The sequence below is a fragment of the Xiphophorus hellerii genome, chromosome 11 (genome assembly GCF_003331165.1).
Source record: "Xiphophorus hellerii strain 12219 chromosome 11, Xiphophorus_hellerii-4.1, whole genome shotgun sequence".
Classification (NCBI taxonomy): domain Eukaryota; kingdom Metazoa; phylum Chordata; class Actinopteri; order Cyprinodontiformes; family Poeciliidae; genus Xiphophorus; species Xiphophorus hellerii.
Genome location: NC_045682.1, coordinates 445498 through 512560, shown reverse-complemented (window position 1 = coordinate 512560; position 67063 = coordinate 445498). Strand labels below are relative to the sequence as shown.

At 40.4% G+C, this 67063-nt stretch overlaps 1 protein-coding gene and 1 long non-coding RNA gene across 6 annotated transcripts; both read left to right on the top strand.

Annotated features, from left to right (window-relative positions):
• Window positions 1-6400: 6400 nt before the first annotated feature.
• On the top strand, window positions 6401-41316 carry sytl2a (synaptotagmin-like 2a). Of its 5 annotated transcripts, XM_032575780.1 has the most exons (16): window positions 6401-8226; window positions 12162-13025; window positions 15646-15715; window positions 15814-15910; window positions 20266-20823; window positions 24661-24756; window positions 25071-25138; window positions 25354-25452; window positions 26237-26394; window positions 26522-26624; window positions 27525-27686; window positions 27759-27855; window positions 27945-28050; window positions 28328-28533; window positions 38114-40867; window positions 40960-41316. In XM_032575780.1, the coding sequence occupies exons 3-15, from the start codon at window positions 15710-15712 to the stop codon at window positions 38260-38262; spliced, it is 1905 nt and encodes a 634-aa protein (XP_032431671.1). In that variant the 5' UTR covers window positions 6401-8226; window positions 12162-13025; window positions 15646-15709; the 3' UTR covers window positions 38263-40867; window positions 40960-41316. The 5 variants fall into 5 exon arrangements, with proteins under 5 accessions (XP_032431671.1, XP_032431669.1, XP_032431668.1 ...); XM_032575778.1 differs by lacking the exons at window positions 6401-8226; window positions 12162-13025 and having other exon boundaries at window positions 13037-15715; window positions 40960-41137; window positions 41213-41316; XM_032575777.1 differs by lacking the exons at window positions 6401-8226; window positions 12162-13025 and having other exon boundaries at window positions 13037-15715.
• A 4465-nt stretch (window positions 41317-45781) lies between these two features.
• Window positions 45782-46201, top strand: LOC116728895 (uncharacterized). Its single transcript, XR_004341041.1, has 2 exons — window positions 45782-45897; window positions 45928-46201. It is a non-coding gene; the product is annotated as an uncharacterized LOC116728895 (long non-coding RNA).
• Window positions 46202-67063: the final 20862 nt, after the last annotated feature.

The window sequence follows — 67063 nt, the reverse complement described above, 5'->3', positions numbered from 1 at the left end:
GAAATCCTTCAAAACTACCAGCAGTTTTCAAAAACACAGTCTGTAAAACTGGGTGATGGCAGGGTGGTGGAAGCTCAAGGATTTGGCATTGTTAAATTGAACATGACCTTCAAAATAAGTGATGCTAAACCTGCCACAATGTATGATGTGTTATACGTCCCAAAGTTGTCTGGAAATCTTTTTTCAGTGGGAGCTGCTACAAGAAAAAGATATTTCCTTTTCTTGTAGTGCAGTTCAAAAAATCTCGGTGCTACATACGTGGCAAGGATGGAACTCTTCAAGGAATGGGAACACAAGGATCTGATGGACTGTATCAGTTGGATATTAAAGGATCTACGCCGGTCTGTCATAGTGCATCAAGTGCATCAGTAACAACTAATCTGTGGCATCAGCACTTAGGTCACATCACCAAACTAAAGAAACTAGAAGCTCTGGTGAATGGAGTGAAATTCTCTGCAGACAAAGAACTTCCTTTCTGTGAAGCCTGTGTGGAAGGAAAGCTCACAAGACAGTAAGGCAGTGGGAGAAATCCGGTCCAAACGTAAGCTGCAACTGATCCATAGTGATGTCTGTGGACCCATGCAGACTGAATCCATCGGTGGGTCACAATACTTTGTAACCTTCATTGATGACTTTTCTCGCTGTTGTAAGGTTTACTTCATGAAACAAAAAAGTGAAGTCTTAAGCAAATTCAAGGAATTTGAGAGAACATTCTCCAATGAGTGTGGACACAAAGTTGCAAGACTGAGATCAGATAATGGTGGGGAGTACATTTCAAGTGAGTTTCAAGAATATTTGAAGGCTCAAGGTATCCACCATGAGATGTCTGTACCTCATACACCTCAGCAAAATGGAGTTGCAGAGAGAAAAAACAGGACATTGGTTGAAGCAGCTAGAAGCATGTTGTCACATGCTAAGCTACCAAAGATGTACTGGGCTGAAGCAGTAGCAACAGCAGCCTACATACAAAACAGATTGCCAACATCTGTTCTGAAGCAAGAGACACCCTACCAACGATGGTCTGGTAAAAAACCTGATATGAACCATGTGAGAGTGTTTGGTTGTGTTGCTTATGCACATGTTCCAAATGCTGAAAGACGAAAACTTGACAAGAAAGCTGTAAAGCTCAGGTTTGTGGGATATGCAAACAACGCAAAAGGATATCGTCTGTTTGATGAAGAAAAAAGAAGAATTCTGATTCGAAAGGATGTCATCTTTAATGAGTCGGACTTTGACTGGAAACAGAAGGAGGAAGTTTCCTGTCCAGAGAAAGAGGTGATTACCATCACAGAAGAAAAGGAAACAACTGATGATGACGTCACTGTCGATGAAACTATTAAAAGAGGAAGCAGAATTAGAAAGGCTCCAAAGAGATATGGATATGACGAGTTTGCAGATATGGTGACTGTTGATCATTGTGCTAATGTGTGTTCTGTCATGGAACCAATCACACTGAAAGAAGCATTAAAGAGTCCAAATGCAAAAGAATGGCAAGAAGCGGCTGATTTGGAATACCAGTCACTGGAAGAAAATGAAACATGGGACCTGGTGGATCTACCAAAGGACAAAGAGGTCATTGGATCAAGATGGGTGTTCAAAGTCAAGCATCAAAGTGATGGAGAAGTGGAGCGATACAAGTGCAGACTTGTTGCCAAAGGCTACTCACAGCTCTATGGTGCTGACTACTATGAAACGTTTTCGCCTGTAGTACATTTTAGCTCAATTCGTACGTTATTGTCCTTTGCCATCCAGAATAACCTACATGTACATCAAATGGATGTTGTCACTGCATTCTTAAATGGACACCTGGAGGAAGAAATATACATGAAACAACCTGAGGGATACATCAAACCAGGTCAGGAGCATCTTGTATGCAAACTAAAAAAATCAATCTACGGATTAAAACAGTCTTCTCAAAGAGTCTGTGAACTCTTTGTTGTTGGAACAAAGAGTTCACAAAATTCATGATGGATCTTGGATTTAAGCAGAGCACCTCGGATCCCTGTGTGTTTGTGAGGTCATCACAGGAGCTGGAGATAATTGCAGTTTATGTAGATGATCTGATGCTGATTACAGAGTCAACTGAAAGCATGGATGAGTTAAAACTGACTCTCCAAGAGCTCTACAAAATGAAGGACTTGGGTGAACTGTCCTACATCCTCGGCATCTCAGTTATTCAAGACAAAGCAAAAAACTGCATCTTTCTTCACCAGAAACAGTACATTGAAAACATTCTTTAGAAATATGGGATGGATAAAGCAAATCCTGTTGCAACCCCTGCTGACATCAGTGTAAAGCTGAAAAAGGATGATGCTGTCAGTAATCCTGTCAATCCAAGCACATATCAGTCCATGGTTGGAAGTCTACTGTATGCGGCGATGACAACAAGACCAGACATAGCACAAGCAGTGAGTGCAGTGTCAAAGTTCAATGCAAATCCAAATACTGCACATCTGACTGCTGTGAAGAGGATTCTTCGATACCTGAAGGGAACTGTTAACCTTGCTCTAAAGCATGACTGTTCAGGGGACAAAGATTTGACTGGTTCTTCTGATGCTGACTGGGCTGGAGATCAAGACGACCGCCGTTCAACAACAGGCAACATATTTCTACTCAGCAGAGGAGCAGCGAGCTGGCTAAGCAAAAAACAAGCAACGGTTGCACTTTCAACAGCAGAAGCTGAGTATGTTGCTCTTAGTCAAGCAGCTCAAGAAGGAACCTGGCTGAGAAGATTACTGAGTGATCTTGGAATGGTCACAAAGCCTACAGTGATTCTGGAGGACAACCAAGGAGCCATTGCAATAGCAAAGAATCCGGTGGACCATTCAAGAACCAAGCACATAGATATTCGTTACCATTACATTCGTGAATGTGTGCAGAATGGAGAAGTCAAGTTAGAATATTGTCCAACCGATGACATGAAGGCAGATATCTTGACAAAGCCTCTTGCAAGACAGAAGTTTGAGTATTTTAGAAAAAAGATTGGACTTTTTCCAATGTAAATCTGTGATAGAATGTCTTGCTTTGTAGTTTTCATTATAAAGTTGACTATTTTTTGTTGAGTATAGCAAGACAAAAAGTAAACTATAAACAGAAAATGACTAATACGTTAGTCTTGCAAGTTGAGTTAAAATTTATTTCAGCACTATCTTGTGTCTTAATACCATTGTAAAAAAATAAGTGGGAGTGTTGAAATATGAAGCAGTAATTTGTTCAATGATTAATGGAGAGGCTGTTATGCTGCCATCTGCTGTGTCTTCTGAGTACTGCAGTTGTATTGTACCGTTCTGAGAAAGACAATAAATGAACGCACGTTGAAACGCCTGTTCTCTTCAATACCATTCTAGTAAATTAGTTTCAGAATGCTCAGAGACATTGCAGGTCCTGCACCTATAACACTCTCAAGCCATGCTCTTAAATCAGCGAGCTTGGCTCTCAATGCCTATGTTCCTCTTTCCTGAAGTCTCCACAGCTCTGCCTGGTCCTGAAATTTCTTAGAAATCCAAGATTTATGTGCATTCCCTTTGGCCCCATTTCCAGGCCCCATATCTAGATCACGGGCAACCTGGACTGCCCCTCTAGGTTCAGTCATAACTCCCTCTCATCAAACCAGCCACTGGTCGTCAGCAGCATTATCCTCTGGTATTCTCTTTCTCAGACCCGAAGGCCCCATTCTCATCGCTCTCAGGCGATGGGTAAGTATCCATAGTAACTGACTGGTGGTGGAGTGTTTCAGCAATTCTAACTCCTTTCTGTCTAAACGGACAGCTGCGCCGGCCCCGTTGGCTGGCCGGCCATCAGCCTCGCAGGTCCCATCAGCCTGCAGGCACTTGTCCAACAGCCGTGCCTAACAAGGCTCGATGAGCCTGCAGGGCCCGGCCAATGCAGCCGTGCCTAACGAGGCCCCATCAGACTGCAGGCCCTAGTCAGGCCTCGGCCCGGCACCCTCTTTTAGCTCACGGCGACTCTCAGCACGCATGTCTTCTGCCAGTGTCCGAGCACCAAAGAACTTCGGATCAATAAAACTTTCTAACTGCTTCTTTTCTCTGAGTGAGTCTCTGCAGATTGAAATGTAGTCTATAGATGTAAATTCAAGCTGGGAGACTCTCTTCAGCCTACCGGCAGCATCAATTACCACGCCTCTGCCTCAGCCAACCAGCACCAGACTGTCTCTCCGCTCCAAGCCAATCACCACGCAAGAGCTCCTTCAAAAGGACAAACAACCACAGATCCACCTGCTTCAGCCGCGCTTCGACCCACCTCCTCCCCGTCTCCACCCTTATTCTCCCAGGTATCTTCCAGGCTCCTTCTTCTCCAGGCTCCACTCCACCACCAGTGTCTGGACCCGGCTTCGCCCTGAGCCGATCATCCAAGCTCATGGCGATTTTTAGCACGCACGTCTTCTGCTGGTGTCCGAGCGCCAAAGAACTTCGAGTCAATATAACTTTCTAACTGCTGCTTTTCTCTGTGTGAGTCTCTCCAGATTGAAAATACACTGCCTGGCCAAAAAAAAAGTCGCCACCAAAAAATGGTCACACACTCTAATATTTTGTTGGACCGCCTTTAGATTTGATTACAGCCCGCATTCGCTGTGGCATTGTTTCAATAAGCTTCTGCAGTGTCACAAGATTTATTTCCATCCAGTGTTGCATTAATCTTTCACCAAGATCTTGTATTGATGATGGGAGAGTCTGACCACTGTGCAAAGCCTTCTCCAGCACATCCCAAAGATTCTCAATGGGGTTAAGGTCTGGACTCTGTGGTGGCCAATCCATGTGTGAACAAGATGTCTCATGCTCCCTGAACCACTCTTTCACAATGTGAGCCCGATGAATCCTGGCATTGTCATCTTGGAATATGCCCGTTCCATTTGGGAAGACAAAATCCATTGATGGAATAACCTGGTCATTCAGTATATTCAGGTAGTCAGCTGACCTCATTCTTTGGGCACACAATGTTGCTGAACCTAGACCTGACCAACTGCAGCAACCCCAGATCATAGCACTGCCCCCACAGGCTTGTACAGTAGGCACTAGGCATGATGGGTGCATCACTTCACCTGCCTCTCTTCTTACCCTGATGCGCCCATCACTCTGGAACAGGCTAAATCTGGACTCATCAGACCACAATGACCCTCTTCCAATTCCTCCAGAGTCCAATCTTTATGCTCCCTAGCAAACTGAAGCCTTTTTTTCTGGTTAGCCTTACTGATTAGAGGTTTTCTTATGGCTACACAGCTGTTCAATCCCAACCCCTTGAGTTCCCTTCGCATTGTGCGTGTGGAAATGCTTTTGCGTTCACAATTAAACATACTCCTGAGTTCTGCTGTTGTTTTTCTTCGATTTCATTTGACCAAACGTTTAAGTAATCGCCGATCACGATCATTCAGGATTTTTTTCCGACCACATTTCTTCCTGGAAGACGACGGTTCCCCACCATCCTTCCAGTTTTTAATGATGCGTTGGACAGTTCTTAACCCAATTCTAGTAGTTTCTGCAATCTCCTTAGATGTTTTCTCTGCTTGATGCATGCCAATGATTTGACCCTTCTTAAACAGACTAACGTCTTTTCCACGACCACAGGATGTGTCTTTTGCCATGGTTGTTTAAGAAATGAGGAGTTACTCATTGCATCAGCTGGGGTTAAATAACTTGTTGCCAGCTGAAAGATAATCGCCTATGCAGTACTTATCCAATAGGAGGCTTGTACCTATTTGCTTAGTTAAATCCAGGTGGCGACTTTTTTTTTGGCCAGTCAGTGTACATCACCATGCTAATTCAAAACTATTAACACAAGTAATAGCACACATCATGTTTCTGAGGGTCAGGTTTTGAAACACGCATGCCTGTTGTTGGAGTGCAAGCTATAGTTCTATATTACAGCTGATGGAAAAAGTTTACAGAAGTGGAGAATAATAAGTGGTTCTTTTATTGCTAAAGTTGGTTCAAGGCAGGCTGTGTATGTTGCACAACTAATATCAGTGGAAGTAATTATTATATTTAAAAACTTACACAAAACCTTATTCAAAAATGATGGCTGAAAGACAATCAGGTTATATTGGGAGTCTGTAATGAGTGACAACATGAGTGAATTCAGTTTTGATAGACTTCGATCTAGTTCTTGTTATGATTAAACACCAATGACTCCAGGGAATGAGGAATGGCTGCAGTCCTTCCAGTCATTCTGAGATTGTTCATGCAGCTCCTCCCACCTACAGCTGCCAAGTATAGTTCACTTTTCACATACTAAGGATTCTGAGGAAGGTAAGTTCTTTGTTTTCTCATATTAAATTTGTATGGTGAAATTCTTTGTGGTTTTATAATGTCCCTTTTAATTTTTTAGAACAGAAAGTTTAAGAAATATTCATTTGCAAAAGAAGCAATAGTTGAACTTTTTTAGACATTCAGATATGAAAAAAGTACTAGTTGTTCCACTCCATCACTATCAAAAGAAAACTATGCAACATCGCACATTACAAATCTGATATTTCAAAAGCATTGTTCTAATTAAACCTATAATAACTTGGGCTGTATGAAAGTAATAATTTGTTTAGAAGGTGCATCTCTTGTTAATAGTTAGTAGTTATTAAAGCTGTCAGATGTGGTGGTGTTTTATTCCGAACAGCTAATTGTTAATTTTGCTGTTATTCACCAACTTCACACTTGCTTGTTGTACAAACAAGTATTGATGCTAAAATCCACAAGAATAATTTAAGTTATAGAGCACAAGGTTCTCTAACAGAGACCAAAGAAATGCTGGTGATTAACTGGGATTAACCGTAGCTGAGGTTGCATTCGGAAAGGTTACAAAATAGTACTTCTAGACATTTAAATTGTTTTTGATTACTTATCTTTAAAGTCTGGGCAACTTACAAAACAGTAGCTACACTAATAGTGGAGAGTGGTATCTCCAATGCGGCTTTTCCAATGTGCTGTTAGAGTAATGAACAAACCTAATTTCTTTAGAGCTGAAGATGAATATTCTGATCTCTCCGGGACGTCTTACAATTAAAACAAGGAAAGGACTACTATTTTTAAAACTCACTGCCATTTCTCACAACCAGGCTTTCACACTTTAGGAACTGGATGTGCCACATTCCTTTTTTTTACAAAGTAATGTTGTGCTTCTGTTTTTTAATATGCTATGCAGGGTTGTTTACAACTTGCCTCACACCACTGCACATGTAAGCTTAAATATGATGCTCGCTCTGCAAGACCATAGCAGCACTGCAGCTAAATAGCACTAGTTCCACCTTTTGAAAAAGTACTTTTACCCATTTTTAAAATAAGGGTAATTTGTAGAACTTATAAAAGTTTACTCACTTACAATACAAACAGAGATGCATCCCTTGGTGCATCACATCTAAACAGTGTGTGTACAACACTTACTATAAATAAGGAAGCAAATGTGTAATCATTCTTGATGAGTGTGTTACTGTGGATGTTTTTAAAGAAAGTTTTGGCAAAGAAATTGTTTAATTTTTAATGTTGCTGTTCAACATTAACAGGGCAAGAATCATCTGGTACTGACAAAAAAATATTTCAAAAAAGTACCAGTGAAATTGCTTTACTTTGGAAGTCAGAACTTGGACATTAGAATGATGTAACTGATCCTAGCTGCTCAGCTGGGTCTCTGGTTCCTGAGCTACCAGTGATTGTTCCCAGCTGGCTGTTCCCAGCTGGCTGTTCCCAGCTGGCTGTTCCCAGCTGACTGTTCCCAGCTGACTGTGCCCAGCTGACTGTGCCGAGCTGACTGTGCCGAGCTGACTGTGCCGAGCTGACTATGGCTCTCTACAAGACTTGTTAAAATAATTGATACTTTGCTTTAGTCAAAGCTAAGAAAAGGTTAAAAAAGGAAGTCCTGGGTTTGAATTTCAGCCCAGAATCTTTCTGCATCGAGTATCTAACTTCCCTTCACAGTCCAGAAACATGATTATTACATTCAATATTAATATTCAATATTATTATAACCCAAGGTTCTTCAAAGAATTGTTGTAGATGGCCTGATACCTGATTGGCTTATGTTTCAATGTCATAACATGATTTATGTGGAAGGTCCAACCACCTGAGTCAAACTGAAGTGGATAACTTCACGCAGGACGGTGCATTAAGTGACAGCAGAGACCATGATCGACTTGGGTTTTCTGACAGAGGAGGAGCAGAAGACCATTATGTCTGTGCTGAAAAGAGATGCCGAGCTGAAAAAGGCTGAGGAGAAACGGGTCCAGTGAGTATCTAAATCTGATTATTTAATTCAGTTCATCAACATACATGAAATACAACAGACAAAAGTTCCTGTTCAATATGTGTGTAGCCCAGTTTGAACTGTGCTATATAGTACAAACTGAAGCATTAAACTAGCTCATGGTAATATCATTTAAATTTTAAAAAACAATGTGTAATTGAAAAAATTAGAATAAATATGCAAGATAAATATAATAAATCTGTTCTTTAAAGAGAGAAAAACTTTTTTGTCACTTCAACTTCCCCCTAATTTATACTGCATCCAGATTTGCTCTGCAGTAAATACACACTCATTTTAATCAATGAGAGCATTTACTCTTCCACAGAGACATCCGCCAAAATTAGAACTGATTCTATCTTTGCCCGACACTGAAACAAGTTTCAAAGATCATACCACTCCAACAGGAAACTGTACAAGCACAGCATCCATATTTTCAAAATAATTCACTAACACAGATTATATTTGCTCAAAATACTGACTATATTAATGCAAATATGGGTGTATTTATACATATATGCTGTGAAACTGCATGAAACTATTCGATTCTATAGTATAGTTTCTCAAGGCCCTGTCCAATGTATTATATTCCAACCCAATGTCTTGGTTAACTCTCATGTCATCCTCATCACTATTTTAAAGTATTTGTAAATAATATCACTTGTAGCATCTGAACATGTGATGTATCAGAGGTCAATTGTAACTTTAAGCATGATCATCTTGCAAGCTGCTCTGTAAAATCTAGCAGAAGATTCCTGATGGAAGACACTTCCAAGTATTTGCATCAGAGATGGAAAAACATTTCATGCACTAAGTGGTTCAAAATAGGACCATACAGTTACTTCCAGATTTTTCAACCCGAGAAGCAAAAAGCCTCATGTAACTGCAGGTCAATTGTCAATGATGACCTCCCTAGCACTTTCAAGCTGGTTAGGTGATTCAATTCCTTTTCAGATTCTTCTATTACATACAAAGTCAATCCACTTGTTTTCCTAACCAGTGTCCTATAATTCATCCACTGACTATGGCTACATTCATAAGTTATTTTCCTAAAATTATTCACAATTTTAAATTTTATTTATTTATAGCTTGGTGTGCATTTATTTTACTATTATTCTATCCTTTATGGTGATAGCAATAGTGTATACAGATAAATAACAGAGTTACACTAAGAAATATTTCAGGCCTTTATCAACATAGCATGCTCCCCAGAATGTGAAGTCAAAATGACATGTTTCAGTTTTCTGTGATATCCAATTTTGTTTTAAGTATAAAACAAAGTTGTGCTGTAAACCTTGTAAAAGCGCACAGAGGAAATATCTCCTTCAGGATCCAGTCAACCCCTCTTAGGACTGTAGAAGGGTTAATATGTCAATGTCAGTTGTATTTATAAAGCACTTTAAAAACAGATATTAGCTGCACCCAAGGGCTGTACAGTATTCATAAAACACATAAGAATAAAACACAAATTGAAACAGACAGGGCAAGTAAATTACAATGTCATGCCTTATGGAAAAGCTAAAGAATAAAAATTAGTTTTAAAAAGTGATTTAAAGTGTTCCAGACTGTGGGCAGATCTAATGTTAAAAGGCAAGTTGTTCCACAGATTAAGAGCAGTGACAGTGAATGCCCGGTCTCCTCTGCTTTTCAGTCTGGTTCTAGGAATATGTAAGAAAAATGTATTATTTAACCAGAGTGTTCTAGAGACGGAATAGTTATGAAGAAGGTCTTGAATGTAAGCTGAGGTAGGCCATGTGAAGCCTTAATAATCAATAAAAGAATTTTAAAATCAATCCAATAAGAAACTGGCAGCCAATGCAGAGAAGCCAATACTGGTGTTATGTGCTCTCTTTTCTGGGTTCCAGTTAAAAGTCTATCTGTGGCATTTTGAATCATTTGGAGACGCTGTAGAGAAGATTGGTCTATATTTTTTATATAATGAGTTGCAATAGTCTAAACGTGTAGTGATGAAGGCATGGATAAGTTTCTCAAAGTCTTTAAGACAAAGGCTAGATTTAACCTTTGCTAGAAAGCGCAGATAGAAAAAGTTTGATTTCACGACAGAACTTACCTGCTTATCCAATTTAAGACAAGTGTCAAAAATGACTTCAAGATTCCTAATAGAAGAGGGAACCAACAATTTTATCAGGTTTACTAATAAGGCTCTTTTGTCCAACAGAATAACTTGAGTTTTATTTTGATTTAAGTGAAGAAAATTTTGGTTCATCCATTGGCTAACTTCTGTTAAGCAATCTGTTAAAGACTGCAGGGAATCATCCTTGTGTGAGGGGCATGTATTTTTGTACATCATCAGCAAAGCAGTGAAAAGAGATATAACATTTCTTAAAAATATGTCCAAGAGGAAGCAAATACAAAATAAATAAAATAGAGCCTAAAATTGAACCTTGAGGTACTCCATAATTTAGGGGTGCTACCACGGAGGAACAGTGATGAAGATGAACAGAAAAACTTCCATCCATCCATTTTTTTTCTTACATCCTTGTCCCTAGTAGGGTCGGGAGGTGCTGGTGCCTCTTCAGCTAACGTTCTGGACGAGAGGCGGGGTCACCCTGGACAGGTCACCAGTCTGTCGCAGGGCAACACAGAGACAGACAGGACAAACAACCATACACACACACACACACGCACACACACGCACTCACACCTAGGGAGAATTTAGAGAGACCAATTAACATGACAGTCATGTTTTTGGACTGTGGGAAGAAGCCAGAGAAACCGGAGAGAACCCACGCATGCACAGGGAGAACATGCAAACTCCATGCAGAAAGACCCCGGGCCGGGAATCGAACCCAGGACCTTCTTGCTGCAAGGCAACAGTGCTACCAACTGCGCCACTGTGCAGAAAAAGTTCTGTCTTTCAAATACGATGAGAACCAGTCTTAAGAACAACACAGTGCTTCAATCGAAATAAAAGGATGTCGTGGTCAACGGTATTGAATACTGCACTTACATCTAATAACAATAAGACTGCAATGTCCCCTGAATCAACCATTAGAAGGAGAATATTAAATACTCTAAGCAAAGTGGTTTCTGTACTATGTCCACATCTAAAACCAGTTTGGAATTTCTCAGATATATCAGAAAAGACTGGAGCTGAGTAAAAACAATCTTCTCTAAAACCTCTGATAAAAACGGTAGTTTAGAAATAGGTCTAAAATTAGCAAGAATACTGTGGTTTAAGTTTGTTTTTTTAATAAACCGTGGTTGCTTTCAAACAACCACGGGATGTTTGACAGCAGCCAGGACATCCAACCGAAAGAGAAGTATTTATCAAGGTGTGGATGGCCTAATGACAGGAAAAATATCTTTAAATAAGTAAGCAGGGAGACAGTCCAATTGATAATGTGTCGGCCGCAGATGTTTAACTACCGTGGACAAATGGGACAAAGAAACTGGCTTAAACTGTTCAAACTCAAACTCATCACCTAGAGGTGTTTCCTTGGGATCCAACACAGGCAGAATGTAAAGCTCCTAAGATCTGAAATTTTGTCAGTGAAAAATTTTAAGAATTTGTTAAAAAGATCAACAAAAGCTGTAAAAGTAGGTGCATTTGGAGGATTAATAACTTTATCTAAGACTTTAAAAAGAACTTGAGGCCTATGTTTGTTTGAGAAAAAACAGAGCAATCAAGTATTTAGATTTTTCAGTAATCTGAAAATTAAGTAAACAATTTTCAGAATAAACAATTTCATCGACCCGCCACAATGGTGTTTACTCTGGACTTTGGCCTTCCATCTAGCTCCTCTCTGCCCACACTGGTTGGATTGTTTTTGGTTTTCTTTGAATTTTCTTTAAACTTAACCAGTTTTTTAAATTATTTTTTAGAATACATGTAAGGTACTGATGTGGGTAATGGGAAAATGTTGGACACCATCTTATTTCACCTTGTCTGTACTTAGGAACCTACAGAGGACTGTTGCAGATCAAATTCAGCTAAAATACCTTACTGGAGAATGGTTCTATGAGACCAAGCAGCTTCGTCATCAAGAGTGTGTCCATGCCTCCGAGGTCATCAGGGCCTCCATGAGGCACACATCTAGCACACTGACTGTAGGTGAGTCTTTAACTGCTTTTATTTTGGCAAAACTGCAGCATTTAATTGAATTCAGTTTCTCTATGTTACACCAATTCACAAAAAAAAGTTGTCTCGAGCCACTTTCATGAAAGAAAATCCAATTAATATACAGACTGCATATACTTAATTCAATTCATTCATTCAGGCAGATTCAAGCTCAATTGGATCTTACTTGCAAAGATGAGTTTCTCAAAGGTCTTAGTTTGTTTGACACAGTGCAATGTGAAGCTGCCCTTTCAAATCCATTGTCATTTTACTTTAGGTCATAAGTAGACCAACACACTTTCCATCACATTTCACCTCCTTAATGTCCATACCCAATCATTTCTGCAAGACTGACTGGATATACTTAGCTGGGTTTCTTTAGAAAATGTTGAGATGATATATGGTGCTAAATACATACACTGAATGAATTGCAACTGAATTGAACATCGAGGTGAACTTATACCATAAATTGAACAAAGGGCAAAGGCGTACATTGTAATGTATTTGCTTTCATTAATACCTAAATGTTACACTGTTTGTGTTATAATGATTGACAAACTTTTTAACTCAAGCTGTGCATTTTAGAAGAGATCTCTCACACACTGTCTGAAAAGTCCAGTTTTGTAACCAGTGAAAAAAAGGAAGCCTTTGACCTGCCTGCACTCTGCAGTGAAGAACCCAAGCTGCAGCTCAACACTGATGGGTGAGCAACAACTTGTATCAAATGCATGGTTTTAAGACACACCAACAGTTATTCCTCTAGATATAAATTCCTCCCATCATAAAGGAGGAATTCCTATATGATTAGGTCTCAAGCATGTTTGTTTGAAATCTTGGCATTGTTTTCTTTCCAATATCCACAGAGTGGAGGTTATCTATGAAGTATGTTTTTGTTTTTTTCTAACAGCCTTTACCGTTGTAGGTTGAGTGATGTTGGAGATGTTAATCAGCCATGAGCTTACTTAAAACTTGAAACTTATTGTGCTAAACCAAAATAAAGTCACGTAAATACCCAATAACGCCCGTTATGATAATGAACTTTAGGTTTTCTCTTCACGCCCCTTAAAACAGGGGTGTGCAGGGAATCGCACCGACGGGGTTGGTTTTTCAAAATAAAGTAAAATTGAATGTTTTGTGACAATTAAATTCATTTCAAACTCTGATTATGATTAACATAAGTCTGAAAATATAGGATACATATGCATATCTCATATGATTTACAATATTTTAACATAAAAAGAAACAAAAAAATTGATGGGCCCTAATGAATAGGGCACATTATCACACAGACTCGGTGTAGAAGTTTTTTCAATATCGGACCTTTACAGATATTAATAACAGATCGGTGCATCTCTAAAAATGACGAGACAAAATAAGACTTTGGAATGGTCTAGTCTATGTCCTGACCTGAATCCTATTGAGATGCTGTTGCATTTAATGCTGAATTACAAAAATTATTCAAGGATTTAAATTGGTTTGATGGTCTGCTGCTGAAAATGTGCTATATAAATTACCTAATCTTACCCCTGAAACACTTAAATGTGAAAAAACATGCAAAAGAAAGGAAATAAGGAAGTGGGCAAACAGTTTTTCACACCACTCTGTTCCTCATGTGTACATGAGGAGCAGAGGTGCAGGGGGAGGGGTAAGTGGGAGCTGTTCCATAAGGAGATCCTCTCCAATGCAGCACCCTCCATGGAAGAGGCTGACCTCTGTTAATGGCGCCTCTTTATTATCATTATGTCAAGGATTCATGCAGTGTAACTTCTTCTTACTAACACTGAAAGTTGGTTAATTGTAGTTCTTATGCCAGCCTTCTGTAGTCATGGATGGAGGCCCAGCATGCTATGATTAGCATGCTTTCTTGATTGTGATTTGACTTAAGGGGTAAGTTAACATAGCACAGGGATAAATGGCCCCAACAGTTCTTCATAATCTTCTTAGAACTATCACATGATGGTATTTTTCACTGTGAAAAAGAAAGGTCTTAAGCTCCTTTCAGGTATGCACAGCTTTTCTGTTAAGCTCATACCAAATAAATAAGTATTGGCCAGTAATACTTATAGTACAGAGAAAGGAAAAAACATACTCTTAAACCTTTGAAACAAATTAACTTGCACAGTAGCAAACTGTAAATATTCAGGATGCGAATGTGTGCTTCAACTAGTGAATGAAATTAGTGCAAAGTACTTTGGTGTCCTCTCGAGTTAGATAAAGAACTATAGAAGTACTGGCCAATTTAACTACAAAAAATATAATCAGAGAAACAAAATTGCATTATTCTTGAGTTCTTGAACATTTTATTTATGTGGTGACAATTGTGATCTACAAATGGTGCCAGAAGGAAGATTTACAAGAAGTTCTCTTGAATTCTTGTGAAGTATGAAATGTCCAAGCTAGAATTAACTTTGTTCTTGTGAACTCCATAAAACGAAGAGGAAGCTCAGTCTGGGGTCAGATTCTCCAATCTCTGGTACTGAGTTCACTGAGGTGGTGAAAGAGCTCCTTGGTGGCAAGGCTCCAGGGGTGAATGTCCCTTGCAGAGTCTTAGGGGGGCAGGAGGGTACCAGATGCACATTGGTGCATCTGCACCAATGGAATCTCCTGCTCCAATTTTTCCCTCATTTTGTGGACAAGACAAATTACTTAAACGTCTTCACTTGGGGCAGAACCTTGCTCCTAACCTGTAGAAAATATTCTACCCATGTGATTCTGTCAGATCAGCATACCTTGACGGAACAACATATGAGTATCACAAACTGTCTGCTGTATCTGTCTGTTTATTTGTTATTAATAACAAATAAACTTTTAAACAAAGTTCATGACAATCTAATTTCTACGTCATGTTGCTGATTAAATAAAAGCATGTGGTAATTGCAGCATATACTTGTCGGAAAGATACAGCCATCAGTTTGTGCTATGCATATGTCAATCTGACAAGGTATGCTGATCTGACAGAACACGGTCGTCTACATTCCTACCCCCATCTATGGTCAAGAACTCTGTGTAGTGACCGAAAGAACAAGATTGTGCATACAAGTGATATAAAGAGTGAATAGCTTGGCTTATCCGAGAGCGTCTGCTCCTCAACATCAAAAGGAACCAATTGAGGTGACTTGGGCATTTTGTTAGGATGACATCTAACAAAATACCTTGTGAGATGTTCCAGGCACGTCGCATGGGGAGGAGACCCTGAAGAAGACAAAAAGACCTTCTGAAGGGAGATGGATGGATGGATGGATGGATGGATGGGTGGATGGACGGACGGTTCTGTCACAAAAGATTAACACTTTTCTTGTGGTCGTGTCTGTTCTTCTGAACAGGTATGAAATTGATCATTTCTATAAAACCTTAAATGATGCTCCAACAGTTGTATTACCAACACGAATGAAAGTAGGTACACAGTGTAGGAGTAGAAAAAAAATCAATGTTACATAATGTTGCTTAGTGTTGTTGAAGTTAAGTTTGTCATTTTTTCTTCTCTTTTGAAGGTAAGAAGGAATCCATTTAATAGTGAACAGATTTTTGAGGAAAACAAAATCCAGTTATTGGATGAAGCAACAGATCTGACCTTGTCCCAAAACCAGAGTGAGTTATTTTATAAAAGTTACAATGTTTTTATAATGCCTATCTTGTTTTCTCTATCTTTCTAAAGGGTGTTAACCAATTATGAATGGATGTTTACTATGTTTGAGCCTGAGTGTAACATTTCAATCCTGCATGGATTAAATACAGTCCACATTAAATTCACTTTGGTGCACATAGCTCTTTTTGAAATATTTGACATTATTAGTTTTATAAACACTCCACCATATAAAAAACACTGGTTTAATTGACTCATTAACAGTCTCAAATTAATATTGCATTCATGATCACAAAAAACATCTAGCTCCCCATTCCGTCATAAATAGTTTTGATCTAAGCCGTGAACTCTAAAGAGGTCTATGACCGACTCTAGTACTTTGTCTGGACTTTGTCACACAAGTATGATCTAAAGTGGCAAGAGTGGTGCCCTCAATCCAGTAACAGATTCTAGACACAGTAGTAGAGAACTATGAATCGGGTCGGGCCAAAATAATTTGCTTGATGATTGAGTTGGGTTTCTGTGGCGCATTTAATAAGCCTACTGTCATGAAGCGGTGTGGTGTTGGTGGTGAGGTAGACGCAGCGGACCCAGGAATGATGAATATGATGATTTAATGATGAAATAAGTCCAGTAACAACGAACAGCAGGCACAAGGAAACACTGATGACACAGAAGCTAACATTGACGAGGACCCGACGAGGAACAAGGAACACAGGTGGAGTTAAATACACAGGAGGGTAATCACAGAGACGAGACACACCTGGGAACAATCAAGGGGAGGACAGGACAACGAAGAGACTTAAGGACACAGAAAACTCTAACTAAACACAGAAAAACACAGATCCTGACAGTACCCCCCCCTCAAGGGCGGCTACCAGACGCCCACAAAACAAAAACACAACAAGGGTGGGTGGAGGGGCGCTGGACGGCGGGCCAGAGTCCAAAATAACACAAAACAACCCACCGTTGTGGGCGGAAACACCGGGAGGGCCAAGAGTCCAAAAAGAAACAAAAAACTACCCACAGGGTGGGCGGAGGCAAAGGAGGCGGGAACCACGGAGGTGGTCCGGCGGTCGACCGCGGCGCTGGAGGCGGGAACCACAGAGGCGGTCCGGCGGCCGTCCGCGGCGCTGGAGGCGGGAACCACGGAGGCGGTCCGGCGGCCGTCCGCGGCGCTGGAGGCGGGAACCACGGAGGCGGTCCGGCGGCCGTCCGCGGCGCTGGAGGCGGGAACCACGGAGGCGGTCCGGCGGCCGTCCGCGGCGCTGGAGGCGGGAACCACGGAGGCGGGAACCACGGAGGCGGGAACCACGGAGGCGGTCCGGCGGCCGTCCGCGGCGCTGGAGGCGGGAACCACGGAGGCGGTCCGGCGGCCGTCCGCGGCGCTGGAGGCGGGGACCACGGAGGCGGTCCGGCGGCCGTCCGCGGCGCTGGAGGCGGCAATGGGGAGTCCCGGGGGCCGCCCACAGACTGCGATGACGAGCCCCTCGAGGCAGGGTCTCTGGTGGAGAACAGGGGGTCGGGGTCTCGGGTGGAACACTGGGGGTCGGGGTCTCGGGTGGAACACTGGGGGTCTGAGTCTCGGGTGGAACACTGGGGGTCTGAGTCTCGGGTGGAACGCAGGGAGTCTCGGTCTCGGGTGGAACGCAGGGAGTCTCGGTCTCGGGTGGAACGCAGGGAGTCTCGGTCTCGGGTGGAACGCAGGGAGTCTCGGTCTCGGGTGGAACGCTGGAGGTCAGGGTCTCAGGAGGAACGCTGGAGGTCAGGGTCTCAGGAGGAACGCTGGAGGTCAGGGTCTCAGGAGGAACGCTGGAGGTCAGGGTCTCAGGAGGAACGCAGGAGGTCAGGGTCTCAGGAGGAACGCAGGAGGTCAGGGTCTCAGGAGGAACGCAGGAGGTCAGGGTCTCAGGAGGAACACTGGGAGTCTCGGAAGGAACACTGGGAGTCTCGGAAGGTGCGCCGGCTGGAACGCCGGCTGATTCGGCCTCGGGTGCGCCGGCTGGAACGCCGGCTGATTCGGCCTCGGGTGCGCCGGCTGGAACGCCGGCTGATTCGGCCTCGGGTGCGCCGGCTGGAACGCCGGCTGATTCGGCCTCGGGTGCGCCGGCTGGAGGTGAGCCGGAGCGGAGCCTCGGGGCTGGCTGCGGGGGCGAGCCGGAGCGGAGCCTGGGAACCGGCTGCGGGGGCGAGCCGCAGCGAAACCTGGGAACCGGCTGCGGGGGCGAGCCGCAGCGGAGCCTGGGAACCGGCTGCGGGGGCGAGCCGCAGCGAAGCCTTGGAAACGTCTGCGGGGGCGAGCCGCAGCGAAGCCTTGGAAACGGCTGCGGGGGCGAGCCGGAGCGGAACCTGGGAACCGGCTGCGGGGGTGACAGCTCCGGAAGGCGACGAGGGGCCGGATCCACCGGCGGCTCACGTCGCTGTCTCCGGGCAGACAGCGGAGGTGGCGGCTCCGGAAAGCGACGAGGGGCCGGGTCTGCTGGCGGCTCACGTCGCTGTCTCCGGGCAGACAGCGGAGGTGGCGGCTCCGGAAAGCGACGAGGGGCCGGGTCTGCTGGCGGCTCACGTCGCTGTCTCCGGGCAGACAGCGGGGGAGGTGTCTCCGGAAAGCGACGAGGGGCCGGCTCCACCGGCGGCTCAGGTCGCTGGCTTCCCGGACGGAGGTATCGACGGGGGCCATATCCGGGGGGTGCCAACACCAGTCTTGTCCCCCGGAATAGCTCCCGCTGCAAGTCCGCGAGGGCTTCCGCTAGCTCCCTCTCCTCCCTGCCGGATCTCCGCCTCCTTCCGCTCTGCTTTTTAGGAGTGAACCTCACTCCAGCTGGGTCCATGATAGCAGCCTCACCGATCGGTATGGTCGGGTCCTTCTGTCATGAAGCGGTGTGGTGTTGGTGGTGAGGTAGACGCAGCGGACCCAGGAATGATGAATATGATGATTTAATGATGAAATAAGTCCAGTAACAACGAACAGCAGGCACAAGGAAACACTGATGACACAGAAGCTAACATTGACGAGGACCCGACGAGGAACAAGGAACACAGGTGGAGTTAAATACACAGGAGGGTAATCACAGAGACGAGACACACCTGGGAACAATCAAGGGGAGGACAGGACAACGAAGAGACTTAAGGACACAGAAAACTCTAACTAAACACAGAAAAACACAGATCCTGACACCTACAATACATAGAGAGAAAGCAAAAAGAGAATATGCGATCAAGATGTTAATCACTTATGTTGATTTCAACAACTTTGTCACTGCATGGAAAAAGTTAAATGTATTCATCTTTATGACACAATGTGGATTATCTGTTCAGCTTGTTGAATATTGATTAAACATAATGAAAATGAAATGCAATCAGATGCCATTATCATTTTAAAAATTGATGGGTAAAAATAGATTGAGATGATTTTTTTGACACCATTAGTTAAAATGATGACAAAAAAAGTCTACTGCGACCTCTGCACCAAACTACATCCGTTTTTGCTTCTTCCTGGATTCTAACTATGCTGTTCTTCTGATTTTTTCTCTTTCTTTTGTTTGGAGAATCAGAAAAAAATTTTCAGTGTGTTATCACCAACACCTGGTATGAAGTGTGGCTTAGCCTTTAAGTTGCAGCGCAGCCCAGGAGGAAAATCCAGCAAAACAGTGGTTTGACATAATGGCTTGATTTTGAGTATGAGTACAAGTACTTGATGCTGGTGTTGGGGGTACTGGGACATTACTATACAGATGCATCAAGAACAAATTATCAAACCCCCATAGGAGAGAATGCGTATGTGCAAAAGAACCAGAAGTTATCATTAGATGCATATTTTTGATATTTGGGAGGAAGTTAGAGTACAGAGAACCCAGAGAGAACATGCTCAAAAATAACAGACTGGTAAATCAGGAGTTTCTTGCCACAGGCAACAGTATGTAAACAACTGACGATGTGTAATGATATGCAAGTAATTATATCACTGTAAAAAAAAAAACTTATTGGGAATGAATCCAGTAATTTTGCTGGATTTAAACTATACATCCAAACAACAGTTACCTTTTGTTTGTACAAAAATTGGAATACTTAAATTCTATATACGGTTTCCTCTTTGAGTTTATTTTTAGCATAGGGGAAGAAGACAAAGTAAAGTCTAAGGAAATCAAACACATGTCAAGTTACTTGCATTAGACAAACATGCAACCATGAAGGGAAAAGTCAGTGGTGGACTACTCTAGAGTGTGTTTACACTCTAGAGTGTAAACACACTCTAGAGAGCGTTTGTCTAGGGTTTGTGGGAATAGAAGGAATTTTTAAACATCTAATAACAAAAATACATCAACCATATTTTTACTTATATTGTTTTTACTTCTTGCAGAGACCACATTATCACCTGAAAGCTGCATTTTCAATGTCATTAACTCTAAGATAAATAGAGTTGACAGAACAATTATTCTGAGTGTATCCAGTCCAGTTCTGAAGAGTCCAAATAATCAAGTCAGCATGAGAACACAGGACTGTTTTTTTAATGGACATGGGTCAAGTGGAAGATGTACTGGTTCTCATGACCAACTGGTGCAATCTGGGAACATGTTGTCTGCTACTAACACAGAGTCCGTATTGCATCACCCAAGCCCACAAAGTCAAATTAACCTAGCCATCAAAAAATGGTCAGAGAGCAGAAAGTTGGATTTAAGCTCTGTTCCTGAGAGTGTTTTGGAAAGAAAAGATGGGGAATATCTTGAAGAAAAAAAACTACTAGACATTAAACACCCTGGAGCAGAATGTCCAAATTACCTTAAGTGCCATACTGATAGTAGCACATGCAGCTTATTGCTCCAACAAAGCCAAGTAGATTTACAGGACGGAGAACTCAAAGGCACATCTAAACCCAATCTTCTGGAGCATGAAGCTGATCAACACCCAATCTTTACTGGTGAGAATTTTTGTTTCAAACTAGTCATCAGCACATATTGATAACATGTGTGCCCTTAAACACTCGTATTTAGATAATCCTGTGTGATCTGTTTTTACGTTCTCTCTGCAACTGCTGTGCTTTATAGATCTTTTTATTAAGAATTTTAGTTTGGTCTTCAAGTCAGTTATTTTGCATTTTTGTGCAATGTTAAAAATGTTTCTGTTGATTTATTATATTGTAGAAATACTTTGAAGTATATGGGATGCCACTTGTAAAGTTATACAGTCAAAAATTAATAGTGACTATTTGAGGTATTTAGCCAGTTATAAAATGTAAAAAATAGGGGATCATTTTTCAGAGATATTTTCACCATGTTTCTCATTCATTTATAAATGTAATGGTTTTAAACTAAATATTTAATTGCCATTAAATATTTAGTTTACAAACTAAATGTTTAGCTACAAAAGAAAATATTTAATAAGCAAACTAAATTAGCTTCAAATTAAGTGCTTAACTTGCTAATCAAAAATTTAGTTTAAAACTGACATCTGTAAATTAATGAATAACAAGTAGAAAGTCTGACTTTCTGATTTTTTTCCCCCCTAGACTAAATACTTCAAATTTTTTCTGTTAATTTTTTGTTGTGTATCTTTACAAATGCCACCAAAATTATCTACATTTTCAACAAAATTCCCATCATGAACCTGCAGAGGGGGGTTCATGGTGTGAAAACACCATGGTGCTTTACCCTGTGGCTCAGGGTAAAGCACAGCCCATGTATGGACCTAATGAAATGAAAGCTAATGAAACTAGAGTAACGGGGCATGCCGTGGTGGCGTAGTGGTTAGCGCGACCCATATTTGGAGGCCTTCAGTCCTCGACGCGGCCGTCGCTGGTTCGACGATATTTGCCGCATGTCTTCCCCCCTCTCCTTTCCTGTTTCCTGTCAGCCTACTGTCATATAAGGGACACTAGAGCCCACAAAAGACCCCCTGGAGGGGTACAAAAATAAAAAATAAACATAACTGGAAAACACCACAAGAAGCTGAACTAAAGGAAAACAGGGATGAGATCGAACCAAAAATAATAAAGTAACATAAACTCAGATGACCAAGAAGGGCTGGACTAAAGTGAACTAGAACATAACTGATTAAACTAAAGAGGATCAGAAACACAGAAATAAACAAAACCCAAGAACAAAGAATCATGATAACAGTCAAATGATCCAAGTCTATTTCTCTATTTGTCTGAGTTTGCCAATTCCACACTCAGACCTAACAGGACGCAATATTAACTATTGTTTAGAAATCAAATCTTAAACGTAATCCTTTTTTTTTTTTGCAGTTGTATCAGAACAATCCTTTCCAGACCCACTAGTTACAGTCCTGCCCACGTTTGTTTTGGCTGCACATGACCCAGATAAGCCTGTTCAAGAGCACATAAAGTCTGAAGAGGATTGTCACTGCAGTTCTGAAGCCAGAGACTGGACACTCCAGCACAACATTTACTCTCTTGAGACGTCCTCACAAAGTAAACCGTTGCTGTATGGCAGTTCAAAAGTAGCATCACAAGATCTTTCATCAAAACATAATTACCAGCAAAGTTTTTCAAGAAGAAGAAAACAACCAAGTGCAAACCTCTCAATAGGAGGAGCAGGGGATTTTTACTCTGAGAGGCTACGAAGAAATGTGCTACAAATTTGCTTCAGATAAAAGTTTTAATATAGACAAAGAAAATAATGATTTGGCCTCATTTTCCACTGAGGCCAAATCAATAAAATGTATAACACACAACAACACTTCATTTAAAGAAACTACAACCTCCGATCCATGTCAGCTGAGGAATTGTTTTCTCAGCTGAAAGATGTGGCAGTATGTAAAAATTACCTTTTCTTTTTTTGCCAAAAAGAAAAATTACTTGGGCCATTATTTCAGGAAGGTGACAATATTGATTTTCAGTCTATCATACAGTCCAGTTCTACAACCACAGACGGCACTTCAATCAATATGAGTGAGTTGAAACATGACAGGGAAAAAATGCAAGGGTGTTATGTCCCCAAGGCAGTCATGGGGTACATGTGGGGGCATGGGTGGAAATCTCAGGGGACTTGGAGGGGTTTGGACCTCCCCAATCTTGGAAAAGTGTAGGTTGGTTCCCCCAAATAAATCATAAAAGAAACCTTTTTATTTAAACAATATCAATATGAAAAGGCAAAAGAAACTAAGAACAAAATAAATCCACCATTCATCTAAGAAAAAAATAAAGATAATGTAGGAGGAGCAACAATAGAGCTGCGGAACGGCACAGGCTATATTAGAGCCATCTGAAGTGAAGAGCTAGCTGTGGCTCTGCAGCACAAGCAAAAAAAACCCAAAACCCTGAGAAAACATGGGGACTCCATGCAGATAGAGCCAGGATTAAAACCCAGGACCTTCTTCCTGCAAGGCAACAGTGCTACCAAATACTCCACTGTGCAGCCCTCATGGAAATCAAAACTAGCAAAACTGATTACACTGCTTTGATAAACTTAAACTTTATTTCTGTCAAAGGTAGCAATTATCTTGATCATATTTAGCTCTCTAACCCCTATGTTAATGAGAAGAGTTTGAAACTGGAGGGAGGGGCTGAATGTTGAGAATGGCCGACGGCTCGGTGTGTGGGAGCTGAGGGGCAAAAGAGCAGAGCAGCTGGCAGTAAAAACAAAGAAAGCTGTCTCTATTTCTACTGTCTTCAACATAGAGCCTTTACAATCACAAAGTAAAATCTGAACATTTTTCTAGAAAAACCTTTGTGCTTTTGTAAAGGTGTAGCAGAGATGAGATCAGTGACAATGAACCAAACTCGCATCTAAACATTTAAATTTTAGTTTGATTTTTATAGGTCTCAAAAGTTTGTTTACTGAGAACAAATTTGGTGTGCGTTACCACTTACTAGTCATTTTTGGTTCTGCAGCACATTAAAAACTTTTTAAAACACATTTTTTGCGACATTTCACCGTAACTTTGCCGATCCCCCCCCAAAATTGCTCTTAAGAAATACGTCCCTTTTTATCGTCCCTCCAATAATGAAATGGGATTTCCTCCCTTGGGTGGGGGTGTAACAATAAATGTCCAGGGGATTAAGATACAAAAAACTAGGAGGGTATAATTGATGGTTTATTTAAAGATAAATAAATAAGCAGAAGAAGCTTGTGGTTTGAAGGGTGGGGATGAGGAGGTGGTGAGGGGTGAGAGATGAAAAGTAAACCAATATCAGCAATGAGACTAAGGAAGAAGTCTCCACAAACAACAAAACAAAGTGCAATAAAACACTAACTCTGATGAAGACATTACAATTGTTTTTAAACCAAATAGATTGATAAACATGTCATGGTCAGCTGAATCAACCAAGAATGTGAAAATCTTCCTTTTTGATTAGAATCCAAACAAACTTTATAGAAAATGAAACTCAAATAATTTTTACAATTTTGCTCATAACTTTTTAACACTAAAAAGAGAAATACCTACAGTTTAAAGTTCCATTGACACAAAATACTTACATGCTTATCCTTAGCGGGGTCCCAAGGGGTGCTGGTGCTTGGCTCCAGCGGTCAATGGGTGAGAGGCGGGGTACATTCTGAACAGCTCGCCAGTCAAAATGCTTTGTATTTCTGATCAAGCAGCCACTAATTTCTTGGTTTTATTAATACATGTTTCTAAAAGCAAAATCAAATGGTCAAATTTTGTGGTCTGATATTTCAGAGTGCTATGACCAACTGTACTTATGGGCAGTTGAGTGGAAGGAAAGTGTTCAGTGAGTTTGAGTGAGCAGATTCTGCTGAAATGTTTGATAAAAGTTATTTTTCTTGTTTTTTAGGCTGTGCTGAAAACCCTATCACATCATCGCTGGCACGATTATCCTCAAGAATCATATCTTCATCTAAGAGTTTGGAAAATTTCACCTCAGAAACAAGTAACAGAAAAAAATATGTATTATTGTTGAACCATTGTTCTTTGTTGTTGGACAGCAACCTGGAAGTCAACAAAAAATTACATTTTTATTGTCTTAGTTTTAGTGCTTAGTTTCTACTAAAGAGTAGAAAGAACCCAAAAATAATTTCAAGTTTGAAATTGAACTACTTGTGGATTATGATAAAAAGGTGTTTCCATGACCTGGTCTAAAGTGTAATTTTAACCTGTAGAATACTTTATGTACTGATGAGATATTTGTTATTCGCTGAGATTAAAAGTCACCCATGTCTTCTGTTCACTTCCCTCCATCATTAGTTCAGGTTCTTTCCGACTCCACTACCATGAAAAGCCGTTTTTCTGTGTTCAGTCTTCAGCAACAAAAGGTAAATAACTTAGAAATGACTTCTGTTTGATGATCTCTGCACAGAGGTATACTGTTCTTTGTTTTACATCTGTATTAGAGTTGCATTTGCTAGCCCAGAGAAGTTTGGTCTAAATGTTACATATCTTCATACTAAGCGTCCTGACATTTTGTCTCTACCCTTGTGTTGTATTTATTATTTTCCATTTGTTTCTTTCTACTTGTTGACACTATCAGACAGATTATGACAGCCCATCAAGAAGCACCTTGGTTAACAGGATAAATGCCAGCAGTTCCAATTCCAGTCTGTCCTCAGCAATGGCCTCCATGTCATCTGTATGTCTATGGCTTACTGAATTGTCAACATATTATGGGTGTTGAGGATGGAATGGGATTTTCAAAATGTTGAATCTAATTGTTAATTATTGACAGGAACAAACACATGGAAAGAAACATCTGTCAAGTGAATTCATTAGAATTTTGTATTTCTAGGAAGCCAGTTAACTGTTTGAAACTGTCTTTGTAATGTATTATGAGAAATTAAATTTATTCAAAGCTGCAAGCTTTCAAAGTTGGCAGAACACCAAAACTATTAGCACTGTCACCTGAGTTAAAGTAGTCGTAGACTCACTGCATAGCCAGTAGGAGGAACTGAATATGATGGTTGGAAATAGCATTCAGGTTCATTCAGTTAATAACTGGTATCTACTGTAGTAGTCTTTCATCGAATGAAAGTCATGTAAGTGTTTTTTTTTCATGTCAATGGCACTTTAAACCATACATATTTTGTAAGTGTATCGCTTTACCTAGCCTTGTCCTGTCCACTTTTAACAATGTCTGAAAATGTCTTGCGTACATTTGACATATCGTCATCTTCCTAATATAATGGCCTGTCTTTTTTCTTTTTTTTGCCAAAAGTGATTTTTTTTGCCTAAAGCATCTTTCAGAAAGAAAGAGGTAATGATTAATTTAAAAAAAAAATTTCTTTCAAAGTCACTTTTGTCAAAAAATGATTTAGACCGTTATTGTAGGGAGGTGACAATATTTGCCTTTTGCAATTGAATGCAGAACCATAAATAAATTTAAATTCTTTTTTTATGACATTTCATGAATGATCAAGATGAGCAGCAGCATAAGCACCATTTACCCTTTGGACCAGGAAGTCCAAGGAAGCATTCAGTTTGCTGTGAACTACATCCAAAAGATTGAAGAATTTCAGGTCTTTGTGGTAAAGTGCAGTGGATTGGCTGTTACTGAAACCAAAAAGAATTATGACTTGTAAGTTTTCTCAGTGAAGTTCCATTTTAATGTGACAGAATAAAATATGTGACAAAAATCAAAGGGCCTATTCCAGCCATATTTTTTAGATAATGCTAACCCTTTATTTCTGTCCAAATATTTCCAGGTACGTGAAGTGCTACCTTGTTCCTGATAATACACGATTGGGCAAGAGAAAAACCACTGTTAAAAAGAAGACATTTCATCCAACATACAATGAAGTTCTCAAGGTGAGACCCTTCCACGTTTTATTCTTACCTTTTAAATGCTCGAAACACCATTTGATGTGTACTGTCATCAAAGGCGGATGACAGCACACGGTTTTCACACTTTTATTGAATTCTTGCCCCAGGCTTGTACAGTGCATCTAGAAAGTATTCACAGGGCTTAACTTTTTATATACACCGTTATATAACAGTCGTATACCAAACTGTATTAAATTAATGTATTTCTTCAAACTTTTACACAAAAATATCCCATTACGACAATGTGGAAAAAAGTTTGAGTTTTTTGCAAAAAATTTTACTATTTCTAGCCTTTGCCCTGAAGCTCAAAACAAAGCTGTTTCCACTTATCATCCTTGAGATGTTTGTAGAACTAAGCTGGAGTCCACCTGTGGTAAATTCAGTTGACTTGATGGACTTGATTTGGAAAGGCACACATGTCTATAAAAGGTCCCACAGTTGATGGTGATTGTCAAATCAGAAATACCAAGCATGAAATAAAAATCTACCTTACCTTACAGAAGGATATAGAAAAAGTTCTGCTGCTTTGAAGGTTTCAGTGAGTACGGAGGCCTTCATTATTCATAAATGGAACAGGTTTGGAGCCTGTAGGTGTGGTGTGGCAGCATGATGATTATTTTCTCGTTTAGTAAGGAAGCTGGATTACTTGGTTGACAAAACCTAATACTTGTGTTTTAGTCTTTGGTAGATGCAGCTTTTGAAATTGAATGGTTTCTTGTGTTTATACAAATTACCAAATGTGCTGGACTGCTGTGATAGGCAAAACAAATACCTGACAGCATTACAGATATCACTGAGTACTCATAATTACCAGCTATTATGTAACAATAGATGAATTGCTCAACTTTTTCCTCCACACTTGACTTTGTTGTTGTTTTTTCATAGTTTAAAATCAGTCTCGAAGAGTTGAAAAAACAGAACTTGAACGTCTCAGTGTGGCACAATGACCTTTTTGGGCGGAACAGCTTCCTGGGTGATATAGACTTGGATTTGTCTGAATGGGACTTTGACAACATGGAGATAAATGAATATGCATTAAAAGCCAAGGTAACTGCTACTGTCTTCATAGGTGAATTGCAGCAGTGATTACACCTAACTGACCTCAACTGCATCCTTCAGGTCCCAGCAGAAATATTTAGACAGATTCCATCAAACCTAAAAGAAAATGGTGGAAAGATGAGAGTGGCCCTGAAATTTGTGCCACAGACAATCAAGGGTGAGCAGTTATAAACTAGCAGATATTTTCTTGTATTAATTTTCTGACTTAAAATTAAGTGAAAAAATTAGCTTTTGTTCCATCTATAGGTAAGGGAAATAAAAGAGCAAAGGCTGGGGAGCTGCTGATTTGGGTGAAAGACTGCAAGGATCTTCTTCCAGTCAGAGGAGTAATTATCAACCCCTTCTTAAAGTGGTACGACATACATTTCTAAACTGTTTTGCTACCTATTGAGGACTTATGGTTTTTAATATCTGAATTAACATTACATGACGATGATAGCAGACTGTAGTCATTCCTGTTGACATACAATAAATCTAACAAAAATTATGGTGAAAATTAGAAAGTCTTTTGTAGATGTTGCTATACTTGATGTAATCTAAAGTTTTTTTAAGTTATTTTTGATTCCATGTCAGTGATTTCCTGTTATTCACATTTAAAAATGACTCATACTACTTATGTGCTACTACAGCACTGTACTTCCAGACACAAGTCGGAAAAACCAACAGAAGACACGGGTGGTAAAAAGAACAGCCAATCCTTTGTTCAACCACACCATGATGTATGATGGTTTCCTATCGGAGGACCTTGGAGAGACCTGTGCAGAGATAACAGTATGGGATAATAATCGGCTGCAAAACCACTTCATAGGTGGTGTAAGGCTTGGACCGGGGACAGGTTGTATTTTAATCCACCGTTTCTATACTTACCATTTTAACTGATCCTGATCCTTATTGGGACATGACATATAAGCCATTGCTATATATGTATATATGTGTGTAGGAGTGTATGAGTATGTGTGTTTATATATGTATATATACATACAGTATATGATTCAGGTCTGGACTTTGACTTGGCCATTCTAACACCTGGATATGTTTATTTGTTAACCACTCCATTGTAGATTTTGCTTTATGTTTGGGATCCTTGTCTTGTTGGAAGATAAATCTTCCTCCCAGTCTCAGGTCTTTTGCAGACTCCAACAGATTTTCTTCCAGAATGGTTCTGTATTCGGCTCCATTGATCTTCCCATCAATTTTAACCATCTTCCCTGTCCCTGCTGAAGAAAAGCAGGCCCAAACCATGATGCTGCCACCACCATGTATGACAGTGGGGATGGTGTGTTCAGGGTGATGAGCTGTGTTGCTTTTACACCAAACGTATCGTTTTGCATGGTTGCCAAAAAGTTGGATTTTGGTTTCATCTGACCAGAGCAACCTTTAAAGTTTGTGGCAAAGTTTTTATGGATATCTTTGAGAAATGGCTTTCTTCTTCCCACTCTTCCATAAAGGCCAGATTTGTGCAGTGTACCACTGATTGTTGTCCTATGGACAGACTCTCCCACCTCAGCTGTAGATCTCTGCAGTTCATCCAGAGTGATCATGGGCCTCTTGGCTGCATCTCTGATCTTTCTTCTCCTTGTTCCAGATGAAAGTTTAGAGGGACAGTCAGGTCTTGGTGGATTTGGTCTGATACTCCTTTTGTCGCAGCCTTCTGTTCCAAAAAAGCCAAAAATTCCAAAAAGGCTGTGGGTGGTAACAGGTGGTTTTGGATTTGTACGCACTTTCGCAGTAGAAATAAAATAATTACCAAAAAAGGTCTTGTAACTTAGTTGAAATGAAAAATAATCTCAATTTAATGTTTGAAGGTGTAAACAAGTGTAAATAAGTGTTCAAGTGGTCAAAAAATGTGTGTTCTTAATTACTCAAATTGGTGGGAGGGTCTAACAATTAACAACGTAAACTAAACAATTCCAAATATAAAAATTAATTACAAATTTTGATTCTAAATTAAATTAAATATATTCCAACTACCCAAAATACTCAGTAAATGAGTATCAGTGTAAATGTAGAGCCAGAGGTTCCAGAACTTAGCTCAGTTGGAGACAAACATTTGTTGTCGTCTCTACACAGCCTCCAGCAGGAGACATATCTTGTTGATCAGCTTCTCCAGCTCATTTGTTCTCGTCTTGACTCGAACACGTCGAACCAATCCATTTGCATCTGCCATGGTTTCTGTGATGCGTCCAATAGGCCAAGAATTTCTTGGTGCAGCCTCGTCAACAACAAGCACCACATTATCAGTGGCAAAGTTCCTGCGAGTCTTGTTCCATTTCCGTCGCTCTTGCAACATAGGGAGATATTCTTTCACCCACCGTTTCCAGAACAGGTCCACAATGTATTGGGCTTGCCTCCAACGTCTCCGCATGTACAGGTCCTCCTTTTTGAACAAACCTGGTGGCAGCACAGGCTTACCTTTTAACTGGAGCAAATGATTTGGAGTAAGAGCCTCTAAATCATTGGGATCTTCATTGGGATCTCAGTAGATGAGAGCTTTCCCATCTCCTCTGGGCTTCTTAATCTTGTCGTAGTTCTTGTTAATGATGTCAAACAGCACCGCGTATGTGTTGCGGATGTCCAAGACCACCAGGCGAAGCTCTCTGTACTGATACTGGTCCAGCTCGTGAACCAGCTGTCTGTAGCTGGTTGTAATCGGGCGATCATTTAATATAGCCTCCACTTCACATAAAACTGTGTGCAAGCCTTCATCATCTAGTACTTGCTGGTTTGTGATGGAGCACAGTATTTTCTTTCTTTCCTGCACCAGGCGCTCCCATACACCACCATGATGGGCTCCATAAGGAGGGTTAAAAGTCCACTTTATGCCATCTTGTGCTAAGCATTTTTGGATTTTGCTTTAGCTCTAACATGGCTTGCTTCAACTCACGATTTGAGCTGACAAAGTTGGTTCCGTTGTCCGACCGAATTTCCTTGACTTGTCCTCTGCGGCAGATTAATCTCCCGATGGCGTTTATGCAGGAATCTGTGTCGAGAGAATGTGCCAGCTCAAGGTGAACTGCACGACAGGTTAGGCATGTGAAGAGAACTCCATATCTTTTTACAATAGTTCTCCCTCTCTTCACTTCTATTGGTCCAAAGTAATCAGCACCAACATAAGTAAATGGTGGAAGATCAGTTGAGATTCTGTCAACAGGAAGATCTGACATTTTTTCCTCACCTGGCTTTTGTCGTTGCCTTTGACACACCATACAGTCTCTGATGATCTTTCTGGCTGCTGAATTAGCATGAGGGATCCAGTACTGTTGTCGAAGGGTAGAAAGCATGTGATTTCTTCCTCTGTGTCCAACCTTTTCATGGATATGTTGAAGAATGAGCTTTGAAACATGGCTTCCTTTAGGCAATATTGCAGGATGTTTTGTTTCTTCAGGTAATGCTGCTTTGCTCAGTCTGCCTCCCACTCTCAACACACCATCATTAACAACAGGATCAAGCTTGTACAGATGACTTGACTTCTTCACTGCACCAGAGCTCAGGGCGGCCATTTCATTGCCATAATGTTTTCTCTGCACAGCTCTCACTATGGCTTCTCTGCCTTGGACAGATCATCAGTAGTGAGCTGAACATCTGTTTTATTGTCCTGTTTATCACACATTTGATTTCCACAGTGTGCAGTTAGCAACTTCTTTGTTCATAGCATTTCTTTTAGTTTCAGGAGCCATGCTACACATCTTTTTAGCTTTGTCCAACTGGAAAAGTACATTAGCAGCTTGGTGGTGAGACACACTTCTTCCAGCACAGCTGCACATGTCAGGACTTGATCTTTAACCTCTGGATCAGTTTCCAAATGGACAGGTAATTCTTTAATCACTGCTGGCCATTGGATCTCAGGTTTTGTGAGGAATTCTGGCCCACTGATCCAGGTGGAAGACTTTAAAAAAGAGCCAACCTTCATGCCTCGAGAGGCTGCATCAGCTGGATTCAACTTTGAGCTGATGTATCTCCACTGAGTAATCTTTGTCAGATCACGAATGATGGACACTCTATTAGCTACATAAGTTTTGAACCGTGTCGTTGTGTTTGCAATGTACTGCAGGACGGTTGTGCTGTCAGACCAGAAGACTGATTCACTCAGATTGAGTCCAAGTTGAACTAACAGCATTTTGTCCAGACGCACAGCTAAAACTGCAGCAGCAAGTTCAAGTCGTGGTATAGTGATTTGTTTTAATGGTACTACCCTTGCTTTACCAATAACAAAGAAAACACACACTTCCTGTTTGCTATTAGCTAGCCTAAGATAAGACACAGCACCAATCCCAGTTTCACTGGCATCCCAAAAGTGATGCAGTTGTGCACTTCTTATTTCCCCAAATCCTTTGGGTGTGATGCATCTTCTGACACTAAAGTTGTCAAGAAGAACTAAATCTTTGATCCATTTTTTCCAAACTTGTGCCATTTCTGGTGGAATTGTCTCATCCCAGCCAAACTTCAGTTTACATAAATGTTGAAGAATCTGTTTAGCAGGGAGAACAACTGGAGCTAAGAAACCCAAAGGGTCATAAATAGAGCTGACAATGGACAAGATACCGCGTCTTGTTAGTGGTTTGTGCTTGTTTACAATGCTAAAGGTGAAAACATCCTGGTCAACATCTCATTGCACCCTCAGGGCTCTTTCAGTGGGAAGCTGGTCCCGGCTAAGATCTAGCATCCTTACACCTGTTGCTCTGTTTTCCTCAGGGATCTGCGAGAGGACAGAGCGCTCACTACACACCCATTTATTGAGCCTAAATGCCCCCTTGGCACACACCTCAGTGAGCTGTTGATAAAGAGAAATGGCCTGCTCAACTGTCTGTACAGACCTAAGACAGTCATCTACATAGAAGCTGTGTCTGATTGTATTAATAACCTCTTCTGGGTACAGATGTTGGTTGTCATCAGCAGTCTTTAAAAGTGCATATGTGGCACAACTAGGGGAAGAGACTGCACCAAAAATATGGACCAACATTCTATGCTCAACAAGCTCTTTTGTGATGTCACCGTGGGGCCACCAGAGAAAACGTAAGTAATTTACATGTTCCTGAGCAACTCTGACTTGGTGGAACATCCCTTTAATGTCTGTCATAAGGGCTATTGGACCTTGCCGAAAACGAATGAGCACACCTAATAAGGTGCTAGTCAAATCTGGTCCCTGTAACAGCTCTTTGTTCAGTGATGTTCCAGCAAACATTCCAGTACAATCATAAACAACCCGCAGTGTTTTCTTACGGGGGTGGTAGACCCCATGATGAGGTACATACCACACCTTTCCTTCCTCATGTTCCATTTGATCTTGTGGTACGATTTCTGAATGCCCTTCCACACCAACGTTATGCATAACTTCTTTGTACTCTTCAAAGAATAACTTATCCTTCTGAAATCGTTTTAACAGACTTTGCGCCCTCTGCTGGGCTACCTGTTTGTTGTTGGGCATTTTTACTTCAGGATTACGAAAGGGTAACTTCAGGTAATAATGACCATCTTTAAGCACCGCTGACTCTGACATGATATCCATGAACTGTTTGTCTTCTACAGACATTTCAGTTCACTCATTGCACTTGTGCGCCATAAAATCCTGATTATACTGACTGACCAGCATTTCTTCCAAACTGCTTATAGAGATATGGTTCACCTGAATAGAACCAGCAACATGTCCATTTTCTTCACTACCCTGATTGAGTGGACCATTAACAACCCAACCAAGGCATGTTAGCACAGCATAAGGCCCACTACCTTCACTGTTAACTATTTTCCAAGGTTCCAATGCTTTGGGAGAATTTACACCAATGAGCAGCCCAATGCCAGCATCTATTGGTGTTAACTCAACAACTTTTAGATAAGACCATTTTCTTAAGTCTTCTTCTTTAGGGATGTTTTCTTTAGTGACAGGAATGGACTGTTGAGTATAAACATCAGGCAACTTCAAGTACTCATTTTCTTTTAAAGCAGCTACTTCCAAACCAGATAATCTATAGCTACTGTACTTGCAGGTTTTTCCTGACCCATGGTTTTTAGCATGATTTCCACTTTCTTTCCAGGTGCATTTAATTGCATCATCAAAGCCTCTGTACAAAATGTTGCAGAGCTGCCTGGATCTAGAAAGGCATAAGTCTCCACAATCTTTGTCCCCTTTTCCAACTTTACTTTTACTGGGACGACTGACAGAACACACTCATTAGACCCGACCCCAGTGTAGCTACCAACATTCAAAGATACAAGAGCATTTGAAATTGGTGACTCTTTATCCTCAGCCTTAACTGCTTGGTACTGCTGCTCTGTTGGTTCAATATGCAGAACAGTAGGGTGACTTTTATTATAGGTGAGGCATGTTAGACGTGGACAGTTCTTACTCATATGTCCCTTCTGTAAGCAACCAAAGCATAAACCTTTACTTTTAAGGAATGTCACCTTTTCTTTGTTGGCTTTCTGCTTGAATGAGTCGCATTTTTCCATGCAATGATTTCCATCACAAAATAAGCACCGAGCTTGAACCAGCTTTGTAACCTCATGGTTAAACTGGACCTGTTTGTCATTGTTCTGTTTAGAAACCACAGCAACAGAAGTGGCAAAACTGCTGCTTTTAGTTTTAAAAGGAACCTTTGATGGTTTTAAAGCCATTTTTTCTTTTGCAGTTTGACCTTCTCCATAAACAGGATCTAATGCAGCTTTTGTTTGTTTTTCCAGAAAATCAAGAAGATCTTTAAACCTTGCTCTACGATCATACTTTTCTGCTATGTCAACCACAATTAGTCGCCATTTGTCACAAAGTCTAAAAGGCAACTTTGAAACAAGAATTCTCATATTGTTTGAGTTTTCAAGCTCTTCAATAAACCCAGCTTCATCCATTGTGTTGAAACAACTTCTTAAAAAGAATGTATAAGCTCTTAAAGCTGCAGCATCATCAGACTTTAAAACTGACCAATTCAGAGCTTTGTCTATAAATGCAGATGTTATTTTTGCTCTGTTACCAAAGTTCCACTCAAGCTGTCTTTTTGCTTCCAGATAAGCAGTTTGTGGACTCGTGCATACAACTTCTCACTAAAGCTCTAGGCTGACCTGTGGTAAACTGCTCTAAGTAATAAAGCTTGTCCTGCATGTTATCTGTCTTAGTTTCTAGTCCTTGCTCAAATGCCTTAAGAAAGGACCTAAAATGCAAAGGATCTCCACTAAAAACAGGGATTTCTACAGATGGCAGGAGTGACAGTCTTTGTTGTTTTACAAGCATCTCAGTGATTTCATTCTGCTTCATCATAATCTCTGTTAATGCACTACTATGAACATCAACCTGAGAAGATATTTGTCTTGGGCTTTCCCCTTCTGGTTTCACTTTTAATGTTTCATTAATAGGTGTATCTTGGGGCATTGGCAAAGGTACAAGAGTAGACAATCGTTTCTGTGTTCTTGGAGCCTTTTGAGCTGTAGCAGCGGGTATGAACTCAGTAGATGTCGCAGAAACTGATGCATCCTGATTTATGACACCAGAGCTGGAAACATGACTTTTCTGATCTTGCGTAGAGTTGTAGATTTTCATCTTTGCATCCACCTTCACCAGCTTGGTTCTCAAAACCAATGCTTCTTTTCTTGTTTTTAACTGAAGTTCTTCCAGCTCAAGCGCATTTTTTTCTTGCAGCGTACCTCCGCTTTCAGAGCGGCTCTTTCCTCCTCGGCTTCCATCAGCGCCATTGAAGCCGCACGGGAACTTTTACTCCGCGAACTAGAAGCTTTACTCACTATACTGGGCGCCGTGTTGACTGGTTTAGCTGCGGACCCAGATAGCCTTTCAGAGTCTTTGCCGACCGTTTGTTGCGCAGTCTGTGAGACGCTGTCATCCGGCTCAACGTTACGGTCATGAGATGCCGCCTTTGATTCAACGTCCAATGCTGAACATACTTCGCTCCTCTGTGCATCTGGATCACCATCCATCCAATTTTCGATGTCATCCAAGAACTCTTTAAAATTGATAGCTTTGGTTCGTACCAATCGCCGTGATCAGTTTCTTTTTCTTCATCGCTAAGCAGTCTTTGAACTGAAGATTGCAAGTCCATAAACTCCGCTAAATAATTATTAAACGTTTTCATATGCTCCTCTATGGAGGATTTTGATTCTCCAGCATCAATTAAAGCATGAATGTCATTTCTTTTTCTTGTCAGCACGCTGAGTTTGGCTCTGCGCCTTTTAATTAAATTAAAGAGTTCTTTTTCCTTTTGAAATCCTTCATCTTGTTCATCCATTTTCAACAAAATTTCGTTTCTCCAAATCCAAAAGAAAATTGTCCAAAACAAACTTTTCACTTTGCAGTTCAGTCTCTGCTCTTTCCAGCAAAGCACCGCATTTACTCACGAACTTTGTGCGTCTTCTCCAAGTCCATTACGTGAAGTTTCAGTCCTCCAAGTTCGATCATCCAAACGTTCCAAGCCAGTCCAAAAAAAAAAAAAAAAGATTTTTTGACTTAAATGTCGCAGCCTTCTGTTCCAAAAAAGCCAAAAATTCCAAAAAGGCTGTGGGTGGTAACAGGTGGTTTTGGATTTGTACGCACTTTCGCAGTAGAAATAAAATAATTACCAAAAAAGGTCTTGTAACTTAGTTGAAATGAAAAATAATCTCAATTTAATATTTGAAGGTGTAAACAAGTGTAAATAAGTGTAAATAAGTGTTCAAGTGGTCAAAAAATCATTCTACCAAACCTCCCGTCCACACCAGACATCCACCAAACAATCCACCCAGCACCAAGCACCCGGTGTGTTCTTAATTACTCAAATTGGTGGGAGGGTCTAACAATTAACAACGCAAACTAAACAATTCCAAATATAAAAATTAATTACAAATTTTGATAAATTAACTTAAATATATTCCAACTACCCAAAAAACAAAACAAAATTGGTAGAAATTATAAACTACAAAACTTTTACATAAATGGCCACAATACCTTTCATTTCAATCTGATCGCTTGCTCAGTGCTCCTTGAGATGTTTAAAGCTTGGGAAACCTTTTTGTATCCAAATCCAGCTTTAAACTTCTCCACAACAGCATCTCGGACCTGCCTGGTGTTCCTTGGTCTTCATGATGCTCTCTGCACTTTAAACACAACCTGAGATGATCACAGAGTAGCTGCATTTATACGGGGACATGATTACACACAGGTGGATTCTATTTATTATAATCAGTCATTTAGGACAACATTGGCTCAGTCAGAGATCCAAACTGAACTTCTGGAAGGAGTTTGCTGCACTGAAGTAAAGGGGCCGAATAATATTACACGCCCCACTTTGCAGTTTTTTATTTGTTAAAGTTTAAAATTTTACATCTTTATGTTTGAAGCCTGAAAAGTGACAAAAAGTTGAAAAGTTCAAAGGCGCTGTATACTTTCGCAAGGCACTGTATATATCTATATATACAGTATATACAGTATGTGTGTGTGTGTATGTGTATGAGCATTGAATTGCTGCCGACTTGTTGCTTCTGAGGTCCTTGATATATTTAGTCTTCATCCAGACAGGTCTTCCACAATTGTGGCATCTTCCCCAGCTTCAGTTTATTGTTGAACATGTGTACTATAACACCAGATAATAGTTTGCACAGCTGATGACATCCAGATCTGCAACCTTAGCACCTTGATTTTTTTTTCTTTTTTTTTTTTTTACAGCTGCTTCTTAACTTGAAGCCCTGAAAGGGATAGGGAGTGATATTGGAGGGAGTATGTGAGTCTTCTGAAGCAAAGAGAATACTTTGCTTCAGAGTCTTCTGAATTGTCTGTGTACAAGGGGTTTATACACAGTCAGGAGATATACCAGATTGTGAGCTGAGCCCCCCCAGAGGAGGTCTCCTTGGTGTCGGTATATAATAAGTCCAGCATTTTATTGTCTGGTGTGGCAGGTCAAATACTGAGTGAATGTGGGAAGAATGGAGAACAGGAAGACAGGCACAGGAAGGGCCTGCCTTCCTCAGAGGAAGGGCCAGGAGATGCTGTGTTTAGAGTCTGCTGGTGACGGTTTGAATGACATCACAAGCTGTACCATTAGAGAGGCGAGGAAATGCAAATTTTATCACTAGCATTTGTGTAAACACTCGGTATACAGCATTACTTGATGCTGCAGAGTTTTCTTTGGTAGTTACGTTCCTAGAGTTGCCCCATCTATCATTCACAAGCACAGCCTGGCTTACCCATCTCCTTTGTTCTAAGCCATGGTCACTCACATGGTCATAAAAAAATACAAAAAAAAAAAAAAAACCTGTCCATAAAAAGTCAGCTCTATTGTAAGTCCAAACGGAGTGGAAAATGGAAAGCAGCTGTCTAAAAATATTTTTTAAAGACAGAAGGCTCGTCACTGAGCACAAACTAAGCAGGTTACCAGCTCAAATGGTGATATTATGAGAGAAAGTAAAGTGTCTATCTCATCTAATCACTTCTGTTTTTGTCTGTTCAGGAAAGAGTTATGGAATGGAAGTTGCTTGGATGGATTCAACAACAACTGAAGCAAATTTATGGCGCAGTATGCTACAGTCAAATGGAGAATGGGTGGAAGATATTTTGCCTCTGAGAATGTTGGTGATGGCAAAGAGCATGTCAGCCTGAGACAATATAATGTGGGGGAGCAGTAGCATAACACAATTATGTATAAGTTATGTGTATATATGTTACCTTAGCGTCAGAAATGTGGAATAGATGCCACATGATATCTAACTGGTGAATGATAGTTCATAAGATAAAAGCGTCCAAAAAACACACAACAAAATTATGACCATTATGATACAAACACGATTTGAATATACTGATTAAATGTGCCATTTTTACTTTTGATTATCTGTAATGCAATTAAATTATTTCTTATCTTTTCATTCAAAACTTGATGCACTCCAGTGACACAGACTTCTTAATAAATTCATGATTATAATTTTCAGTCATTGTTTACATTCTGATTTACCATCTCTGGCAGAATTATGATGCATGTCTCACATCAATGATTAAAAACCAAATAAAATGTGACACGACTGTTCAAACAGCAAATGCTTGAAAACAACTGGATGTTTAAGTGGCACAGATTTGATTTGTGTTTTTGGGTTAAAAGATCGTAATTGGGCTGGAAAGGAAAAATTTAGTAACAATGTTTAAATAAATTTGAATGTACACTTTATGATGTTTTTATTAAAGGTTTGCACTCAGTTGTAGCTCAACAGGACATATGCTCTTCTGACCCTCCTCAAATAAATGAAGAACAGGGTGTTCAGCAGTTAGAAATGTGAGACATGGCTAAGGTGATAAGCCTAGTTTGTAGAAGTTCAGTTACTAGTATCTGTTTAGCCATCAGCAAAGAGGCCTTTTTGGATAAACGCCTAGAGTTGAGCTGTGAATGTGTATGCAACCCTGCTCGACTGAAACTTACAGATAAGTAACGTATAGATTTTTGCCTGACACTTGAGCCAGGGGGTGTGACTAAGTAATGTGTGATGTATCCTATGTAAATGAGGGGACGTTCAGCCCCAAGTCAGAACTCATCCGATTCTCACTGAGATGTGAGCTTTGTATGTTTTCTCCATTTGCAAATGTTAATTAAAGCGGTGTTTTTTCTCTCTTAAAGCTGAAGTTTGGTCTCGAATTTTGTGCAACTTAACAGGGCCATTCAGTAAAAAGCAGGATATAGGTCATATGTGGGGGAAAAAAAGCGGATTTGGGTAGCATTTCTCTATGATATCATTTTTTTTAAAGGTTTTATTGATTCTAGTGATTTTTATTTGAGAGTGGTCAGACAGGAAAGTGGGTAATGAGAGAGGGAAGACATGTGGCATAGGTCATCAGGCTGGGACTCAAGCCTGTGACGGCCGCGTCAGGGACTAAGGTCTACATGCTTTACCCCCGCGCCACCGCAGTACACCCCTACTCTCTTTACTATCTTAAAACAGTAAACTGTTGCCCATAAAGTTTGAATACAACATTGTCTGCCACTATTCATAAAATGATGTTGACAGTTTCTAGCGTTAAGTGTATATTTTCTCAGCTTGCTGATTAGTCTTTTAAAAGTCTATCAGAGTAAAAACCAAACCATGATTAATAGAGGATTATAAAAATCATTTCAGTTTATAGACAAAACTGTTTTATTGAGTAGCAAAATGTACGTGTCCCATCACATTAGCTGATTACGCAGTAGTACTCTGCTTTGTGATGCAACTTAACTCTCTAAGCAGAAGTTATTTTAAGAAGATTTTAACTCTGTAATCTGACCAACAATGAGGTCAGATTAGTCGATTATAAAGTGCACAGAAATAATAGGCAAGCCAGAATACTATTAACTAGTGCTCATGTACAGTAATATTTTGCAGTGTTGACTTGAGCAGTTGAAGCTTTCTTGCTTTAACATATGTTAGCAAATATAAATATGTAGTCTCTTTCTTGTGATAATAGCAGTAAAGTCATTTTCTGCTTGACATTGGCTCACACTGCTTGTGTTTATTCTTATCAATAACTGATTCAATTTTGGCTGTTTTGTTTCTCTACTTTTGTTCTCTATTTTGTAATTGTATGTGTGTCTTAAAGTCTGAATTGAATAGCATACACTTTATTTAACACAAATTGTAAACAACAGCTTTAGAATATTTTTGGAGATATGTTATATCCACCATTAAAGACTTAAGTAAAGATACACTTGTGATTATGTAGGGGATGTGAGGCCCCTTTATAGAAAAAAATTAAATAATCTTCTAGCTAAAAGGAACAAGTGAAGTTTTTTTTTTTTAGAACAGTCAGTCTTTTCTCTCGTTGGTTTTGCTACCATACAGGACAAAGTTTGTCTCACATAGTCTGTTTATATGAGCAGAAGCTGTGGCATTGGACATTACAGCATTATTCCCTCTAATGCTTTAAGTTGATACTTAGCTGCATCACCTGAAAAGATTAGCCTTGTTACTCAGGCAAGGAATTCTGAGCTAGTAAACGTATCCAGTACAAACTGCTGCTGAGTTTCAGCATACAGGTGTCTGTTTATGTCATGTTCCGGGGTCTTTTAGCTCCTTTGTGGAGTTTTGTTCCTGCACTCTTTTTCCTCCACCACTAGATGGCGCCTTTACCATCCGTCGGAGGGCGTGGATGACGTCATCCCACACCTGATGCGGGTTTGGCTCATCAGTGTGAGGTTCAAGAGGAGCTGACTGCCAGTCCTTCGGCGCCTGAGTGTTAGCCAGTCACGGTACCTCTGAGCCCCTAGAAGCTTGCTTCTGTTTTTGCCTTGTTGACCCACTCTTAGTGAAAGTTTTTCTTCGTTGCTTCTCCTGCCTCCAGGTGTTTTCCTCCTGGCTCCTCTTCATCCGCTGATCCTGAGCCTACCTGTCCGCCCTCCGACGTACTCCCGTTGCCTCCTGGATCCCCGCGGTCAGACAAGACGACCACCTGGAACCTCTGAGAACAAACCCCCGGACGCTGCAGTTACCCTCCCACTTCTCTAACCTGCCGATCACAAGTAAGATCTGCCCCTTCACTTTAACGTTGTCATTTCCTACAAACCTGAACTCATCACCTCCCTCTGCTTCTCTAGTGAACTGTTTGATTCCCTGAACCAGCCTCTCTCCCTGGACCCGACCCGAGCCAACTATTCCTGCCAGCAGTGTTTTTCAATAAATTTATCTTTATTTCACATTGCTCTCCTGTGTGGTGTTCTGCATGTGGGCTTGAAAAAACGCACCCATCATGACAGTTTATCCACAAATGAAGGCAGTTATCAAGGTTAAAATCTGCAACTCGCACCAGGATTGCTCCAGCAAACAGGTATTGGAGACATTTTTATTTAGAGGAAATTTATGTTTAAAATGTCCAGTCTGTCAAGCAGAAAACTTTTGAAGGGCTGGGAGGCTAGGAATTGAAAATGGTTGTATCTTTTAAGCAAACCTATCCTCATAATATTGAGAATGTCTTTGAAAGTTCAAATGTGTCTAATCTGTGATCTTTAACTTGAGCTTTGTGATATTTTGGGTATGTTAGGAGTCTGTGACAATGACTTCACTGTCCCAGTCAGATGCATTCTGACAGTTTTCAGAGAACTACAATATAGTCAGCATTTATATAAGTCATTGATTTAATTTAATGATTTAATAATTCATACTGTTGTCTGAGTTACCTAAAACAATGAAATGATGCCAGCATCTTTTTACTTGGAAAATTTTAATTACAATATTAGGCCATCTAAATCTTACTGCTAGATGCTTTTTTTGTGTTGTGCTTTCAGTATGAGTGAAGTTTGGCCATGGAAAATTATACTTGCTTCTGGATATTATTAATAAAACTAGTAATTTATATATATATATATAAATACTAAGTTGGGACACTGTTCTCAAAGAGAAAAACAAATATCTAAAGAGTTACGCTTCAGTTATCATACGTGCCTGATTAGGCCTTAATTTTAAAATAATAGATGAAGGCACACGTCCAGCACTGTTATCTGAACAGCAAGATGTTGTGTATGGAATAGACAACTTCTCTCAAATATACAAGAGTTTAACAAAATGAAGTTCACCATTAAAAACTTTTATTCAACCAACTCACTAAGGATGGATAAAATGATGAAACTAAAACTACCAGAAATAAAAACAGAAACGTGTTTTTTGCATCTAGAGCTCTGTGCACCTTAGCTTGAAGTAGTGAACACACTGTACATTATTGAAAAGATCCTTTATGGGTCGACATCCCCATGACACATTATAAAACACTTAAATCAATCATTCTAAACTCTTATACATGCTGTTGTGGAAAAAATACTATTTCCAAGCAATGTTCAGGTAAAATCACTCAATCAGGTTTATTCATATATTGTGCACAATGCAGAAAGCTTGTAGGACAATCAGTAATGAAGCAGGTCTGGGTGAAAAGCTCTGTCAGGCAGAGAAACACATGAGTTTTATACCAAAGATAAAGAATTAACAACAAGGGAGAGACAGCCTGGTTCTGATTCAGCTGTAGAAAACAACTTCCAACCTTCTACATGTAACCCAAATAGTTCTTTTGGTGAGAGTTCACAATCATTCATATAACATGACTAGCAGATGTGACCTTAATATAATTTTTCCATCACACTGCCCAGGTACCACACTTTCTGTGAACAGAGTTACAGTGGACAGACAAGATGAGTTTAGGGAAAGCGGCCTATGGCCAATGTCAGAAGTCATTAGCTGCTGATTGCCTAGCAGCTTACAGTGTTATTCCAGGGCACTAAGAAATGGTAAACAGGCTCACAGCAGGCTGAAATAATCAAATGTTGCGTCTTTAGCTACAAATAGTCTATAGTGCTTGATTGGGGACTTGTTTCCTTTTAGAGGCCAGTGGTGAAAACACCCAGCGTGCTTTCTTAACTGCCTGCAGGACAGAATGGTATTTTATTTGGTTCAAGTAGAATGTTGTTTTGCTTCAGTTTATCAGATTTAAATTGACAATAAAATAAAGCGATTTTAAAATATACATGTATATATTTTTTTAATTAGAAAAATAAAACATTTTTTGAGAGTTTGGTAAATTAAGTTGCAAGTTCACATTTAAACTTTTAAAAGCAAAGTATGCAGTTTCATGAACTACTGTAAAATGACAAACTTTTGTAATTCTACTACAGGACTACTGTAATTTTATTATGATAAAAATGTGATGAAATCACAGTAACCATGTTATATAATTACTGTGCTATTTTAAAGAAATTACAGTTAAACTAATCAAATTACAGTAAGATAGTAATAAAAATTACAGTAAAACTGCAATAAAATCACAGTAAAACGGTAATAGGATTACAGTAAGGCTACTGTAAAGTTACTGTAATTTTTCTACCATGAAAATTACAGTGTCTGGCTGGCAACTTTGCTGCCAGTAAGTTATTGTAAATTCTAGTGACTTCTTTTACAGTGTATTTGAGCCAAAGAGCTACTTCTGTTAGCCTGTGTCTAGAACCACCAGGTCTGAGGCTTTTTGTTAGCATGTTTTCTATCATTCTTATAGCTTGATAGGAAGCCTGATCCAAACTGGCCACCCACATTAATAAAGTGGTGAAATAATATTGACCACAAAACACTGTATTTATAAAAGATATCATCAAACTACCAAACAAACTAACATCAAACAATTATTTAGAGTTAACCCCTCTGAGCTTTTTTGATCTATAAATCAGTCTGCAGCCAAGTTTCTGTACAGGTTAAATAGATATTATTAAGGCTTAATTAGTAAAATGGCAGCAGATTTGCTTATTTCATAACTTCATAACCAGCAATCTTCTCTCCTCTGGTCTGTTTAACAGCTACAGTCTCAGATCAGCTCAGCCCTCCAGGACTGTCAGCAGCAGAAACAGAAACTTTATACCTGTTGGGGAAAATATAGATTACATTTGCTTTGCATTGTCCCCACATAATGGCTATGATATAGTAGGATCCAGTTAAATTCTTTATTAATATGGATTGTTGCTATGTTCTTGTACAGTGTTTTAACATCTTGTTCAATGTGCCCCTTTTTACCCAAAGGTCTCTGCACGGCACTGACTGGGATATCATGGCAAAGAAAACTCAGTAGCTTCTGGTAGGGGCCTCCAGACATTCAGGGGCCCCTAGAAATGGCTTAATCGTAACACAGATCATAGATATAAACCTTTAGCATTCATTTATAGAGAATGACAATGTTATTAAATTTTATTTAATGCATTTAGCTGAGAAAATGTTTTTAAAATTAGGGGCTGCACAGTGGTGCAGTTGGTAGCACTGTTGCCTTGCAGCAAGAAGCTCCTGGGTTCGATTCCCGGCCTGGGGTCTTTCTGCACGGAGTTTGCATGTTCTCCCTGTTCTCTCCCAAACATGACTGTCATGTTAATTGGTCTCTCCAAATTCTCCCTAGGTGTCCTGGCCTCGCTAAGCACTGTGACTTTCAGCAGTAACTCAGCTGTACAGGTAGCTAAACACTTTCCCATCCGTCCACCAAGAAGCACTCCATTTGGTTCTTTAGCAGGGTTGAATGAGAATCGTGTAAAACTGTAACACACAAAGGTACATAAAATGAATGCCAGCTAGGCTAACACATTGGGCTGACACAAGTAAAAATGTCCATCTTCACATAAACATGTCAACAGGTTACAAATTATGATTTATATGACAAGCAAATTAGAACAGTACTTACAGACGATGCTGTTTTCCCCTTTTCGCACTTAGATTAAAGAAAACGCAACAAAAAGGGCTTCTTTCAGAGCACATGGATCAACAGGCCTTCTTCCTTTCTGGTAAACAAGTTGTAGTAATAAAAGTGACCACAAGCTGGCGTCAGTGAACCAGCAATAGACAAAATTATAACATTTGCCACTAGGTGGCCTCAGCAGATGAACTTAACATTGAATAACATTAAATTAAACAGGTTTCACTACACTAGGTGTGAGTGCGTGTATGTGTGTGTGTGTATGGTTGTTTGTCTGTCTCTGTGTTGCCCTGCGCCAGACTGGCGACCTGTCCAGGGTGACCCCGCCTCTCGTCCAGAACATTAGCTGGAGAAGCACCAGCACCTCCCGACCCACTAGGGACAAGAATGTACAGAAAATGGATGGATGGATTTAATTAGGAAGTTACTTTGTGAAAGTTTAAAGAATCATCTTGATAGTTTGATTGTTGTGTTACCATGGCTACAATATGGTGTAATCTTTGTGTTTGAATTGGGTTTGTTCACAAATACATCACAGCAAATAACCAATAATCAGTGATTGATTTTAAACTCTGCCAATAAACCTGGTCTCCCTCTCACAGATTCACCTTATCGATATTTAAACATGTTAGTGATGCTGAGGTTCTTAGTAGGACGGGTTCCGGAGGGAGGGGGGTTCTGTCTAAGGCCCCATATTACCTTCGGCCGGCCCTGGAGGAACAGCCGCTGCAATGCGCATCTCTGGAATCTACCTGGAATCTACCTGGAATCTACCTGGAATCTACCTGGAGTCCCCCGGTGGCCCCTGTCAGTCCGCCGATGCTTTGGAGACATTTTGATTCATTTCATTGTGGCATGTTTGGCTTTTTGCTGCGGTTCTAATTATTGCTACAATATTTTCTCTGATGTTTATTTTGTGAACTCTAAATGCTCTGGGCCGAATCTTCCCTTAACACTTGAGGTTCTGCAATAACTTCTATTTACAGCCCAGAACCTCCAGCCCAGATCCCGTCAGCAGCGGCTTTAACCCTCCTGGTAGAAACGTTAAGGAGAAGCAGAGAGAACAGTCAGCAGGTGGTACCACCCGATACCAGGTGGTACCAGGTGGTACCAGGTGGTACCGGGGCTTTGAGCTGCGTTGCGAGTCGCGGTGACAGTCGCAGTACTGTGTCTTATATCAGGATGTCTGATATAAAGACAGATATTCTTTGTATCTGTTGGTGGACCGACTCAGACTGCATGTAGTGAACTGGGCTTTTAGCAGAATGATCAAGTTAAAGTCAGAAGTTTTGAAGCGTTTCTGTTTGGGGCAAGGCAGGTTTTTTCCCAGCTATTGCGAGGACAATTACGAAAAGATAAATAGAAACAGTTTTTCTAACGTCAACATCAGACCTACGTTTTTAAAACCAGTGTATGAAAAAAATATTCTTGCCCATAATTTGGTAGTTAGAGGACACAGATCCTCCTCCTCACCATGGACCCGGAGTCTGAACAACATGGAGGCAGAAACTGAGTCATTATTAAACTGAGAGCAGACAGACTAGTTTATTTTGATAAATTATTATATTTAGCTAAATATTATTGCTGAGGGGCACAAGCAGGCTTTCTGAGATACAGATTTAAAAAAATGTAAAATTAAAAAAAAAATTTTTGAAAAAAAAAAAAAATCAAAACGGGCACTAAGGGCATTAAAGATAAATGGGGCAGAGGCTCAAAGCCCTCTTTGCCACCCCCCTTGCACGTGCCTGTCTAGTGCAGTGCCCCTGTGCGTTGCATACAGTGCATACCCACTTTTTGTGCCACTGGAACTGCTCCAAGCTTGACCAGCAGACTGAAGCTCTGTCTGTGCTTTGCGTTGCCAGTATAATATAAATAAATTTGTAATGTACTGTACACTTTTTTGTGTGTGTATTTTAAGTGAAATATCTCAATTTGAAGTATTAGGGTATTATGACAGTTTATGTAAAGAAGTAAAAAATAATTTAGTCTGTTAGATTTCGTTCACAATGCTGTCTATAGCACAGTTGACATATTACACTGTAATAAATATTTTTTAAAGTAAAAATATGTAGTTAAAGTTTGACGACTATTATCAAAGTTTGTCTTTACAATAAAATGCCAAAAAATTTAAATGAAGTTACGTTTTTATTCATATTTTGAAATAGCAAATGCACATTGAATTATGGAATTGTGTTAACATGTTCATGAATGTCACTGTAAAGGTATGTGTGGGCGTGGGTGTGTGTTACAAAACGTTTTTTTTTTTTTTTTTACATTTTTAACATGTTTTTAACTCATTATGTTTTGACAGTATAATATGACAGAGATAATCTTTGAACACACGCATACAGTGTAAGCTCCTTATACAGCCCCCGCTCCAAGTATCACCTGCCAAGGAGCCCTGCATGAAATCATACTGGACTCTTCCACCCCCTTCCAATGTGACACCAGGACATGATCAACTCTCACTTGCCAATCATCCTCCTGAAGGACAAGCCCCTGTAGCCATACAAACAAACATACATCACTGCCAGTCCAGCACAGGGCTACCATACCCAGCTACATTGTCACCACTCAATCAATCACAATATCAAAGATCCCACATCGGAAAAAGAATGCACACAATACCAGCCTTTGTGGCATCCTCCAACCAGCAGTACCAATATCCCCCCACACAGCAGCAAATAGAGGAGAAAACCATGGAGCCTGCCCAAATGCTCAGCCAACGCCAGCAACCCCAGCCTGCCCATCCACAAAACTGTAGTTGTAAATGCCCATTCCATTATTTACGCTGTTTGTAAGTTGTTACCCATAGTACCCACTAGGGGGCGCTGTAGTTTGGTTCATGTTGAGTTAGTGCCTTCATTTAAAGCGAAAAATAAGAGGAAGTGTCACTAGTCTAATGTCAGTCAGCACTTTGGGCTGAAATATCCTACGGACAAGAGGAAGAGGAGACTATTCATCTTTATGACTCTGGACTGTAGCGCACATTCTTCAGAAAAGGCTAAATGCAGCACAACTCAGACTTTACCGCCGTAAACTTTGCAGACCTTGGACAGCGAAGCGAGGTACATGTTTAGAACTGCATTAGTTTGTGAAGTTAGCGTTACTATGTAATGTATTCATGTTTTGTGTCAAACAAAGGCACTTAAGCAAATGTATTTTCTTTTCTTTTAGTTTTCACGGTGTATTTGGAGCACGGTGTATTCAGTGCTATTCAACAAACTTGGTTTCGAAAGAAGTAAATACAATCTACTGCACCCGTCGAAGCTCTCTGTGTTTTCTTGGGTCTGAGGGACCGCTACAGTAGTATTAATGCCAGCAAAGCACCTACACCTGAGCTGACCCACCGCCCCGGACCACTCCTGCTTTCAGCCACCAACCTGAAATGACAAACCGAGAACAGGAGTGTGGAAAGACCCCAAAGCTCTCTCCGTCCACTTAAACGTCATGTTGATGCGTGTTATAGTTAATTGAACATCCAACTTTATTTGGTAAAAGCCTTGATTTAAATCCAACACAGAGAAATACTTGGTCAGGCATTTGAGCCACCACTTCCTGAGAAGCAGAAAATGTTCTCTTCTTATCACTGTGTTATGGAGCCTTGGCGAAAATTCAAGCTGAGAGACTCGACCCAGCTTCTCCTCATCATCTAATCACCACGCCCGGCCGCAGCCAACCCGGACCGGAGCTCCACGCCGCTCCAGCCAATCTTCGTCCAAGGACGCCTTTAAAAGTTCAAGCTACCCTGGGGTCTTCCTGCTCGTCAGCCGTGCTTTGACCCACCTCCTCCCCATCTCCACCTTCATCATGATGAACGTCCTCCAGGATCCCTCCCTGCTCTCCCGTCTCCAGGCTCCGCTCCACCACCAGTTTCGGTCCCAGGGGGGAAGACTATCCCAAACTCGCCGAGCAGACCTCCTGCTCACAGCGATCCTCGGCTCACGGTCTTCTTCCGGGTCCGAGAGCCAAAGAACTTGTACCACTAAATCTTTTTAGCTGCTACTTTCTTCTCTGTGTGAGTCTCTCCAGATTGAAATGACTTTGGGATCCATAGAAATCCCTATCTTGCTTGGAGTAACGACCTTCACTATGTTATTCACTCACTGAGTAGGCTCTTACTGCTTAGTAATAATCATCTGTTGAAGTTACTGAATGACTGTCCCTGAGAGCAACCAGGATCCTTCTTGACATATGAATCACAGGCTCCACATCTGGGTCCAGCTTTATGATATGTTCACCTGGAAAGCATTCAAGACCTGTAAATAGGCATGGCCTCAGATCTCTCCATACGCTACAGCCGTTTCACTATTTTTAGTTTGTCCATAGTTCTCTTCCAAGTATGGCTAGAGAATGCTCCTTTATTATTTCAAAGCCAGTCTTGTGTTCTATTCCTTTGTACTGGCATGTGAGTGATTTTTGTTTTTGCCCCCTGGCTCCACCTTGTGTCCTGAATAACCCACTAACTTGGATATCAAATCAAATCAAATTTTATTTGTATAGCACATGTCAGCAGCAAGGCATTTCAAAGTGCTTTACATCATTACAAACACAGAAACACAATGCAAGATAGAATCAACAATCAAAACACAGCATTATAAATTTGTAATTGATTACATTTCAAATACAATTCTAAACAGGTGGGATTTTAGTTGAGATTTAAAAGAAGTCAGTGTTTCAGCTGTTTTACAGTTTTCTGGAAGTTTGTTCCAAATTTGTGGTGCATAGATGCTGAAAGCTGCTTCTCCTCATTTGGTTCTGGTTCTGGGGATGCAGAGCAGAGCAGAACCGGAAGACCTGAGAGGTCTGGAAGGTTGATACAACAACAGCAGATCTTTAATGTATTGTGGTGCTAAGCCGTTCAGTGATTTATAAACTAACAACACTATTTTAAAGTCTATTCTTTGAGCTACAGGGAGCCAGTGTAGGGACTTTAAAACTGGTGTTATGTGCTCTATCTTCCTGGTTTTAGTGAGAACGCGAGCAGCAGCATTCTGGATCAGCTGCAGCTGTTTGATTGATTTGTTGGACAGACCTGTGAAGACGCTGTTGCAATAATCAATACGACTGAAGATGAACGCATGGATGAGTTTCTCTAGATCTTGCTGAGACATTAGTCCTTTAATCCTGGAAATGTTCTTCAGGTGATAGAAGGCCGACTTCGTAACTGTCTTTATGTGGCTCTGGAGGTTCAGGTCAGAGTCCATCACTACTCCCAGGTTTCGGGTCTGATCGCTGGTTTTCAGTTGTAATAACTGAAGCTGTGCATTGACTCTAGATCTATAACTCTAGATCGTTCCTCTTTAGGTCCAAAAATAATAACTTCAGTTTTGTTTCTGTTCAGCTGGAGAAAGTTTTGGCACATCCACACATTTATCTGTTCTAAGCATCTGTTCAGTGATTGGATGGGTTCTGAGTCCCCTGGTGACATCGTAATGTAGAGCTGTGTGTCATCTGCATAGTTATGGTAGCTAATATTATTTCCTGTTATAACCTGAGCTAGTGGGAGCATATAAATATTGAATAAAAGGGGTCCTAGGATTGAACCTTGGGGTAACCCACATGTGACCTTTGACCTCTTTGATGAAAAGTTTTCAATTGAAACAAAGAAATCCCTGTTCTTTATGTAGGATTCAAACCAGTTAAGCACTGGACCGGAGAGTCCGACCCAACTCTCCAGTCGATTCAGTAATATGTCATGGTCAACAGTGTCAAAAGCTGCACTGAGGTCCAACAGAACCAGCACTGTGGTTCTGCCACAGTCCGTATTTATATGGATGTCATTGAACACTTTTACGAGGGCGGTCTCTGTGCTGTGGTGAGACTGGAAACCAGACTGGAAGGAGTCAAAGAGGTTGGTTATCGTTAGGAAGCTAGTTAATTGTTTACACACAGCTTTTTCAATAACTTTGCTGATGAATGGGAGGTTGGAGATCGGCCTGTAATTCTGCATTAGTGATTTGTCCAGATTGTTCTTTTTTATAAGTGGTTTGATTACTGCTGTTTTCAAAGCCTGGGGGAAAACGCCTGATGAGAGCGATGAGTTTACTATTTGGATCAGATCAGCAGCAATAACAGGCAGGACTTTCCTAAAGAAATGTGTGGGTAAAACATCCAGACAGCAGGCACTTGAGCTTAGTTGACTTTTAATTTCCTCTAGGGTTTTATAATTAAGTAGTTGAAATTGGGTCATTTTTTCTGTATTTGTTTTGTTTGGGCACAGCATTGGTACTGACTTTATAGTGGATGTACAGATTAATGCTCTGATTTTTTGAATTTTCTCTGAAAAGAAGCTGGAAAACTGGTTGCAGGCGGCAATACATTGGAATTCAGGCGGTAACGTCACAGGAGGGTTTGTGATTCTGTCAACTGTTGCAAATAAAGCTCGAGCATTGTTAATGTTTTTGTTTATGACATCTGCAAAGAAAGCCTCTCTTGCATGTTTTAGTGTTAAATGATAGTTACGTAGTCTTTCTTTATAGATGTCATAATAAACGTGGAGTTGAGTTTTACGCCATTTTCGTTCTGCCCTGCGGCAGAGTTGTCTTGCAGATCTAACTGTTTGTGTATTTCTCCATGGAGATTTCTTTTTACCAGACACAACCTTCAATTTAATTGGGGCAACGGAATCAATACTATCTTAGACTTAGAGTTAGACTGACTTTATTGTCATCTTGCATGCACAGGGTGTATACAGAACGAAATTTCGTTGCATATGGCTCAGGACAATGTTTTGAGGTTCCAATGTTATGAGGTTACTCCAGAATAAACTAAAATACAATATAAAATATAAATATAAGTATAAAATATAAAGTGCAGGAATGACAGTAAAATAGAAGTTATTTAGCTATGTACTGTATATGTGCAAGGTATGAAGTGAAGACCAGTTTTTGAGTGCAGTCCAGTTAAGAGTTCAGCAGTCTGATGGCAAGTGGGAAAAAGCTGTTTCGGAACCTGGTGGACCTGCACCGGATGCTGCGGAACCTCTTTCCAGAGGGCAGCAGGGAGAACAGTCCATGGTGGGGATGTGAAGGGTCACTGACGATGTTTCGGCCTCGGGACACGCAGCGCTGGGATGAAATGTCCTGAATGGAGGGAAGGGGGGCCCCGATGATCCTCTCTGCTGTCCGCACCACTCTCCTCACGTTCTTCCAGTCGGAGGCGCTGCAGCCTCCACACCACACAGAGAGGCAGCTGGTCAGAATGCTCTCTATGGTGCTTCTGTAGAACGTCTTGAGGATGGGCGGGGGCAGGTGTGCTCTTCTCATCCTCCGCAGGAAATACAAGCGTTTCTGTGCCCTCTTGACCAGAGACGTGGTGTTCCCAGTCCAGGTGAGGTCGTTTGTGATGTGCACCCCCAGGAATTTAGTGCTGCTGACCACCTCCACAGCCGAGCTGTTGATGAGCAGTGGAGCGTGGCTGGGCCGGTTCTTCCTGAAGTCGACGATCATCTCCTTCGTCTTGTCAACGTTCAGGATCAGGCTGTTGTCTCTGCACCAGTCCACCAGCTGCTCCACCTCCTCTCTGTAGTCCAGGTCGTTGTCGTCTCTGATGAGGCCCACCACCGTTGTGTTGTCCGCGAACTTCACAATGTGATTGGTGGCGAACCTGGGGGTGCAGTCGTGTGTCATCAGAGTGAACAGCAGAGGGCTCAGGACGCAGCCCTGAGGGGAGCCTGTGCTGAGGGTGATGACATCGGAGGTGTGTTGTCCGATCCGGACTGACTGAGGTCTGTTGGTGAGGAAGTCTAGCAGCCAGTTGCGCAGGGGGGTGCTGAAGCCCAGGTGTCCCAGTTTTCCTGCCAGATACTGTGGGATGATTGTGTTGAACGCTGAGCTGAAGTCCAGGAACAACATCCGCACATGAGTGTTCTTCTCCTGCAGGTGAGCCAGGCTCAGGTGTAGGGCAGAGGAGATGGCGTCCTCAGTGGAGCGGTTTCGGCGGTAGGCAAACTGGAACGGGTCGAATGTGGAGGGGAGTCTGGAGACGATGTGTTCTTTTACCAGCCTTTCAAAGCACTTCATCATGATGGGAGTCAGTGCCACAGGCCGGTAATCGTTGAAAGAGGTGACTTGAGGTTTCTTTGGCACCGGAATGATGGAGGCAGTTTTGAGACAGGCTGGCACTGTGGCTTGGTCCAGTGAGGTGTTAAAAATGTCTGTTAGGACACCAGCCAGCTGACCTGCGCATTCCCTGAACACCCGCCCAGGTATGTTGTCGGGGCCTGGGGCCTTCCGTGGGTTGACTCTTTTCAGAGTCTTCAACACATCGGCTGTGTCCAGGCAGAGTGCCTCCTCTTCCTGGTGGGGAACAGTTTTCTTTGCCGGAGTACTGTTCAGTGCCTCGAACCTCCCAAAGAAGTGATTGAGTCCATTGAGAAAGTCAGCATCAACTTCGCCCACTGGGGGGAAGGATGGATTGTAATCTGTGATCGCCCGTATGCCTTGCCACATACACCTGATGTTGCTGGTGTCGTGGAAGAACTCCTGTATTTTCTGACTGCGGGTACGCTTTGCTAACCTGATAGCACGGTTCAAGTTGGCTCTCGCTGTCCTCGGTGCCTCCTTGTCGCCAGACTTGAAGGCTGAGTTCTGTGCTTTTAGCATTTCCCGTACCTCCTTAGTCATCCAGGGTTGTTGGTTGGCCCGGGTGATAATGTTCTTAGTGATGCTGACGTCCTCTGTGCACTTGTTGATGTAGGCTGACACAGTCATGGCGTACTCATCGATGTTGATCTGGTCGTTGTAAGTGGCTGCTGCCTTGAACATCTCCCAGTCAGAGCACTCAAAACAGTCCTGGGGTGCCTCCATGCCCCCCTCAGTCCACACCCTCACCTGCTTCACTGTAGTTTTTGTTCTGATCAGCAGGGGCTTGTATGCAGGAATTAGCATGACAGATAGGTGGTCTGAAGAGCCAAGGTGGGGGCGGGAGCTGCTCTGAATGCTTCTTTGATGTTGGTGTAGGCCAAGTCTAGAGTATTCACTCCCCTGGTTGGAAAATTCACATACTGGTTGAAGTGAGGGAGAACAGTCTTCATGTTGGCCTGGTTAAAATCCCCAGCAACAAAAATATGAACGGAGTAATAAGAAGAAACCTCCTTTCTCAGTGTCAGCAGCCATTTGCCACACTCACCATCTGAAACTTTAGACTGAAAATCATTTACCAACTTATCTACATCATTACAGCTTAAGGATGAGGAAGAAGAGTAGATTTGATTAAAAGTTTCTGCTGTGTTTTCTGTGAGAGAAAGTTTTGTGATGGTTGCTGTTTGTCCAAGTGAGTTAAAAGATAAAGAACTTTCAAAGATAACAGCGAAGTGATCCGACAGGGCGACATCAGTTACAGAGACATTGGAAATATTCACACCCTTACTGATAACCAGGTCCAGTGTGTGTCCTTGAGTGTGTGTTGCTTGTTTGACATGTTGTGTTAGACCGAAAGTCTCTAAAATATTAGCGAGCTTTTTTTGATAGTGAGGCTTTATGTTTTTTGTCAACTTTCAGGGTCTGCAATGACTGAGGTCCGTTCCTGTTTCTATTCAAAACTGAACTTTTATTTATTAGTTCTTCAGTCCATCTCTCAATACTCTGTGCTTTACCGACTTCCTTTCCTGGTAGTTCCAGGAAACATGTAATCACTTTCTATACTTTGTTGAGTCACATGCATCATTTGTGTTTTCTTTTGGCTCCTTGTCCTGCACATTTTTGCAAAATTAATTGTTCTTTTGATACTTCTTGCATGATTGACCATAGGCAGGGTGTTTCTCAGCTTTCGTCAGTGCAAGACCAGCTTCTCTGAGTAAACTGGCACTTATTTGATCGTTATGTCTTCCACAGATGTCTACCACATCGAGTGATATGCTTCAAGTCAATCACAATTCTTTGTCCTGCTTGATGATGATTCCACTCTAAGACTTTCCTTTCAATAAAGACATACTATGGGCAGGCCTTACATCAGGTGAGACATTGACACTCTGATAGCAGCCACCATATTTATTGCCTTGGCAACAGTGGACCAACTCTTTCCTAGATATTGTTATGATGTAGAGATCAGCAGCCAGGATGCATGCATGATGCAGCCAGCCAGAAAACATTGAGAGCATGGGATCCAGTGTCTTATTTGGTTAAAGAAAAAGTGCAACACAACTCTCTGTATCCTTATTTCATGACTGTATATTGTATTTTCATCTTCTCAGCTGTATCCCTTATTTGTATTGTTTTGAAATCCTTGATGGGTGGGGCCATTGGATTGGGGGATATATGTGTGTAATTGGTTCATGTCTTATTTTGTCTTTCCACATTAAGTTTATTGCACTTATTTTTGTGGATGTATAATAACAAAAATAAAAAACTGATGTCAGAAAATACATATACATACTATTGACCCATTGCATCTAAGTAACTTAATCATTCAAAGACCATGATGGACGTGGGAAGTGAGGATTGGGAGTATTGTAGTACTCATTGTTACTGGAGCATGTAGTGACAGTGGACTGTTACTTGCAGTATGTAATTGACACTGCCACAATGCCTCATACTGGGCATGCACGTACTGACAGCGGAATGGAGCGCTCCCCTTTAATAAGAAGAAACCTCCTTTCTCAGTGTCAGCAGCCATTTGCCACACTCACAAAAAAAGAAAGACACTGTATTCAGTTTAAAGGGGTGTGTCCTTTCATTCTTTATTCAGTCTCCGTTCATATTTTTGTTACAACTCGTTAGGATTTTGGCAAAATATTCCATGAATTCATGAAACAAAAGCAGAACATTTTTGAAGCTTTACTTTTCATTTAGTTCTTTAGATTGTAAAACAATGGTATGACCTTAAAGGGCCATTTACCCTTAAAAGTCTCCAGCATAGCAAATTAAAACAATTCTGCAAAGACTGGGCCAAAATCTCACTACAAGGATGTAGAAGTTTCATTGCCATGTATTGTGATAGTATTTTTTGCCCAGAAAGGTGACATACAGTACAGACCAAAAGTTTGGACACACCTTTTAATTCAATGAGTTTCCTTTATTTTCATAACTATTGACATTGTAGATTCACACTGAAGGCATCAAAACTATGAATAACACATGTGGAAATATGCACTAAACAAAAATGTGTAAAACATCTGAAAATACCCCTTATATTCTAGTTTCTTCAAGGTAGCAACCTTTTGCTGCGATTACTGCTTTGCAAACACTCTGCATTTTCTCGATGAGCTTCAAGAGGTAGTCACCTGAAATGGTTTTCACTTCATAGGTGTGCCCTGTCAGGTTAATAAGTGGGATTTCTTGCCTTATAAATAATCATGAAAATAAAGAAAACCCATTGAATTAGAAGGTGTGGCCAAACTTTTGGTCTGTACTGTATCTAGTAATTTTGTTAAGGACAAGTTTGATTTCATAGACTTTTCCCCTTGACTAGGCCTGTCACGATAGCAAATTTTGCTGAGCGATTAATTGTCTCAAAAATTATTGCGATAAACGATAATATTGTTTGAAGACCTTTTTACACTGATGTAATGGAAATGATGTAATAATCCATGCAATTTCCTGCCAAAGATAGATACACTTTATTTTCAAAAGAACACTAAACACTGGAACTGATAAACAAAATAAACAAAACAACCAAAAACAAAAATAAAATGGATTCTCAGTCTCCATTAAAAAAAACTCACTTGGAAAAAAAAAAAACTAAACAACATAAAGCCAAAGTGGAAATAAATACTACATTCAACCAAAAGAGTGCAGATTATGAAGTCTGTATACCATGTTGCCCTTCTGTAATAATTAGATTTATATAGAGAAAATGGGCACATCAACTACCTGATGCAATAATTCACACTACATGATTTTTTGCTCCTATTTTTCCCCTTACAACAATATTAGATCGTTGGTCTTTCTAAGATTGTGTGGTGTGTTACGGTAGATCGTCGTTGCCGCTCCGATCTAAATCAGGGGTTTTCTCCGACTGGGATCTTAACTCAGCCTGTTGAATGTGACAGGCAGCCAATCAGAAAGCGAGGATTCTCCTCCGTGTTTTCTGAGGGGAAATTACGGAGGGGAATCCCAAACAGCTGACACGGCGCAACCCGAAGTCCAGCGGACATTGGAGATGATATGTGGAAACAACATTAATGTTTATTCAACATGCAAAGAATATAGAAATGACAAGGGGAGGAGCTGGAGCGAAACTGCTACAGCAGTTGGTAAACCCAGTAACTTTTCAGCTGTTCTTCGTTAACGTGACGTAAATAGGTTATAATGATTTAGTCAGGACTTTAAGCTGACACTAGCCACATGCATTGCAGGTAGATTGTAGTAAAGCATTGATTAATGCCCGGTTTTAAAATTAGTTCACTGAACTTGTAGCCATTATTTTGTGCCCATTGTTGGAAACCACACGGCAGGAACGAACCCGATCGAACCGTTATACCTAGGATTTCTGTCGGCTAATGTGTGGTCTCTCAGGTTTTGAAAATGAGCCGACAATCGGCTGGCAGCTCTAAGATCGTGCAGTGTGCGCTGGGCTTTACACTAAGGAAATGAGAAAGGAGGAGTCGGTGGAGAGCACCGGAGTTGAGCCTTTTTTCATTCAGTCTCATTAGCTGAAAGAGAAAAAGGTCGGAAGAGACGATAGTGCCGATAATTAAAATGACGTCCAAATTTTTAATTTATCGCGACAGGCCTATTTGTGACTAAAATAAATGCAAGAATTCTGCAAGTGGGCAAAGACTTTGACTGTAAATAGATACAGGAAGGCAGCAATACATTTAAAATGTAACTGACTGATTAGCTTAGATAATAAAAAAGTTCCCTGTTGAGAATTTAACAGTTTTTCATTTCCAGTAAGGACTTTTGAGTACGATAATATTGATTAAGTGTATATGCGATTGGCTGAATCTAACAAGCACAAACATGCACACAGGACTCGGCTTCAGTATTACAGGTGGAGATGGAAACCAACACATCCCTGGTGATAAAAGCACATATCTCACCAAAGTATTTGATGGAAGAGCAGTGAAAAACATTCTCATTTACAAGTTGGAGACAGATTGATTATGGTGAGAAATGTTCATTATCGATGTTGTGACAATGTTTTGATAATGTACTGTGACATAAGCTCTAAATAGTCTTAAAAGTATTGTGGGCCTTTGTGGGTGTTAGAGATTTTTTGGTATTATCATTTTATTTTCTTACTCTAGTTCACATTAAGTCTATAGATCTTTGTGATTTTCTGTTTAAAGTGTTCTCTTCTTTAAATGACCTGGAGGTCACTACTGTCTGTTCAACTTTACGAGAAATAGATAACACTGAGTTTCTCAGACTTTAAACCCTTTTGCAAGAACACCTCCTAATTTAGTAACCACCTGTGAACAGTCGTATTTTGTTTTCTTGACAGTATTGACCGAGATTTGAACCGGGCTCAGACCTTTGATCAGATATCACATCTGGACCTGGGTTGTTAGATGTTTGGGTTAGACGCTTTACGACCTCTGTTGTTTTTCCTGACTGCCCCCTTGCCTGTTCTTCTTTGACAATAAAAACAGGAGCCGTTGTGAGGGCAGACCAGAACACTCTGTGGATTGTTCGGAGGAAGAATTTGCAGAGCCTTCCCTTTTGCAAAAGCTCCACGTAAAATTCATATACGTTGTCTGTGGTTCTTTCTTTTATTTAGGTTCGAAAGGAAAATACCTATCAGTGGGTATTGTGGGAATTCAGCCCTTTTGAATAATTATTCTGTAAAAGCACCTTTCCCTGCATTTATATCTTCAAATCTTTTGACTCATCCAGCATTGCACTTCCAAAAACTAGTATTTTTGTCCATTTAAAGACAAGTACTGTGATTTAAACAATTTCATTGGAGCTATGTCTATACTTTAGGGTTATTGTTCTGCTGGAGGTTAACTATTTTGTAGCTTCCAAAAGGGGGACATTATGCAAAAGTGACTTTTGAGCTATATACCATATTGTAATGACATTACCTGATCAAACTCATATATGGAGTCTTACATTGATGTATTTTTAAGCAATCTTTGAATCTCCTGTGGCAGCCAATCAGGGCTTTGTTTATTCCATCTGCTTATCTCTGCTTCTCAGCTACCTTGATCTACAAAACATGACCTCTCTCCCACTGTTTAAATCTAGCATGAAAATCCTTTTTTTTTTTTTACCAATATATTTTTTATCGAGATTTTTCACTTTGGAAATACAAGCATGTAATTATCTGAACAGGTTCTCTTTGTAGTTATTACATGACAGTGATTATTTTTACTCAACTCAGAGAAATAAAAATCAAAGAAATAAAGGGAAAACAAAAAACAACAAAGAAAAAGAAAAAAATCACACAGCTTCTCAAAAATGGGGGTATTCAAGCAATGAAAATCCATTTTACAGATTAACCTTGTACACTGCCATAAGTATTTGATAATTTTATTGTACTTTTATCCCAATTTCTGCTTTTGTTGTGTGCTAGTTTATATCCTTACAGCAAACCGTTAAAAAGTGTTTTAATAAGAATATTTTTTAAATAAAATGCGGCTCCACAGAGAGCACTCGTCTCCCACACAGCTACACCAGACTAGTGGCAGCAGGAATTAGCAACTAGTGATAACTCTACGATAACTCTCTTTTTCTGTGTAGTTGGAGACAACAACGATCTGCAGCTTGGTGCTCATGCCCCCCCACAAGCCCTGGGTGTTTCTGATATGCCCATGATGCCCATATCAGAAACTGGCACTGATGGCAATCCTCTCAACAATTCTTAACTTGCTATCAGGGGGGCAGGTAGAAGAATGAGGTGCAGAGGGAGAGTTGTGGTTTTATACCCGATGTGACGAAGTTGTACCAGACAACCAATAGGAAAATTGAACTGAATAAGATCCGTTTGACTGAAGAGACCAGTAGTGAGACTAACCCAACTTAAAAATATTGCAAAAACAAAGTCAAAATTTGCACCGAGACCTAAATATAGAACCCTAAATAACCTATTCAGATAGTTTATCAGCAAAAAAAAAAGTTGATTTAAGGTTGAGATTTAAATTGACATACTTTGAGTTGAATAATTCAAATTTAAAGGTAGTTAGGATTTAGTAGGATTTAATATTTCTGTCACACAGAGTTGAAGCCAAAATAGAAGCTTGACATGCTATTATTCCATGTGAAGCAATTAAATGTTCAATTTAAAAAAAGGAATTTAGTGGACGGTGAACTTAAATGTTCTTTTCCTGTATTTTGTATTACTTATCAAATAAGTTTAAGCAGTTTCTGTAGAATTTTACAATTTCTTTTGTCCAATTACTCAATTAATTGGCAGAATAAAAAATAGAATACTCGATTACTAAAATAATCATTACTGCAGTCCTGTCTCGCATAGCTTGACTTTCCATGTCTTACAATGACTTTTTTGTCACTTTTCCATAAATGCCTGACCTGTTTAGATCACTTGTAGTTTCCGTGTCGACACGTTGTCCCAACTGAGCTATGGAACATATAAAACAAGGACCACAGTAAAACATCAGAGGGCTGGCTTTTCTGTCATTGTTAAAACGACAATGACAGCCACAAGAATTGTAGTCAGACAGACTACAATTCTAAAGCAGTTCAGAAAATCAGTGTCATCTTTCACAACTACTCCTTCTGTTCCCTGATTGGCCCAGTTGAAATTCTACCAGAGGAAACCAAGTATTATTCTTGACCAGTCCACCAGAACTATCAGTCAGTTTGATAATATGGTGTTGTACATAGATTAGCAATTTGTTCACACTCCATGCCAGTAGATGATAGAGATGCTCTTTTTGTTTTACAAAATGAATCTATTTTTGTTGATTGTTTCAAGTTTATTTTTTTAAAAGTGACAATAGATATTAACATCTTGTTGTTGCACAACCCCTCCTCCCCCCTTCTTTCTCTACTCTCTCACTCTCTACTTCCTCTTCTGAGAGGGGAGATGTGCTACCAGCTCTCCATCTAACGGGTTAATTGAGTTTCCTAAATCTGCTGGGATTTACCCTGTCCAGAACTGAAGTAAACTCTGTTTAAGCTGGTTTCGAGAAACGATTCGCCTGGTTTCTGACGACCTACATCCAGGTGTCCCACCCTTCTTCCCCCTGTGAATTAGCCAGACTGAGCAGCCTACAGCCAACTAGTTTCACAGAGCACACCTGTTAACGGTCGCTCCTTCTCTATATTACAACTTGCATTTGTTATTGAACCAGGTTGGTTTTAGTGACTCAGTGAGTCCCAAGGATGTTGTTTTACATTTGGGCTACCAGCAACCTAAAAACATTTTCCACTTTTTCCTCTCCAGAATCAAACATCATAGCTATTTTACAACCATCAAAGAACTTTAAGGTGACTCATTAATTGAATGTCCACAACATCTTTTAGATTTTCTTTATGCTAAATATTTTATTAGTAAGGCATTTTTGCAAGGGTCAGTACAGCTTAATTCAGTAGCAGAAATAATCAAATAAGTAAAATCAATCATCTAGTCTATCTTTCCCTACTGCTGACACTGAGAACTAATAAAGGGAACCTTTGAGAGAGACGGACGGAGTTTGGCGTTTCGAACCCCAGACCTGGCCTGATGATGAAGAAGGTGTTGCAGCAGGAGGAGGAAGTTGATCGGCGGAGGCAGGAATCTCTGTAGGTCTGATGAGCTTCTTCTCCGCATGGATGGTGAGGTCACACAGGACTTGGGTGCTGGCAGGAAGGAAGGCACCAGTTCTTCTTCTTTGCCTTTGTTCTTTGTCTTTGCCTTTATCTTCATCTTTGTCTTTGGGGTCTGAACCCAGCCAATAAGAGAAGTGCGATTCGAAGCCACATGTTGCGGGGCTGACGATTGGTCCCCATGCGCAGGACAGTCTTCGGCTCTGTGGCCCCGGCTCTTCTTCCTCTGCAGAGTTCTTTGTCCATCTCGATCTTGGCTCAAAGCTGCCTGGAGGATCCAACCAAAGATTCCTCTTTTGCACCCACCTTTTATAGGGTTTATCCACCTTTTGGTGCGTTTGCATTGGCTAGCACTGATGCTGTGCTTGTTTCATTGGCTGACTGCTTGGACAGATGATCTCATATCCATCACTGTCTTAGAGACATTATGTCCTGATGTCTGTGCTAATGTCTCAGGGTTGCTCAACCTCCTATATCCATTGCCTGCACGACCTTTTCTCTGACCTTTTCACCTACCATCTACCTCCAACATATCAGTGATGTTTAATTGCAGTTACACCTTTTTACACCATTTCAAGTTCAATGTCAAAATCACATTTATAATTTCTTTAGCTTCTCTGATTTAGCAATCATTTATAATTTTATAACCATAACTTAATTACTCTTATTACAATCTTATTGTGAGTTATTACAGATGTTTTCTGAAAAGAAACCAGGAATAATCCATGATTCTAATTATTTGATACCAAAGTTACAGTTACTTGTTTTTCTTGTAAGTGTTCCCCCAAATGTAAGTGTATTATTACAAGTAAACCAATATTAATATAAGTATTTTACTTTGAATCTTATCAAATTACTCAAAATGTTTAGACTTTCTTCTTTAAAACTTTCATGCTTTGAAATAAGGAATAGTCTCAGCTAGGCCTGTCACGATAGCAAATTTTGCTGAGCGATTAATTGTCTCAAAAATTATTGCGATAAACGATAATATTGTTTGAAGACCTTTTTACTCTGATTTAATGGAAATGACATAATAATCCATGCGATTTCTTGCCAAAGATAGATACATTTTATTTTCAAAAGAACACTAAACACTGGAACTGATAAACAAAATAAACAAAACAACCAAAAACGAAAATAAAATGGTCTCCATTAACAAAAAACGCACTTGAAAAAAAAAAACTAAACAACATAAAGTAAAAGTGGAAATAAATACTGCATTCAACCAAAAGAGTGCAGATTATGAAGTCTGTATATTATGTTGCCCTTCAGTAATAATTAGATTTAAATAGAGAAGACGGGCACATCGACTACCTGATGCAATAGTTCACACTACATGATTTTTTGCTCCTATTTTTCCCCTTACAACAATCTTAAAACGTTGGTCTTTCTAAGATTGTGTGGTGTGTTACTCAGATCCAAATCAGGGTTTTCCCCGACTGGGCGCTTTAACGCAGCCTGTTGAATGTGACAGGTAGCCAATCAGAAAGCGCAGATTCTCCTCTGCACTTTCTGAGGGGAAATTACGTCGGGGAATCCCAAACAGCTGACAAGGCGCAACACGAAGTCCAGCGGACATTGGAGATGATATGTGGAAACAACATTAATGTTTATTCAACATGCAAAGAATATAGAAATGACAAGAGGAGGAGTTGGAGCGAAATTGCTATCGCAGTTGATAAACCCGGTAACTTTTCAGCTGTTCTTCGTTACGTGACGTAAATAGGTTCTAATGATTTTCATTCAGTCAGGACTTTAGGCTGACACTAGCCACATGCATTGCAGGTAGATTGTAGTAAAGCATTGATTAATGCCTGGTTTTAAAATTAGTTAACTGAACTTGTAGCCATTATTTTGTGCCCATTGTTGGAAACCACACGGCAGGAACGAACCCGATCGAACCGTTATACCTAGGATTTCTGTCGGCTAATGTGTGGTCTGTCAGGTTTTGAAAATGGGCCGACAATCGGCCGACAGCTCTAAGATCGTGTCGTGTGCGCTGGGCTTTACACTAAGGAAATGAGGAAGGGAGGAGTCAGTGGAGAGCACCGGAGTTGAGCCTTTTTTTCATTCAGTGTCATTAACAGAAAGAGAAAAAGGCCGGAAGAGACGATAATGCCGATAATTAAAATGACGTCGATAGTTTAAATTTATCGTACGATTAATCGATTTATCGTTTATCGCGACAGGCCTAGTCTCAGCTATTTTTATAAATCTGCAGGCTGGAAACTTACTTCCTCTTTTTCCAGGAAACCTGCTCTTCCTGTTTCATGACTCTCTCTGTCTGATTATGATTTCTTATGATTAGATAGAAAAAAGACGTAGAATTAAAGCAAAGTTTGCAGGAGACAAAAACAACACACAACCAGATTGATTTTATTGACACTTAAGTCTACTGCTGGGTCTAGATGTCACTTGAGTGATTCATTTTAAAGATAACTTTACTTATTATTACTGTTAAACTAAAATCTCCAGCATGGGGAAGTGGGATGAGCTCTGGTTTTCTTGACACCCCCTCCAAAAGGTCAGACCTTTCACATGCTGGGAGTCCATCGCCCTCCTGCAGTTCGCCGTCCTCATCCCCTGGAAAGAGAAGAAGTTCGTCTGGGATGTGAAGATGCAGATTCTTCATCCTCAGTTGTCACAGAGGGCTCAGTATAGTCATCAAAACTCCACTTGTCTTGACAATCTACATCCAAATGCATAAGATTATATCTAAGTGTATACTTTCCATCTTCAGTCCCATTGGCAGGTTGATGTATATTATGTTTAATACATGCGCAAAAAACTCTATAAAGAGAAAATGTGATAAACAATTGTTTGCAATATTTTAGTCTACAACTGCTAAATAATTGTGAGTTTAAGTTGAATAATGGCACTACCAATATAGGTGTATACAATTAGGCTATGCTAAGCTAAACAGGCTTAGCAAACAGAGCCTGTGCCTTAAGGCACTGTAATAACAAATCTTCTGCATAATTTCTCCATATAAATAAAAAGTTTTGGCCCACTGTTCATTGAAATCTAAGATGGTAGTGCATTTAGATGAAATTCCAATTTTAGTGTGCCACCCTTCTACAGTTTGTACCTCATCATAGCATTGTATTTCTGCAAATAAATTGCTATGTGTATCTGCACAGGTGAACGACAGCAGTCTGGAGAAAGTATCTCATGAAGAGGCCGTAGCCATTTTGAAGAATACATCGGATATAGTCCACTTGAAGCTGGGAAAGCCCACAGGGTCTGCCTGTGAAATGCGTATGAGATTCCTGATATTTCAAATTGTGAGTGATTGCATCTTCATTTTAAACTGATTACATAAGACATGCATAAATCATATATGTCGGTAAAGAAACTATGAGGAGGGTGGTGGGATATTGCTTTTATTTGTTTCATCTTCAATATCCCTTTGACTACGTGATTGTTTTCTGCTGTTGAAATTGGCTGTTAAAATTGATTTTTGTTTGTGAAATAACAATATTGATTGTGTGTTATTCATTTTGTTTTTGTTGCATGAATAATTTCAGCATTCCGGTTATGCTAATTTGTCCCACTCACACAACTTCTGCCACCACATTTTGTGGAACATGCACCACCTTTTCAAGCATTAGACCATAGTGTTTTTCTATAACAAGATGTTATGTTGGAATTATTAGAGTCCTGCTGCTTAAAATTGGCATTGTTAAAACAGCCATATGTGCACCAGTATTTGATATTGTAAGCCAGTATTTTACTTTTTTTTCTTAAAGAGCTGTGGCTGACTCTCTTAGCTAGAGGTCAAAGTATTAATGGTGCACTGTAAGATTTGTAAAAAGGCAATGCCTTATTTACTTAAAGCTGCCTATTTATATACATACCAAAAAAATTAGAATATCATGGAAAAGTTGTTTAATTCCCATAATTCCATTCAATAAGTTAAACTTTTAAACTCAGAGGTTATAGATTCAGGGCCCACAGTTTAAACGATTTCAAGTATTTGTTTGTTTATTGTTACATAATTGGACTTCCAGCTTATAAAACCCACAAAAACAGGAATTCAAAAAATTAGAATTCTCTGAAGAAGTCAGACCAAATTTTACAGGGTATGAATGTTGTAAATTGAGTGTGACACACTGATCATCTGCTAAACTTAAAGCACCACCAAGTGTCATTAAATTGTTTCTGTTATGTCAATTGTCTCAGTTCAGTCCAATATGGGGAAGTCGGCAGACTCTCATTGATGTGTAAGGAGGCTGGCTGTTCACAGAGTGCTGTGTCCAAACATATCAATGGAAAGTCTAGTGGAAGGGCAAAATGTGGCAGGAGAAGATTGTCAAGAAAACTGGCATAAGGGTATGAGATCTTTCCAGGCACACGCAGAAAAAGATGCATAATGGCTTGGAAGAAATAAAGTAATCTTGTAATTTGATTAAAAGTTAATTAAGTTGAATAAGTCTGAATAATATGAGTATAAGTAATCACAATAACTTTCTGCAAAGAATCTCTGATTAATGATCTGTAATGATTTAACTATGTAATGATTATGTTAATGATTAACAATAAGAAAAAGATGTGATTTATTGTCAATGAAGGTGAAGTTGTGATCATTTGAAATCAATTCAAACAGGTTTAACAACAGGTTGAATGTGTTTAATGAGTTATAATAAATGATAGCGAGTTATAGAAAGAGAAGAATGCAGTACAGCCCTGATAACAGGAAATGTCGCAAGCAGTTCTGAACAGATGGCCAGGGCGCACAGGATGGGTGGTGCGGTGAGTTTGGCTGAGGCAACGGGGAATGGGGAAGTACGGGAACTTCCACTACGGTCAGCAAAAACAGGTTGGGAAATGTGGGGACTTTGTCATGAGAGACAGCAGATGTGAAGAAAGTCACGTAGACCAAACCCCCCCATACACACACATAGTGGAGAAATGTATAAAAACGGGCTGAAAAGAGGAACCAGTTGTTCCCAGTCCGGCGGCGCAGAAGAAGAGACAACCTGCAGGAGCAGATTGAGCTACGGACCACACTTCAGAACCACGGGGGAGCTCGGACTTCACACCGCTAAGAAAGGACTGGGTCCCATCGCCCCATCTCTGGTTCTTTATTCGACCGTTGGTCTCGTCTCAACCCAGCAATTTCAAACTCTGCAACAAGACTTGGAGGAAGGACAAAGGTCCCTCAGGGATGAGGAACTGGGCTTTGCAAAAGGATTCAGACCCGTTCTGCTTTGTTTCCTTTCTAAGGAGAGTTTTTCCACACAAGGCAAAGACCTCAACCAAGGATGCTAGAAATTCCTGTTGCCAAAAGATCCACCATCGTCTGGGTATGAGTTGAATCTGCTCATTGAAATTCCATTTCAGAACGTGCGACTTAAGTTAGGGAAAGGAGACAGGGTAGTATGATTGTACATGTAAATTTTATTACACTGTTTTTGAATTATATACGATTGATTATTGATTTGTATGTCGCATATCCTTGCTTAAGCTTGCTTAATAAATTTATACTATAAAATTCTAATGAGGTTGGTGGACATTGGAATTAATAGAGTCATTTAATCTTTGTCCAGTTCTTTTAATTAAGGTAAAACTAATATACATGA

What these genes read in the sequence shown, in the direction of transcription:
- sytl2a (XM_032575778.1), top strand. Translation starts at nt 15,551, where the DNA reads ATGGATGGATGGATGGATGGATGGGTGGATGGACGGACGGTTCTGTCA. An exon ending in TATTACCAACACGAATGAAA is followed by an intron (nt 15,716 to 15,813) that starts GTAGGTACACAG and finishes TCTCTTTTGAAG; the next exon opens with GTAAGAAGGAATCCATTTAA. An exon ending in CATACAATGAAGTTCTCAAG is followed by an intron (nt 26,625 to 27,524) that starts GTGAGACCCTTC and finishes GTTTTTTCATAG; the next exon opens with TTTAAAATCAGTCTCGAAGA.